Below are 72,089 nucleotides of genomic sequence, written 5' to 3'. Positions count from 1 at the left end.
AACTTAGATTTCTTAGGAAAAAAAATATGAAGAAACACTCGATGATTAATTAATTTTCGCGTAATTGACACGCAACAGGCTTAGTTCTCCAGGATGTCCAACGTTGGCGTTGCACAGCGTTCAAGCAGACCTCAGTCCTCACCACTCCATCTGGAGACCATGAAGGGCGGCGAGTAGTGACCATGTGAGGATTATCAATCTCTTAATACCAGAACGATCCGTGCTAAGTATTCGGTTCGCTATTTGGAGGGTATCATGGCAAACCTTCACGGGAAGTCGTTTTCTTCGACGATAGATCTCGTAAAGGCATTTCACCAAATCCCTGTCGCACCAGACGATGTTCAAAAAAATACTACTAGCACGTTGTTCGTATTGTTCGAATTCCCTTTCATTGAAGTGGTTCGTCGCGGGTTTGCCTGTAATCTAGTCGCCAATCGAAGGTGAGACACTCATGGAACGCTCTAGAAGCGAATTTGATTTTCCCCTCTCCCTCTCCGGGTAGCTCTCGATTCTCGAGAGCGGTGCTCGTCAGGGTATCTGGCGTAGAACGCCGTGGTATAGAGTCAAGCTAAGTGTTTTCAATTTTTGCAATACCCGTCAACCCACCAAATATTCGACTCGCCCTCTCTTAATGATAAAGTGACATTAGAAGCATTAATAACGTGTTCACTGATTATTGACCTTCGTCTCACAGAGTTTTCCTCCTCCTCACTGGTCAAACTGAATCGAAAATCCACGAGATCAATTGAATACACTAACACCTTTCATGACTTTCATGACGAAGTCATACGGAACTTCCTGTTCGCATTTGTATACATCGATGACATTCTCATTGCATCGAAGAGTGGAAAATAGCATTGTAAAAACCTCCGAATACTTCTCCAGAGACTTGGGGGGTTTGGCCTGGTCGTCAACGTGGCGAAATTATTCCGGAGGAAGTCGCAAGTTCTTTTCCTCTGTCACGTAATAAACGAGCGAGGAATTAATCCTCCGCCAGACCGAGTTAAGGGGATCGTTTCCTTCCTACAACCAGCATTCATTAAGGGGTTACATGGGTTTCAAGGTTTCAAAAAATCGATTTTTTTTTGTCTTATTAAATTCTATAACATCTCTAGAATATTGTCCTAAATTTTCAAGTTGATCCGAGTAACAGTTTCGGAGATACAGCCCTGAAAAGACGGACGCTCGAGGTCAGGTAATTCAAAGTGTCTAGAGCCGTTTAAAGTATCTAGAGCCCAGATAAGCCAGGGTTCGTCATCGACAGGAGCAAAAGGATACCCTGGACATTGCAGCTGCAGCAGGTTGTCTACTTTATGGCCCAGGAATCGACGATTCAATGTAAGTTGAAAAAAAGATTTTTTTTTCCACTTTTATTGTCTCCAAAACTTCAAACGCGTTTTTCTCAAAACTATATTTTCAAAGTCGTTTGTCAAGATTTCTCGCGAACTACTCAACCGATCTTAATGAAATTTTACACAAGTCTTCGAGATATCATTTACAAGGTCTTGAACGAAGGATTTTTTTTTTTAATTACAACTATTTAAAAATAAAAAAATTTCGAGAAATTTTCATCAAAATTTGCATTTTTTTATAAAAATGTCTGCCAAAAATCGAATTTTCATTTTTTTTTTCCTTCGTCCAATACCTAGTTTGTTGTCTTTACTAAAACACGAATTTTTTCCTTTCATTTCAGATAATCCTGAAAGAAGTTCTGCTGACAACGCGGAGGCCCCTTTTTTCCGAGGGACTGCCGGAAATGGCGTCGTAATGGCCGCCATCTTGATATTTTTTTTTGAAAATTTCACAAAAAGTTTATTAAATATGTATCTTTTAAATAATAAAAAGTTTCATCTAAATATTTCATTTTTTATGTGCAAAAAAAATTATTGAAAAAAGGCCGTTTTTTGCCCGAGGAAACCCATGTAACCCCTTAAGCAGTTGCGCTGTGTTTTTGAAGGAGTCAACTTATATCAAACGGTTTATCAGGAATGCTGCAGCTCTCTTAGCCCCTTTGAATGCTTTATTCTTGCAGGGCCTCAACATTGAGGGTAGCCATCCTGTCGTATGGACTCCACAACTGCAGAACAGCAGTCACTAAGGCCACTCTGTTGGCACTTTCAAACTGTCAGGCAGAGCGAACGATCTTTACAGGTGCCTTTGGCCACACAGTCGGCGCTATGATGCAGCAGCTTGTTATCAATAACTGGCAAACGTCTGTTCTCTTCAGTCGCAAACTCACACTGAACAACACAAAATGTTCAATTTACGATTCAGAGAGCTGCTTTCTCTCTTTTCTATACGGAATTGAGAGTTCGTTGATCTACCACAACACCAGTGTATTCCCAACATAGGATCGCTATCGGACTCCTCCCTTTTAGCGGGTTTTGAGGAGTAGACGGCTTTTGAGTTTCTGGATGTAAGTCGAGGACACTGTTAAATTGTTGGCTCGCCGGGTTCAACTTAGCCTAGTCTGGTCGCTGCAGCGTCAGAAAGGCCAAAATAAATCTTATTAAATCATTTAAAAAATGACAAATATCACATCACTCCGAATCATTGCAGTTATAGAATCTTAACACGAAATTCAAAAGCAAGAAAAATAAAAAAAGCAGAACATGAAAAATTGAAATTAAAAAAAAAACAAAAAAGCTGGAAAGCATTAAAAATTTAAAAAAACTACGAAAAATTGTAAAAATCAATTGAACATTGTGGGAATCATTTCATTGAAAGTTGCAAAAGGACAAGGAAAAATTTGATAAAATGGGAAAAATAAAACAATATGGAATATAGAAAAAAAAAACAATTTGTTGTTTTCGTAAGGGTTCGTTTGGCCTTTTCGATTCAACAGTTTCTAAATTGCTTTAATAAATTTTTGAAAAAATGTCTCTGAAAGTTACCCCGAGATATTTCAAAATTATCTGAAACAGAAAGATTTGATATTGCCTAAAAAAGTTTGTTTTATCATTTCGTTTTTGATCTCATCAATCCAAAATTTTAGATGATTGAGATCTCATAAATTAGGGGAGAGGAAGCGTAGATCACGGAGGCTGGACCCCGTAATATATTGCTTTCGAAATCGTAATTCACATTTTCAAAAAAACGTAATATATGTATTGAAAAATTTCATACATTAAATTTTAAATCTCGTATATTACCATCAGTTTTTTTCTGTGTGTATGCTTTCGAATAGCTATTTTACATATTGGATTTTATTTCTGGAATAAATTTATTTACTCATTTTTTTATTTATTATTTGAAACAGTTCAATATAATACAGCTTTCATCATGACGTTATTGCTATAGTTAGTCTTTTTTTAAAGTCTTTCTATATTATGGGCTGTTTACATGAGCAGAAATGAGGAATCTACGAAATTATATAGAACCAAACCAATTCTAATTCTCGTGTAATTCAATGCAATGCATATTCCTAAATCACATCACATTTTCAAGCTTAATCCAAAGACTTCACGAGATTGTACCTGTTTCGCGAGTAATAACCTATTCGATTCTAATCGAGTGATAAATTTGTTTAGTTGACTATACAAAATTAAACATGGGAAACGTGATACGCCGAATATATCTTTGTACCACATATGAAATTAATTGAAAGGGGGACACGAACAAAAATAACGAAACACTCAGACTAGGAGAATAAAAAATGTCGGACACACAACACTTATTCAACAATTAAATACTACGATTTATTCACTAGAAACGGGATACACTTAATAGTGGTGAAAATTGACGAGAAACTTCGGGGGTCGAATAATAACTAACTTAGAAACTAAAAATCTGAAAAAGTATAAATCTGACGAGGAAAATGAGAAGAGGGAGTACATCTCGAGGATGAAAGATGAAAGCGAAAATGTCATTGGTTAAATGAAAGAAAGAGGAGGGTACGATCGAAAAAGAGGGAAAGGGATTCGTTCAATTGGGTTTGCTATAAAAAATGCCAAAAACTGGAGAGTGGGGGTGGAGGAACGCAGGGGCGCCGGTGGGTCAGGTGAGGGACTGAGTGGAGGTTTAGGCCTGTCTAAGCGGGTGATAAAAATTGAAATGGATTTAAAAGGTCGGCGGATTAGGGCGATTTTATACAGGTGAATTTTATAAAGAAACGGAAAATTGCATGTAATAATGGGAGAGAATGGATGATAAAATGATGAAGGACTTGTGGGTAAGTCAAGAGGAAGAAATTTTTTGTTAGCATAGCAAAATTGTCTGGGTTTAACCCTTTCGCTACGGACGCATTCTCCGGCGCGCTTCTCTCGCTGAGTGAGCCGCCGCGCCAAAAGTGTGCATTTGGGGAACAACTGCAATCGCCCGTGATATGCTCAATACCGCGGTATCTTACACAGAGCGGGTGTAGTCGCTCGTAGAAAGGAAATGGTAAAAAATTCATCATATAATCTAACAAATATACTCTGCTCACAAAACTTCGCGGGTGACTATAGTCACCGTTCGTATATAGCGAGCGTCAGGGGTTGGGTGACTATAGTCACCGCTCGTACATAGCGAGCGTCAAGTGTTGGGTGACTTAAGTCACCGCTCGTGCATGGCGAGCGTCAGGTGTTGAGTGACTATAGTCACCGCTCGTAGCGAAAGGGTTAAGAATATAGCTGGGGTATTTTTGTTAATGAGTTTGAGGAAAAATAGAAACGTTTTTCCGCATGCTGTGTAAAGTAATAAAGGAGAGAGATCGGGACGGTGTTATAGGCAAGATAATATGAATATAATAATAAAAAGAGGATTCTATACTGTCTAAAATATCTGCTCAATTTGCGACAAAATATACATTTCGTATCGGCACGTAACAATACCTGAAAGAATTATAGGGAATTCCAAAAAAGGATAAAATTACTTTAACAGAAGAATTTGTAAAAAAAATGGCAGAATGAAAATTCCTATTTATAAAAGTAGAAGCACATAAATGAAGTTCGTCCGAGTCGAAATCGCGTAAGGTCTTCCCCATTGGCCGATTAAATGAATGAAGTTTCGCGTTAGTCGAAAAGGCGAAAACGTTCGTGTTCCTAAGAGCATCCATTGTGGATCAAGTTAGCTCTCTCATCATATTTATACCAACGACTTTCACATTCGTTCTTTTACGGTGTGATCGCCCTTCATCAGTCTATGAAAGCACAAGCACATAAATTAAATTAAATTAACCACAGAAGTCATCGACTAACTTCATGTGTAAGACGTTCTCCTAATTGGTCCATGTGTTTGAGGCGGGAAATCAAAATAGGGCGCGCGAAGCGCGCATTCGGTCTCGTATCATAAAAATTAAGATACAAGTTATAACCGTTATGATGATCTCTCTACTGCAACAAATTAGGATAATAACAATTAAAATAAAAATAAATACAGCCCAATTAAAGTGAATAAAACTAAAAATTCACGAAGATATTCATGTAATTACTATTTTCAAAAAAGCAGCAATGTACCAAATTTCTCTAAAAATGGAAACAATATATGTCTCCATCACTTTTATTTCCAAACTCGATCTGTAACATATTCAAAAGAGCTTTTCAAGCTATCAATCAAGTTATTTCATAGATTTATTTGGATTTATTCTGAGACAACCAATTTTTAACAAAAACTTGAAAATTTCAAAAGTCAATGAGAACTACATTTTATTTGCCGTCAATTTATAATGTTAAAGAAGTGGTAGCTACATAAAAGCAAAGAATGAAATACATCAACCGATTGGTGAATACTCAGCAAAACACATGTACGACCATGCACACATACATATTCACATGTCTACACATCACGACAATCGTATTTTCGGATTTTTTGGATGACAATGGATTAATATAACACAAAAAAACTGAAACTTGAATTCCGTAATTACTAGGCTTCCCTTCGCAAGCAGAAACATAATTAATGAACGTTGGGTAATCGATATTGGTACTGAATCTACAAACAACGAAACAGATAATAATGTAATACGATCACCGAAATGAATCCCCTTATCAGTGTTATTGACTCGTCGCCGAATTGCGTCAGCATAAACTCTCTACTGAATATCATCATTTCAATGAACCTTTGGAGCTGGCGCACGTTGGCCGCCGATACTCTACGACAGTGAAAGTCTTACTCGAGTTATTTCAATAACAGGTGGTCAGTTTATCGAGGAAGTTACCGATATTGCAGAGAAATTGAATCGATCGCATCTACGCTAACCGGAGTGATAACAAATCTTGACCAGATGATGGCTTCTGCTGGGCGATTTTCATTTATAATTAAACTGGTAAGACTCTGATAATTGATTATTCATGATTATCAATGATGTATGGAACACGTGACCATTGTAAGTGTTTCTACTGAAAATCGTTCTGAATGAAACAGATAAGAGTCGTTTGATCCCAACATATCTGCCTTTATTTGTTGATAGAGACCACAATCGAGATTATTTGGTGCTTCCACGACGAGACCTGGCACCGTCGTTCCTTTCAAACTGTCTGACATCGGCGAAGGGATTCGCGAAGTTACGCTGAAAGAATGGTAGAAAAAAGAAGAAAATCAAACATTTAATACAAGTAGAGAAGTATTCAATAATAGATACAAAACTCAGATTTGACTTGGGAAAATTTAAGTGACGGTTTCGACATTTTTCACAGCCCTTTGAACGAAATATTATAAAATATTGTAAGAGAAATGCGAATTTTGACGTAACAATTCGTGTTAGAAAAAAGCAGATGACCGACCGTATCGCCCAAGTGACTCTCATAACTTGTACTCTCTCCCTAGTGACCCTTCTGACGCTTGACCCTCCCCCAAGTGACCCTTGTGACTTTTGACCATCCCCTATTAGCTCCTGGAACATTTAACTCTCTCCCTAGTGATGCTCCCCCGAGCATAGTTGTTTCTTCCCTCATTTCTATGAATTCTATTAGTGGTATGCTTCCCAATGGATCCAGATGAACTCTGTTTCAAAAACGAACAAGTGAATATTTGTGACGTAATTTGCAATTTTTTGAAAATACTACCCGATGCATCTATACATACAGACATACCGATACGATCTAACAATTTTATTTATGTCATTAGGTCTGATAAATCGCCATTCTAACCTCACTTCCGATAGCATCCGGCCATAAAAGTATCACTTGACTCACATTCATGAAATTAAAGTTTTATCGTTTGATGACAAAATCTTCTATTTTGTCACTTTTGCTACGTTCAGCCCATGTGAAAAAAGTGTCTTTTGATTTTCCTATGAAGGAAAAATCAAAACTTGTAAACCAAAGGTCATAACTGAAAAGATGGTAATGAGTGTGATTGGCAGGCCTCGGTTTCGCCTCCGGTCAGCTACTCCACACTTGTCATCACTCCATCGCACTTGTATCGGAAGGGAAGGTGACCGATCTATCGATTACGGCCAAAATATCACAAACCACAAATATCACAATCGAAGATATCATAAATAACCAGATCACAAACAAAAATATCACAGTCTACATGATCATAAATCCTTAAAGTCTCCTTGTTGTATAAAAATTGAATGCTAATTCCAACTGGTCTTTCTGCTCATGTATCAATCAGATAACTCAGGAAATATATAATTTTGTGTTTCCATGAAAACTCAAAATCCTTCGAACCACAGTCTGAACTATCAATTTTTTTCGTAAAGTTATATGGAAAATAATCCTGTTTCTCTTCCTACCTATGCCAAAATCCTATTCAAGAATTTTCTGTGACGTCACAAAATATGGACCGCTATATAATTTTTGCGTTTTACATGTGACATTTCAAAAAATGTGGAATGCTTTCACACACTGTATGATGTATGTACGGAATTTTTGTTTGTAATGTTTCATATGTGATGTTCTTATTGGTGATATTTTTGTTACTGATATTTTTGACGTAATGTTGTCCTAATATTTTTCCCCGTGATAAAAAGTACTGTAACCGTATGGAAATCTTTTATTTTTACACCTAGGTCGGAAACCATAGATTATGTGACTAGGCGATAAAAATATCATTTGACGAGTGCGGCTTCATCATATGAGTTAAATGATATCGGACCGATTATTGGACCCGAAAACCACGATTAATCCAAGTGAAGCGAGATTAGAATCGCAGTTTATTGCCCCTAGTGACATTTTTTATTATTTTATGCATTCAGACTTATGAAATAAATTATAAATTAGATCCTTACTTCTTCAACATTCAGCAGTCCTCAATATCCTTAAATATCTCATGTAAATGAGGTGAGAAACAAGTCAATTGTCAATATAATCTTTATCTCCAAAGATTTAAGGAAATAGCGAATTGCATAAGGTGGACAATAGCCTTCACTTTGTAGTCCATTAATAAGTTTTTGAAAATACTGGTTGTTCGTTCTTAAATGAAGAATCAAACGGTTGGATCACGTGCTTACTCAAATAAATACTCGATCATATTCTGTAACACGTGATATTTTTATTTTTAACCACAAAAAACACTTTCACAATTGTTATAAATTTATAATTAGGATTTGAATAAAATCGGAGGAACTTGACTGTTGAATGCAATGATGGGACTATTTGCAGCGCCTCGATCAAGGGTGACATAGGTTCCGATTAGTTCCGCGTTGTTACAAAGTTGGAGACTAAACTTGAGATAATTGAAAATCAAATGTCTATTCGCACATAAAATGATGAATGGAGTGGGGAAGGCATGACCATAATAAACGAGGGTGGACAATCGGGTCTTACTTGGGCCCTGGGGTCTGCGATCCATGAGCGACCCCGCTAAATACATAAATGACGTAAATAAACGGCGGGATTTCGGGTAAATGATACATTGAAAATGTTTAATAAACTTGGGGAATCCCCGCTAATAACGATCAAAGGACATGTATAATTGAGGACATAAACTGAAAATTTCAGAATTAGCGATAATACGTTTTATTATCGCTACATCTGAATCTTATTACAATAATTGTGGGATTCTCGTGAAAAAATATTCCGCGACGGAACACTGGTCCTCGAGAGGAGAGGTCATAAATTTTCAGATGGTTCACTGCGTCTGCAAGGAGTTGATTCGACATACCCAATCCTTTTCAATCAACTGGCTCAACCATAATGATCAACCCTGGCCCTTTGCAAGCAACACTTTTTGCTATTTTCACATATAATACCACAAGTGGTTCAAAATTATCGAATATTTCCCGATAGATTCGTTGCAAACAAATGAAGGAGTCAAGTTTTTCAGGCTAAAAAATCACGAGTGCGAAGCACGAGTGATTTTTCCTGAAAAACTTGACGACTTCATTTGTATGCAGGGAACCTAGAGGGAAATATTCTATAATTTTGAAGCTCGAGTGGTATTCAGGGGATTATTTTTCCTATCCAAATTTCGGCCAAGAGAATTGTGCCATGACATGAAAAGAGGTTTATTTGGTTAAGTGTCGTTTGTTTATCAACATTATCAAAAAATTATCGCATATAATACCACAAGAGCTCCGAAATTATCGGATATTTCCCGATAGGTTCGTTGCAAACAAATGAACGTGTCAAGTTTTCCAGTTTAAAAATCACGAGCGCGAAGCGCGAGTGATTTTTCTGGAAAACTTGACGAGCTTATTTGTTTGTAGGGAACCTTGAGGGAAATATCAGATAATTTCGAAGTTCGAGTGGTATTCGGGGGATTATTTTTTGCATCCAAATCTTCGCCGATAGAATTGCACCATGAGACATAATTTTCAACGAATTGCCATTTAATCTGTCAGATACAATTGAGGGTTACTTCATCATTTGTTTTTTTTTATATAGGCAACATGCAAAATTTCCAGTGAAATTTCCAAGAATTTCCGCTGAAATACCGTGTTGGCTATACAAAATAACGTCGAATGGTGCAATCCTATTGGCCAAGATTTGGATGGGACAAATAATCGCTGAAATTCGAGGTAGGCTATACAAAATTTCAACAAATGGTGCAATTCTATTGGCTGAAATTTGGGTGGGAAAAATAATCATAATAATATTCAAAGTCATTGATTCCATTACGAGTACTCATTTCCAAAACTTTCCTCGGTACTAGTGAATAATTCTCACTTAAGGTCCTAGTGACCTAAAAGAAATCCTAACGAATATGGCTTTTGCTCGTCGCTATCCGATGTTGTTTTTCTCACTCCACTCGATCAGAAACGTCTTTTCGATTCCATTGACATGAAATTGCTATTGAGACCTAATGACCTCATTTACTGTTTTGATCGTTTTCCTTTAGTTTTTGCCGAATATTCATGAAACCGCTGATGAGAGTCAGACTGATTTCCGCTGGAAGTCACGTTAAGATAATCATTTAAAAAAATTAAATTGCTTCGGTCGTTCGCAAAGAATCATTAAACACACACACACACACACACACACAAATACGCGGAAGAGGGGGGGTGCGTCTCTAAAATCATATGAAAATGGTACTGACAGTCGTAAAAAATCAAGATATCGTTCAATTAGCACATCTAATTTTCAATCTGATTACAAAAACTTCCGTCTGAATTGAGAAGTTGGTGGACATTTACCTACATCTGTCTCATCTATTCTGCTTCAATATTGCGAAGAAGATCCGCAGATCCTATTGAATATTTCTTTCCGTAATGTGAAATGTTGTTGAAATAATATAAAATTTGAGGCGTTGGAAAATAAATGGAAGCATGCATGGTATAGACTATCTCCAACTATAAGGAGATCTTAATTTTAATAACAATATTTAAGACATTCTTAAAATATCTTACAAAGAGAAAACAGATTCAATTCCTAACCTTTAGATTCAAGTTCTGATACACGTGCGACAGGTAATTTTAACTCGTGTGATTGACAGCCCTCGGCTTCCTCTCGAGCCGCCAATGACACACTCGCTGCCATCTCGTCGCACTTGTATCGAAATATACTATTTAATTGTCGTATTTTACAACTAATTTTTTCTGTATTTTGATAACTTCCCATGATTTTTCAAGATTTCCTTTTTTATCTATTTTTTGTGCTCCTTCTTCATCCCATATTTATCTCTGCCTACACCACTTCTTTGTTTAATTAATTCATTTACATTTGGTTCCATTTATTGACACCTTCACCTTTCCATCTCTTTCATTCTCTCACCCAACCTTCATTCTTCCTCCCATTCCTTCCTTATTTCTTCTTATTGCTTCCTTATTTCTTTTTCTTATTTTTTCTTCAAGGACAAAACTGTTAGAAATTTTAGGTTGAATTTTCTAGAACACTTCCTTATAATTTATAATACATTTAATTTCCATGGAAAGCTCATCATCTTTCGTTATTGGATATTCAGACATTCCGGGGAAAATTATTGATAACCATCAATTCCAATTCCATTCTTTCCAGAAAATGGAAGGCCAGAAAATTCTGGTGCTTGAATTTTTGAAGAGCGATACTCAAGCAGATTTAGGGGAAATAAAAAAAATTTCTTGGACATTTCAATGAACTGTGGAATTCTCGCCTTCGTGGTATTTAAAATTCTGAGATTTCACTGAATTTGCACTAAATCTCAAACTCCTTGATTTCTCTCTTTCCCTAAATCATCCGAGGTCTTTAGTGCTGAAAATTGATGATCAACTGCCAACGAAAATTAATTTTTTTCTAACAGTTGCGCCACAACACGAAAAGTGGGAAAAAGGAAAAAATCGTCAACTATGGAAAGTCTACTATTTGAACCAAGATGTGAAAAAATTTCAACCCACAGTTTAAATGTTACCCAACATATTTTAATAATTACTGTGACATTGGAATCTCAATTTGTTATTATTCACACCAATGAATTTTTAAAATGAGTTGAGAACGATCTGTGTGGAATGACAAATGTTTATTGACAACATCTTCGATTTTAGGTTTGTCAAACCCGGTGATAAAGTCGCCCAATTTAATGAAATATGTGAGGTAGAAAGCGACAAGGCGTCAGTAACAATAACCAGTCGATACGATGGCTATATAAAAAAACTTCATTACAAAGTTGATGAGGTAGCACTCGTAGGCGATGCCCTAGTGGATATCGAGCTTGAGGATGACGATACCAAGATAGTTAAGGAAGACTTAAGAACCAGTGAAGCTCCCCTCCATCTCCATAACGAAATTGAGAATGATGATCATGATAAAAATACCAGGGTTTTAACGACGCCAGCTGTTCGAAGAATTGCAGCTGAAAATAATGTCAAATTGGAAGACATTCCTGCGACGGGAAAGGCAGGCAGGATTCTCAAAGAGGACATTCTCAATTTCTTGGAAAAACGAAGAGAAAATAACAGGGAAGAGTCAGTTGATGCAGTTCAGGCTTTTGACAGAATCACCAAAAGCGAAAATAATGAAGGAAATGAGGTGGACGTTGTTACCCTGAAGGGATATCAAAGACATATGTGGAAGACTATGACACAATCACTTGTGAGTTATTTTTATTTAACTAGAATTCAGGGCGTGCTCGACATACAGAAAAAACTAATTGTATAGGACAACATTAAAACATAACAATTACATAATAATTATTCTATTCTTTATGAACTTTAATGTACTCGTTTCATAGTCATTTTCTGTTTAATCAATTCCCTGGAGAACTGTTACTCTTTCAGTACAATTTTTATTGACAAAACAAATAGACTAATGACAAGAGATAAATTTTTGATAAAACGTCCACACTGAGAGAAAAATATAATTTTGCCAATCATATTTGTTTTGGACAAACAAATGCCCAAAATTTCTATTCATTATTTTTCCCACCCAAATTTCAGCCAATAGAATTGCACCATTTGTTGATATTTTGTATAGCCTACCTCGAATATCAGCGATAATTCTTTGATAATTTTGGTAAACAAACGACACTTGACCAAATAAACCTCTTTTCATGTCATGGCACAATTTTCTTGACCGAAATTTGGATAGGAAAAATAATCCCCTGAATACCACTCGAGCTTCCAAATTATAGAATATTTCCCTCTAGGTTCCCTGCATACATTTGTTTGCAACGAATCTATCGGGAAATATTCGATAATTTTGAACCACTTGTGGTATTATATGTGAAAAATCCGCTTGAACTTCCGGTCAGAAGAATATTTAATTGGCAAAATTATATTTCATTCTCAGTGCACACCCAAATTTTTCATTGATACCTTTTTGACGTCAAAATTTTATAAGACCATTCTCTGGACTAGATGCTCAAATCACCGAAATTTGTAACTTCTCTCATCCACTGATCACATAAAATTGGGAGACGTCATTCAACTGAGTTTGTGATATTTTATTCTACCAATGTATTTTTTCTCATTTCAGAGTATTCCACATTTTGTTTATTCCGACGAGTGTGACATAACAAAACTTTTAGAACTACGAAATGATGTGAAAGATTTTGTAAAGTCAGATGGTGTATCACTGACCCTCATGCCATTCTTTATGAAAGCTGCGTCAAAAGCTCTGGAGAAATATCCCCAATTGAATGCGTGGTTGGACGAAAACACACAAAGCTTGAAAGTTTTCAGACGTCACAACATAAGTCTCGCTATGGCTACACCTGAAGGCCTCGTGGTGCCGAATATCAAGAACGTTCAGGACCTTTCCATTACTGAAATCGCCCGGAAATTGAATAGACTTCAGGAGCTGGGGAAACAGGCTTCATTACCCCTATCTGATCTCACTGGCGGTACTTTTTCACTGTCAAATATAGGAGTTGTAAGTATGACCATTAAACCTTTAATTTGCATTCAGGAAGTTACCCAGGAAGACGATTGTCTGGCTCAATGGAGCTCCTCCAAATTATGTTAATATGGTGGGTTCTCTCCATAGAATAAAAATCGTCAGTAGTGTGAAATGTTCCTGGGCTCACAGAAAATATTCATCGTAAAATAAGATATTTAAAACGTATTTTACGTGATTTTTAAATACGTAGATTACGATTTTAAAGGCTAAATTACGTCTTTTTTGAAACTTAAAAGACGAAATTGAATTGAAGTTCTATTGATTTTTTTCTTTCAAGGTCGGTGGAACATATACAAAACCTGTTATTCTTCCACCACAAATTGTGATTGGAGCCATTGGAAAAGTTCAACGAGTTCCTCGTTTTGACTCCGAGGGAAATACAATACCTGCGAATATTATTTACATCAGTTGGGCGGCGGATCACCGAGTCGTTGATGGTGTAACAATGGCCCAATTCTCAAATTTGTGGAAACATTACCTTGAAAATCCTTCTCATCTTTTGGTTTAAAATCCACTATTTTGCACTCGAGTGCCAATTTGTAGATGCACAAATAATCCAGAATAAGGATCTGCGAAGAGATATCGGGAACAGATAAGAATTCGATGGGTCTAAAATATTTTCACCTTTAACAAGGTCACTAGCTCTGTGTTAAGTGTGCAGTTCCCTATCACGTTGTAATAGTTTTTTTTTCATTCAGTTTTTTCATGAAATAATGTTAAGTGTACAGTACAAGTGAATCTGCATTCACTTAAATAGCCATCCCATACTCTTACGTTGCGTTACGAGCCACTTCACCTGTCACTCTAAAAACCATTCCAAGAAAAAGAATAAATTTGGGTCTTACAACTCCAAAAAGAATCGATGAACGAGTGGATTACGAAGGAAGCACGCGACAAATTTTAAGAAAAATTGGAGCGACTGCCGCAAATGGTGACAAATTCGGGGAATCATTGACAATTATAAGATTTCATCAACTCAATGAATTAAAAAAAACTAGGGTTTTCATGTATCAAATTAAAAGATTCACTTTGAAAATACACAATTTTTTTTAATGATATTCCATTTGTTTTTCATTCCTTTATTTACATCCATGCTCATTTGCTTAACCACTCATAATAATCGCCAACAAAAAAATTCCTTTTACATTGTAATACATTTAAAAATCTCAAACATGATGATTTTTGTTGTCTTTTTTCAACTACCTAAATACAAATCATTCAAAAAACAATAGTCAGTCTGTTTAGTTTGAATAATCGAGGAAGTATTAACGGAGAGTCATACAACGCCTCATTATTATGTACAGTGTTTTAATTTTTAATTTTCATTAACTCATGTTTTTCAATCCCCAACAAAGAATACATTGAATCGTCCAAAAATTGATAGAACTTTTTTTTCTTATGTACCGGCATTATCTAGTATCTCAACAACTAACAGGTTTGAGGGAGTATTGTGGAAAAAGATCGTAATTATTCAACTAAATTTCCCGATACGGGTTCTCTTAGTAGTGCAGAAGACCATATCCTACCCGGAATGGACGTCATCTGGACAATGTTGATTCTAAGAGCAAGATAATTCAAAAGTATGGCGATTTTCTCCATAAACTTATGAATACACGAATTAATGAAACGATTTACGATAATTTTTCACCACAATTCTCACGGTATAACTACAAATACTCATAATATTACTCATATAAACGAAAAGAACAATCTTCAATCACGCTCGACGTAAGGAGTATACATAATAAATATATATGTAATACACATATTTTCTTTCGTGCCTCGAAGAAACGACGAGTACATGACTAGTCATCTAATTGAACGCCTAGAATCTCTTTTAATCCTCGGAGGAGGAAGTCCTATCAACACTGGTCTCTATATAACGTTGCATAGAGATGCGTACGTTCTTCCAACTGATTGTAGTAGAGTTCCCTTACAAGGTAGGTACACCAGGGTGATCCCTTCTCATTTGGATGACATTTATATGTTATGGGGATTAAAACTTCAGGGATACGCCATTTTCTTCAGGAGCCCATACGCCCGTTTAGGGGGTGAAACGAGGGCTTATTCACGGGTGAAATTACTCTTGATTAAACGCACTTGTAATCACACATTCATCAACTCGACGATGTAGAAATACAATTTCTCTGGCTTAGGGAGGTCAAATGAAGGATCTTTCTTGCTGATTTATCAGCCGAGTCGATAACGAGATTAAAAAGTACATAATCAGACTTTATTTTACCTCCTAGGGTTAGAGGTATTGCCTTCAGACTCAATGGAAAATGTGAAAAAATAGGAAAAACTAATTTAACCGATTATCATGTTTCAAAACAAAAATTAATTTTAAGCTTTTAATAGAGGATCATTAACGATTGGTTTTCTACTGAACTTTTCAGTACTTTACACTCAGAAATGCGCCAAGTTTTAGTAATTGATGAGTTATTTATTGATTCCTAGACGATTAAATCTTATGTAACTTCATGCGAGTTGTTCTTAAACAATCGCGCTGATTATTAGTGAAATCGAAAAATTGAAATCATATGTATTCATATGACAATCCTATGAAATCACTTGAAATCACATAGTGCGGAAAATCACTTAAAATGCCTCTGACATCAATTGAAATAAAAAATTACTATGTCATGATTTGTACCTCGGGGTGATAATGAACGAAATTTTTTTCAATCTTTTAATTTTTCATTCCTCTTTGGAAAATGACTTGCTTAAAAGGGCTAAAAACGTTTGTGACGTTAATGGATCGGGATCGGAAATTGTTGTGGTACCATACAAAAACTCTACATTTATTATAATCTAAACTGTCTGAAAAAACGGTGCTACTCAAGGGAAATTCCTTGTAAATATTTTTCCGAATCAATGTATAAAAATATCCCAGTGAGAACCACGAAATAGTATATTTCGATACAAGTGCGACGGGCTACTAACGAGTGTCAAGTTGGCGGCCCGATGCGAAGTCGAGGGCTACCATTCACACGAGTTAAAAGACCCCGTCGCACGTGTATCTGACCTATAGTTTTTGTTAGTGATGTTATGATCAGGGAGTGGCGAACTGTCATTTTTCGTTTACTAGTAAACGAAAAGTCTTTTCGTTTACGAATTTTTACTTTTCGTTTACAAGTGAATGAAAAGGCACTTTTGCTGCCAATTACACATTTACCTTCGGTAAAATACAGGAATCTGCCTTGTGAAAACCACTTTCGATCACAAACTTCATTCATTACAACAAATATATATTTTTTTATCGACTTTGAATAATCATCGCATAAATAACCCCCCGATTTGAACGTTCCACCCTTAGAAAGGGGCTAGAATGATCCAATGGCGTCGCCAGTGATGGGAAGAGGAAGTTTGATCTGGTCAGTGAACTTCATGATCCCGAAAAAAATGTTTCAAATTTATGTTTTTTAGATTTTTTATAACAAAATGTGATAAGTGATTAGCGGTCCGAAAACCTCAAAGATTCTGCGGATTAAAAAATATCGGAAAATCGAGCTCCGGGCTAGTTCTCTATTCCCTCTGGAAAAGTACGGGAACTCTACTGTACAAAGTTATTTACAAAATGTTTTTTTTTCGCCTTATTCTACGGCTTGTCTGCATTATTTTTTCTTGATAATGCAGGATATTCTTAAATATAATCAGTAAATCATTGTGAAAAACTGTGAAAATTGAATGAAAATGCTTTGCCTAGCAATATTACTATTATCGACCAACATGGTCACTGGTTAATAATTCGAAGAGAGACACTCGAGATTTGTCATGTTACTTGTGTTAATTTTAGTCTCATAGTTTCAGCACCTCGTTATCGAACGAGAAACATTCTTCTGCATTTTCATAAATTACAAACTCAATTCGACGTGTAAATGAAATGTGAATAGATAAAATTAAATAACGGGAAAGTAACGTTAGAACTCCAGAACGAATTCATTTTTTGACGGAATAGAATTTAAATGCTAAATGGATAGATGAATGATGATTTTCCATAACGATCATTTGAAGTTTTCAAAATAATTTCATTGTCTCCTGACACTAAAATTTCAAATAAATTTAAATAATGTGGCAATGTGGGTTACGCTAATCGGTCGGTTAAACCATTTCCAGGTCTTATGAAATACCTACGTTTGAAATGATTTTTGTAATTGGCAAGAAAGCAAAAATTTTTCGCTAAAAATCATTTAAAACGTGGACACTTGATATTCACTAAGGGGATGCTTATAGCAATAGCCTTATGAGACGTGTTCCGCGATGTATTGAAAGTCGACCTGGGTCATTTCATTCTATCGCTCCACAATCAAACCAAATATTATCGATTTTTCCCCCATTAAATACAGTGAATTGATAGTTTACTATCGCATAATGACAGTTGGATTTCGACAGTTCATGGCCACATGAGGAAAATTACAAAGTCTCGTCGTTAATGATGTTGAACCGAATTAATAAATGCAAATTGAATGGTAAATTAAATGCTTCATCACGTTTCATTATGTTTGAAGAGAGCATTCGTTGGAAAACATACATTTTTTGACATTCTGGTCAAAACTGAATAACTTTGACAGTATGAAGGAAATTTGACAATGAATACAACGTAGACTAACGATGCTTTTAAATATTACCCTTACGATGCTTTTAAATATTGTTAGTTGGCAAATTGTTCAACTACTTGCCTGAGTGAAATTCAAAAACATGAATACGTAGTCAATATTATCTGAATTAAATTAATGACACACTGTGTTAAGTTCTGAGTTTTTTAATTTTTCTTTTGTTTTGAAAACCCGAAATCAAATTCCAAATGCGCTCGAGTTGTCTGAAAACTTTGTATTGTTTTCGATAATCTTTGAATTTACTTAAAGGGTAGAGCTACTTTAAGGTCAAACAAATCCTCTTGTCATGCTCCTGCGCTGAATTTTTTCATTTCCAAGAAAAAATGTATAAACAAAACACTTTAAAATTTGTCTACGAATATTTCAAAAGCTTGAAAAAAGTACAAAATTGTCACCTTCCAGTAACACAACGCCTTCCATTGTTAAAATAATCATAAATGAAGTTAAAAGATTATTTATCAACCATTTCTACATTTACTGCTATCGTTGCATTCATTGTAGGACTTCTTTAATTAACATTATGCCTCATGCGTGAATAAAGAAAATGACAAAATACTAGAGAAAGAAAAATGCTCCCCCATATGAAACCAATAAATTAATGAAGGCCTTGTGCAAATGAAACGTCTATTTAAATTATGGATAAACAGTCATAAAGTATCTCTACCGTTGGCAACAGTATGATACACTTAACATTATATTCTTTAATTAAAGTACGGCACATAGAAGAATATCATTTTTTTTTTCAAACTACCATCCTCGTATAACTACTCATATAAATTCTGATGTATATGTTTTTTCTCATTCTTTTTTCAATCAATAAATATTTTCATTTTTATTCTCTGGCACACATGTCCTACTGAAAAATAAAGGTATCGCGTTTAATAATCTGAACATTTCAATATTCCACGGATAATAAGTCGAGAAAAATAGATATATATTGTTCAGGAGAGTGCGCTAATTTTTTTTTGTAATTTGTAAGCATCAATTCTCTATTTTTTTGTGATAAAGTACAAAAACTACAATGAGAAGCTTTTGCTCATTTCGGAATTCATTAAAAATATAGAAGGTACATTTGTGCATAGTTCCAGTCAATCAGTGGAATCGAATACTCAGAGAGGAGAAAGTCGTGGTAAAGTAGAACCAAGTGATTGTTGGCATTCCCTCAAGATATTTTGATGAGAGAGAATTCGAGATTATAACAGGGTATGATATTATCATCAATCACTGCGCAATCGATGCAGTACGGCACGTCATGTCAACACAGACAATTTAAAAGATCGGGTACTCAATCCCCAGGGATTTCATAACGTGCATTTTTACATAAATAAATAACATTATCACAATGATTGAGGGAAGAAAAGTTTACTTGGCAAATAGCAGCCTCTTCAATATTTTCTGTTCTTTTCTCATCAATTTTCCTTATAATCAATAATTTCCACGCTCACATTTTTTTGTTATTAGGATTTTCATGGTATTTTTCTAATATTTTGGCATTTTCAAAAGGCATAAAAAATGTGAGTGTTCAAATAGCTGCCGATGAAGTGACTAATGTGGATTGAGTTTGATTTTATAGTGTTTGTTTAGTTTTGATTAGTGATGAAACCTAAACTGTGAATGGAACACCCAAAAATACAACTTCAACTTCCGACTTCTGAACATTCCAATTGAAGACTTTAGAAGTCTCAAAATGAGTTTTTCGAAAGTGTCAGCTTGGGCTTTTAATGGCTCAAATTATTCTTTATTATTCTTCTGAATTTGACTTCTTTTAATTTGAAAATGCTGAAGGCTTTCAGAGCCAGATTATAAAAATGAAATTCTAAAACAATTTTTTCTCAAATCACTGGGGTCAATTTCGAGGCTTACCTCGATATTTGCCACTTGATTCCCTCTTTTCCAACTCATATCCGAGCGAGGGATAATACAGAACTCTATTTAACTTTCTCCTACGTTCCGTAATTCGATATTTAATTTAGATAGATTTAATTGAGAGAAATCACCGCAACATTTGCCATATAGTCACAATAGTTCATCAGTGATAATAATGCTTATGAGAATAAATAATTGATTTTCGAAGTTTCATGGATTCTACAATTTAATATTGTAATTTAGATATGCTGAATAAATGTTTATTCAAAGAATGAACTTCTCGTTAAAATTTGATAGTTCGGAGTTGACATTTTCGAATGTTTCAAATTCAGACTTTGAGGTCTCAATTAGGGACTTTCAAATCTTAAGTTGTTATTGAAAAATCAAAATTGACTTTCAAAATATCAAAATAAGATTTTTTTTGGAGTGAAGAGTTAAAGGAACGCTATTCTATAAATGCGGTGAAGATTATCAGATTCAGCGGAAATTTCCGAGAAACCACTGTCTTGATAATACACAAAACGACGTCTCGCCAAATATATTTGAAATTTGTTTTGTCAAAACTATCTGCTAAATACCCACTTATCATTTCACAATCTCAGCTTTTAATAGAAAAACTGGTCCATAATATTTCTTTACCACTGATGAATATTATTAAATGTTCAGTCTACGTATATGAGGAGAATAATTATTTATTGTTCAGCGTAAAAACCTGAAGATGGAGGCGGTGAGCTGCGTGGAAGAATTGAGTGCATTTTCACTGGTGTCTGCTTATCAACATTGTGACTACTGCTCCTGTTGAGCGTAAAATAGCGACTGCGCTATCGTGATCCGATTTTGTGAAATCAATACCATCGACTTCGAGAATTTTGTCACCTGGTCGAAGAGTACCTTGCGCTGGACCATCAGGATTCACTTTAGTTACGATTATACCCTGCAATGATCAAAATAATAGATAAAATGATTTTTTTTTATTTATTGAACGAGGAATCAAAGAGAGTTTTCTCACGGTTTCGTTTCCCACTACTCCACCTGCAATACTGAATCCCAAACCTGGGTTTTTCCTCACTTGAACAGGGATCTGTAAAAATATTAAAAACGAAAAACTTTCAAAAAGAATTTTTAATTGTCAGCCCCTTCCAAAAACTGTCAAACTAAATTTGTTATCGAATTTCGCATGAAAATTACTTCAATGAAATTTAAAACACGAAGTTAATATGCAAACGCGACAGAGAAAATGGAGTTCGATAGAGCATTTTCGAGATATTGATTAAATTCTTTGTAAATACAAAAAATTCAATATCTCCTAAACGGATAATTAGATTTAGCTCATCTTAAATACAAATCATTCTAGTAATAAGTACAAACTCTTTGGAAAATTTGAAGGTGAAACCGTTCTTTTGTCACAAATGAGAGTGGGTACATAGATTTCGGAGTGGAACACCGGAAAATTAGATTATTGATGGTTAGATTTTTGAGTGATAACCCGAAAAATTTTAATATCTCCAAAACTTTGCATGAAGGCACGTATATATTTTCATTGGGGTGAACATGGAGACAAATACATTGAGAAAAGGAAATTTGACATCGACAAACGTCGACTTCTCCAAAACAGCTGAGCCTATGGGGCTAGATTTGAAGAAAGAGTTGTTCCTCATCAACACCTATAAGCTCAGAAAATTCCAGATTTTTTGGAATTATTTTGGCCACTTATTTCTCCAATTGGCTAGAAGTTGATTACTAGACTTCGTATTTTAATGCATCGTTTCCAAGCGAAATTGGAAAATCGAAAACGACAATGATTGTAATCCTTCCATTCAGACGCAAAAACACATCCATAGAAGAACATGTATATGGATGATAATGATTATTGAAGTCATCAAAAATCTGGATATCGTTAAAGGTTCGAAACTTCATATTTAAATCGATTGCAGCTTCCCTCTAAATTAGAAATTGAAATTTATCACTCAAACATTTTAGTACTTCAATATTCATGAATATCATTTCCATTGTTGTTGAAAACAAAGACATAATGGAGATGAAATTTATGTAAAATTCATATAATTTACCACATTAACGTTCCTATGTGGTCCAAACATCCACTTGAGCTTGGGTTTACCCTCATCCTTGGGTTTCGATCTCTCTACTCCATTGACATCTCCCTCGCCATTCCTCACTGGTGTACTCCTCCCAGAGTTCTTCTCATTCTGCATTTCAACCGAATTATTCCCAATCTGTCCACTCAAGCCCTCCAGTCCCTCTCTAAAGCTCCCATTAATTTTTTTCCCTCTGTCGGAGTGTCGCAATTGACTGTACGTACTGGACAATGGACTTCTGTACTTTCGTCCCGTCATTGGTGACAAGTTTCCCTCAATACCACTCAAAAACCCCTCACTACTTTTGTCTTTGTCATCAAAATCATTGAATGCTAAATTACAATTACCATCAGCAGTGAAATTACCCTCAGTGTCAGAAACAGTTTCATGATTTTTTCCCCTCAAAATAGGAATCCTACTGGGTCTATCCTCCTTAAAAATTAAATTCTTATGAACTGGATGATCTATTATTCTACCACCAACATCTCCATCAATTTGTTCATTCTTATTTTGATTATTATTTTGACACAATTGTACTTGAGGAGTGTCATTAAAAGAATTACGTGAATGATTGTCAATTTTGTGGGAATGTGTCGACATTTCATCGACCAAATCACATCTATTAAGTTGTTGAAAGAGGGCAGCCTTCTTGGAAAATGCAGCGGCAATGTGATAAGGTGGAGGTGATAAGGGAGGATCGTTATTGCTTTTGCTTTGATCGCTGGGACTGCTCTCCGGATTCTTATGCGCCTCAGCCAGCTTCTCCGATTCTACTATTTTTGCTGTATTCGTTCGTGAATATTCTTCTGGCTTCCAAGTGGAACTCACGTAGTCCGCAATTGTTGGGGGTCGTGAGAGGTATTCAGATCCTGGATTCCTAACGCACTTGGCTTCTCGAATTTCAGGGCTCTTTTCCTGCGCCAGCACGGGTTGATTTGATTCTTCTAAGGGGTCTTCGTGGCATTTTGGTGAGGAGGGAATGGAGGATAAAGGATGGAGCTGGGAGTTAGAGAGGTTGAGGGATGGACTAGATTTCGCTACTACTGCTTCCTTTATTAATCCATCTCTCTCAAGGTGGATCTGAAAAGGCAAAATCATTGTCAGAGATAATTCCCAATTCATTATTCATGACACAATCTCCATTCCACAGTTGTTTCCAGGAGGATTTTACCTCAGTAATTCGAGAAAAACTACTAGCAGCAATTCATTTCAAGCGGGTGCAACCCTAGACTTCGTCAATTTTTATTACATTTTGTTCGTGACTATCCTTGAAGAAGTTAAAAGTGAAAAAACACCCTATTTCCGATCCCTATTTAAACATGTGGGCTTAGAAGCGTTTTTGTTCACTCAGAAATATTTTTGGGAAAATCTGGACTTCAAATATGATGTTCTAATGCGCACAGCGTCCTACCTTGTATTATGTCTAATGCCCTATTCCGACAATTTTCTCTCAATAATTATAATAAACTATTTAGACCACAAGGTAAGTATATATTTCCAGCATTTCTCATCATTGACTGGTATTTTTTCCCATTTTGTGAGTTTTTTCAAAATTATCGACAGTATTCTTAGCCATAGCGAAAACACTGGTGTTTCTAGTTTACTTTTCATACGGAATCATATGACTAATATGCTCCAAAGACCGCCAAAATAAATCATGAAATGTCATGGACCTGACAAACTGTCATGTTCAGTGCTTTGTTGTGGAGCGAAGTAACAGCGCTGGTGTATTTATAGTAGTAGTATTTCATTATGGCAGTTACGAATTAGTGTAATAATAGTTTCGTATTATATATGAAATTAATGATAAATGTCCTAGAATATTAAAAATTCGATGCCTATTAGTATTTCAATACATAAACTCAGGTAATTCGAAACTGATACAAAATTTCAACTTGACGTAGTTGTTACCTAGTGTTATTCCACTTGCATAGTCAGTTCTCGCTTGTTCTGATGATAATATTGATTTAGAGTGACAATAATGATTGATATAAATTATATATCAATAGAGAGGTGGTGACTAACTTCTTGAATTTCTCAAAATGTATTTTAGGTATCAGTGGTCAGCTACCGGTTAAAAGGACCGAAATAAGAGTTTCTCCGTAAATGTTAAACCACTTTGTTTCCATGATTTAGAAACTGACTCACTTGGCGATCAGAAATTCCTTCACCTATAAACCGTCGATCAGAAATTGCCTCAAAATTCAATTCTTTCAAATTCTGACTTTAATGTTTAATATTTAACCCGAACAAATTTATTAATAAATATCCACAGCTCAAGTTGAAACAAGTTTCCATCGAATTTAATTGGATTTTACTGTTTTTTATCCGCCATTAATTTCCACCAATGGGGTCAACTGATCAGAAACTCCAGCAGTTACCTTAAGAACCTCACAGATATCTTAGAAAAAATAGTTGAGTGGTACATTCCAATGTTATTCTGGTTTCGATAATCCAAATAACATCAGTTATATTAGAGCAATACTCATCCTAACTATTTTTGAAATTGTCTTATTTTACTTTACTGGTTTTTCCCGCATTTGTGAGGCAAAATACTTGGAGACACAACTGGCAAATAATGTCGGCAAAAAATCAGCATTGTAACTCAGGTCCGAACAGAATGTCAACGAAAAAAATATATATACCCTTTGATCATGCAGAGACTGATGTTGGAGATTGCGTGCGTGTCTCGCGAGATTACGAAGCTCTTTTGGGTAAGGGGTTGGTGCACGATGAAGTTGTCTAGGGACCTCGGTATCGACTTCAGCAGCAAAACATATTCTCCTTCCCGTTCCAACGATGGAACCAGAAATTGGTCCCACGGCTTGTTCCATTTCTATCAACAATACAATTTACATATTAGTTTTAGGATTAAATCTCTTTAGAATAAATGCTCCAGGTAAACATTCAGAAAAAATCTCCTTTTCCAAAATTTCCCTGTAGAAAATCCTCTGGGAAAAATTTCCCTCTGAAAAATTCCTCAGAGAGAATCACCGCCGAAAAAACGATCGAAAAGGATATCTAAATTCAGAAGGGAAATTTAACAAGTACTGCATAACATAAAAGAATCAGCTCTACCACAAACAAATAAACAATAATTGGAAAATACATCTTGTAGCAAAAAAAATGATTGCGATAGACAGACTGACGTCTTTTTCACTTTTTTTCTTCAGTAAAAAAATTAAAAAATGTCCACAAATGTTTATCCCTCTGATTATCAATTAGTTACCTGACTGCCTTCATGACAATAAAACCCACAGGGTTTACCTCGTCGAAAAGTATATCACTGGCCGTATAAACGATTGTTCTAATGATTTGTTGTGGTGGGATTTTCCGTGGGGAATTTTTTCATGAACATTTTTTCCGAGGGCTAATTTCCCGATGGATTTTTTTTTCAGCTGCCTACATATTCTTGTAAAAAAAACTGACTCCAATGACATTTATTTTCTACTCAGATTGACGACAGTTTCATGAATACTATGCAATTTTACCATTTCATTCCTCATCCTCTGTCACCTCACTCTCCACTGAGCAGCATAACGACAGAATTAAACGTTAATTAGTTGAAAAATAATTTATAAACACATAACATAACTTCTAGGAGCTATCGTTGAGATTCTATTTGTTGTTATCTGGAAATTATATCAGATATTTAATAGAAAAAAGTCAACAATTTTCCTCTCAAGTCATTTGAGATTAAAATTGTTGGGTCAATTTAGCGGTGGAGGAACCAAGTAGAAGAAAAATAAATATCGAACTTGTCTTACAGAGTAACTAGCCACATGAGTGCTAGCCAGTTATAATATCAGAAGTCCTTCAAAATGATTTCTCGCTTAGTTCGTTGCAAACTGAAGGAATCCAGTTCTTCAGGTTGAACAATCACAAGCGCAAAGCGCGAGTTCAAAATTAAAATGTTAAATGTCTCGTTTTGCAAAACGAAAAAAAAATATCTGCTTTCAAACAAAGGTAAATGCGACAATTTCGGATCAGCGATATTTTATCATGTGAGGAACGAATTAGGTTGAAAATAGTTGATATTTCATCTTAAATTAAGGGGTTACTCTCATGTGATCACTTCGAAAAATCGATTTTTTTTAATATTTTGACAGTAAAACCTATTAAAAACATGCTGTGAAAAATTCAGACCGAAATTCATAGTATTCGATAAGTTACAGCTCATAGTCGCCGACGTGTCATAAGCGACTGTCTACCAGGCTTTAAACTTTAAACGCATTTTCCTCGAATCATCATTTTCTGAAACTGTCATGGTCCTAGAAAAAAAAGTATTCAACCGATTGCTTTAAAATTTACATATGTTTTTCTACTCATTTATAGTTTTCGTCCCTACCAGAATTGTTTATTTTCGAAAATATTTTCATATTTTTTTAAAACGATTTTTAACGAAAAAGAACAAGATTTTCGTGATTTTTTTTTGAAGTTCGATATTTTTTTTTTTTAATGAAATTGATTATATTTGGTAGGGACGATAGCCGCAGATCTACTGAATAATAACCCATTCAATTTTTTTATCTCAGACAACATGAACAGCCGCTATCACCTTGACCAGTGAACTACCTTTTTTTGTTGGGGACTACTTTGACTTAAAAAAATATATGTTAAAAATGTAAAAGACGAAAAAAAAATTTTTTTTTGTACATTTCAAAATACAAATAAAAATATATTAAAAAATTAAAATGATTGAATTTTGTTGTCGCATAAAAAAAAATTTCCTACAAAGTGGTAAAATGTATGCGTTCACATGAGGGGTTATTCTCATGTGAACGCCTATATTTTACCACTTTTTCGGAATTTTTTTTTTATGCGACAACAACCTTCAATCATGTTGATTTTTCAATATATTTTTATTTGTATTTTGAAATATACGAACAAATTTTTTTTTTCGTTTTTTACATTTTTAACATATATTTTTTTTAAGTCAAAGTAGTCCCCAATAAAAAAAGGTAGTTCACTGGTCAAGGTGATAACAGCTGTTCATGTTGTCTGACATAAAAAAATCGAATAGATTATTATTCAGTAGATCTGTGGCTATCGTCCCTACCAAATATAATCAATTTCATTAAAAACAAAAAAAAATATCGAACTTCAAAAAAAAAATCACGAAAATCTCCTTCTTTTTCGTTACAAATCGTTTAAAAAAAATATGAAGATATTGTCGAAAATAAACAATTGTGCTAGGGACGATAACTATAAATGAGTAGAAGAACATATGTATATTTTAAAGCAATCGGTTGAATACTTTTTCTTGTAGGACCTTGACCGTTTCAGAAAATGATGATTCGAGAAAAACGCGTTTAAAGTTGAAAGCCTGGTAGACCATCGCTTACGACACGTCGGCGACTATGAGCTGTAACTTATCAAATACTATGAATTTCGGTCTGAATTTTTCACAGCATGTTTCCAATAGGTTTTACTGTCAAAATATCAAAAAAAAAAAATCGATTTTTTGAAGTGCTCACATGAGAATAACCCCTTAATAATAAATGCGGCGAAGCATTAAAAAGATTTTCAATACATAAAGTGAGGTGATTAGAAACTGTCACATAATTCACACTGGCGGCAGTTGTTGATCAGTCTTATTCACCTTGGATATGTATAGTTTTCTCTTATTTCGATGATCATATTGATCTACAGTGTCAATAATAAATGATATAGATTATACATTGACAGAACAATAATGAATAAGTTTCTGAATTTTTTAAAATGAACTGAGATACTTCAAATATCACTAATTGGGACCGAAAATTTTGGTACTTCGTACCTCAACGTTGGGAAACAGAAATTGACGGTAGAACGAACGGCGGTAGAAAACAAAGAGAAACCTGAGAAGTTATTTTCGTGATCAGAACCTGTCTGACTTCGTGATAAAAAACTCATCCACGTGTAAAACTGTGATCAGAAACTGTCTCGAAGATTCAATTCTTTCAAAATCTAATTATTGAATAAAAAAATTAATTGATAAATATTAATAAATGTCCCCATTCATTTCCCTTTCCATTCCGACCACCAGGCTTAGCTGATCAGAACCTATCACATTTATCTTAGAAGGACAGTTTTGTACTTCACACTATAGTTTTTCCATTGCAAATCACAGTGTGAATACATAATTTTTTTAAACAGAATTCATATGGACTCATTGGAACGTATACTGACAATGGAATTGCTGTAATAATCAAGGAAAAATTACAAATTGCGCGTTAATCAGTGGTCATATGCTTGTTCCAATTTCTCATTAAATCAATTTTCATACACAATAATTTGTTGACAACTATCTATATTAAATATCTGTATTGAATTTTTTACGTTGAAATCTGTGTAAATTAATTAGACCTCAATGAATGAAAATGAAAGGACACTTACGTTCAAGTTCTTTCCTCTGTTTCTGGGGTAGCATAAAACAGCTCAATACCATCATATCTTCATCCCTATTGAACTCCTGCTGAAGAGGAACAAGAGGTTGACTCTGATTATCACTCAACCAGAGTGCCTTGAGATTGGTCAAATTGAGCATGGAAACCGGCAAGAATTGTATACAATTATTAACAAGATTGAGTACACGCAATGAAGACAAGTGTCCCAGTTCCGGAGGAACACCCGATATATTATTTGATCTCAATGATAAGAGTGATAGTGCACAACAGCTACCAATTTCAGATGGTAATGCACGTAGATAATTATTGTCAGCGTTTAAACAGTGTAGTTTACGTAGCAGACCAATTGACGATGGTAACTGCTCCAAAAAATTTTTAGTCACAATAAGTTCCTCCAAATTAGACATTTGTCCAATGTCATCTGGCAGTGAATTCAATTGATTATCATCTATTTTAAGGGTCACTATTGTGCGTAGATAACACAATGTATCTGGTAACTGGTAAAGTTCATTTGATGAAAAATTAATGATTGATATGTCACGCCAGCCTTGGATCTCCGATGGTAATTCATGAACAGCATTCATCGTACAATCGAAATGATTCAATCGGTACAACTGCTCGATATTTGCTGGTATGCGACGAATATCGTTTCCATCGATCCACAGCTCAGTTAAATTTGTCAAATCGCCGACTACCTCGGGCAGCTCGGTAAAATCATTGTTACCAATGTCGAGCCTCTGTAGATTTGTCAGACGACTCATACTCTTCGGTAGAGTCATCATATTGTTCTCACGTAACTCTAATGTGCGAAGAGATGAAAGACGACCAAAGTTGGCTGGAAGATACTCTATGTATGCGTCGTTTATGTATATCTCGCGCAAACCTACTATGTGCGTTATGGCGTCTGGGAAGCGTTCGAATGGATTCACTGAGAGGTCGAGGGAACGCAGGTTCTTGCATTCTTTTATGCTGTCGGGAAGCTCCTTTATACCTGAAAAAATTATTAAATTATTTCAATGTATTGTATCGGTGGTTCGAGACGTCTTATCGTCTGGCTTTCATCTCCCCATTTCGTCCGACTTTTTTAGGTGAAACATGCCATCATGTGTGAGGTCGGAGGGGAAAAACGTGAAAACGAGGTGACGCGAAAAAATTCTGGTGACGCCTATAATTGTCACTCCACTGGCCAAGACTCACGGATTATAACGACGGTTTTCCCCTGTGCGTGCGCCAATTTTTAAATATTGGCAACATTGACTAAATTTCCACATTTTGCAATTTTCTAATAATTAAAAAAAATACCAAATTGTCAAAAAAGTAGCATTTTCAAGAATCCTAAAAAAAATTCTATCGTCTATAAATTTTTTGAACTTTTAGAATTATCAATTTTATAAAATCAAAATGTTGGCAAGATTTATTAAATGTATTTTTGTATTCAATCATTATAGTTAATGAAAGTTGTGGGTCGCAAAAATAAGTGTGCTTCCATATACACACGACAAATTAAATTTCGTGCCAATTAGTTGTAGATAACAAAAAACATTTTTCACTAATTATTCATGATCTATTGCGCGTTTCGAAGTTTCGTTTCACTCAAAAATTGGTCCCTTCTCACCTGACAAATGGCCTCAGATAAATTGAATTTAAGTAGTGATTTTAAGCTCAGCACACTTTTAATCAGCTAAACTTGTAACTGAGGACGTAAATTTTTTGGTTAATTGTTTTGCAATTTTTTAAAATGATTTTTAAGACGGTTGACACAGCCAGAAAATCAATTATTAGAATAAAAAAAAATTCGCGTAGTGAATAAGCAAAAAAATTTGCGAGTTTAAATGCCCGTCAACTATTTTGATTATGTTGGCTTCATTGTGATAGTTCAAATTACCTATAAAAGCTTCTACCTCCACACATAGAAGGGGTGTTTCACATCTGACGGGTGGGACAGTGACGCCGATTCTTTTTTCATCCTACGTCATCTGGACCCCCAATCATTTCGTCTCTATTCTTATTTTATAATATGTTATCGCATTTCAAAATTGGGTTGTGACAGACATTTTTTTTTCAATTTTCCAGCTTTATTCAATCTTGGTGTCCATATTACCTTGAGCTGCGGTATATCTTAAGATATGTAATTAAAAATAATGTAGAGGTCAGATAACAGAGGGACGAACAAAATGGGATAGGACAAATAAAAAACGATATTCGAAGTTTGCACAGAAAAATTATAAACTCCTTAAAATCATAAAAAATGGTTATTAACCATTCAATTTATTTATTTTTCGAGCTTTCATTGATTTCTAATCATATTAAGAAGCTCGGTAGACATTATTTTTACTAAAGTTTAAATGAGGATTGACTCTAGCGCAGCGTTTTTAATTGTTTTCAATGTGGAAAATGAATGTGAAATTATAATGTAAAAGATTTTCTGCAAAATTCATGAGAATTTCTGATGCAATGTCTGCATAAAGGAGGCTTATGTGAGCGAATCTTTCAGATATTGATAAAAATAAGTGTTATAAACAAGGGTGATAATATAAACGTCAACAGTAGAGTTAACAATGTTTGGAATTTTCAGAATTTTCAACTATTTGATTAGTATTAGCCTTTGTGGACTTTATCACCATGATGGCATGAAAAATGACCAGCGAGATTCGGTTGGAAATTCGCGAAATGGGAAAAAATGATCTCTCAAACGTCTGAATAATTATGATACTCCATTTTTCCGTACCATTTCCTACTTGCAGTTTTTTCATTGTTGCTAAATATTTTACTTTGCGTCAAATATGAAATTGTGTCAGAGAATATTCACTACGAATTATTTCAAATAACGAGAAAAGGGTTTTGACAGATGAATTTTGAAATCTGATCAATAATAAATTTCAGAATTGGAGATATAGATGAAATTGAAATGACTCTAGTCGAAAAAATTAATCAACTTAAATTTTTTTATTATTTTGTGAAAATTTTCATTTCGAAGTAAAATAATCGTCAAGATATTTGTGTAAAACCGCCAGTTTTGTTTAATCATATCTAATTAAGAGTTTTAACATATTTGACTTATTCTACAATGCTCTTTCAAGAATAACAGTATCTGATAATACTATTATCCTCAAATTCTATTATTACGAAAGGCCATGTTGTCCTTCCTATCAAACTCACTATTTTTACTGAGATCTAGATGCTCCAGATTTATAAGGGAAGCTATAGCGGGTGGTAGTGCAGTAATTTCATTATCACTGAGTGATAACACACGAAGTTCATGGCACTGGAATAATGGTCTTGGCAGATCCTTTATCTACAAGCAAAAAGACATTTTTTAAATCCCTTTCTTTGACTTCAACAAAATGTTTAGTCGTTATCGTGAAGATAATCGGGGTTAACGACAAAGGGATATCCTGGCAATTTTGAAAAATAACTCTTAAAGGGCGAAACGAAGACTTGAAGAATTTTTACGAAGCAACTATGCCGTAATATGTAATTATATTCGCTAATGTATTTACGTATTCATTTTTACAAGAGTCACGAGGCTCACGGTCACAAGAAATACAAGGATAGGACTCTATAATCCACATATCTATTTCCATTGAAATTGTCTTTAAAAATTAAGTGGTCATTCGATTATGAAGTGCGAAGTTTCTGGTTTTTTTGATACTTCCGCTATTTGATTTTTAAAAACCAATTTTCGTCATCATTCTACGCAATCTAATGAATTGAAAAATTCACATAAATTACTCGCGAATATTTAGCATGTACTGTTCCAGTTGAAAGAGTAAGACTGAATAACTCAATGGAACCAATGAAAACAAAATAGTTGGCACAGAAGTTGAATAGTCCGAAGGGAAAAACTCGACACCTGCATTTTATTCCCCTTTTACGCACGTTATTATGTAATAGTACATTTCAGCACGAGTGTCACGGAGATGAGAGTTAAACTCTTATTTAATTATTCCTGTTAATTCTGTTCATTTCTCTCTAGTAGTCCTTTCTAATTTATCACGTCCGGAAACTGGGTCTCGGATTTTGGGAAACACGAGTATCGTGGTATTTGGTGCCCGGAAACTCGATCATAGAGATTAGTATACACTCTCCTCTATTATTCATAAATTTTCATACCTCTGAATGAAAATCAAAATTCATTCTATTGAATAATACATTGCTCAATGGTTTGTCAAACACGAGAGTTCATATTTGATTAATAAAATTTAATTCACGTGTTATTGATTTGTAGAGAATTCTTCCTCATCCGGAAACTGATTTTGTTATGGTAAAATAATAGATTTTTTTCATGTCCATCAAATCCATAGGTTCATCTGATCAGAACCATGATTTCCCAAAAATTTCCAAAAAACATGAAACATAAGAGGAAATCGGCAATAGCTCCTTAAATGGCAGTAAATATGTATAGCCGGTTACACATAAAAATTCTTCAAGCCTCGACATTCAGAGGCTTAAAATAACTAATATAAAATCTCCGGACAAATCCCTCAAGCCGTCAGCCACGGAAATAACCTCATCCGTTAGTTCATTGTAAGGGACAAATCTTCGATAATTACTCTGTTGGCATCCAAATGAAGCATTTCCAATGTTCTCTCATAAATGAACACATCCGGTGGTACATCATAAAGATTGCAGTGATTTAACTGTAGCTCGCAGATATCCTCTTCCTGCGCTCTGAGGCATGCGGTACACTGCCACCAAGAACTCCCCATTTCACCTATTACACCGGTAAAAATAAACCAGGAGCTCTTCAAAAGACCCCATTAGCCACAATAGCCCTTAACCCCAATTGTGCTACTAATAATTACCCTATCGTTCGTCAGGAGCAGCTTATGAACAGCATGGACACTATCACCGGGTCAATAACAATAGCAACCGAGTGCATCAGTTCATAATGAAATCTTGACTTTTTTTTCTGGTGGGTCTCAAGCACATCATTCTTCCTCTTCAACTCCCTTTCCAAATAATCATAAACTTTTGCACTTTTCAATGCTCAAAGACACTGCCAATACTGATAAACTCAGATATTTTTAACTGGAAACACCGCAGGGGGAACACAAATATTTCATATTTTCAATAACAGTTGAACGATGGCCTCATTGCCTCACACGGTTTATTATAGCTAGCCACCATGGTCACCATTTAACACACTCCGAGCGTATGTACACGAGGGGTTGAAAGGGAGAATAAATGATCGATAAGGGGGGTTTGATATAAAACGATGTTCTCGTAGGGGTTACACCACCGAAATAACCAAAAAAAACGAGGGAATATTCGATATTGGAAGGAGGTTGGAGGTTTATACCAACTCTAACTGGGCTCCAATGTCACCACCAGAGCCGTCAATGCCCCCCTTCTCCAGAGATTATAGGGGAGCATGCCAGCCGCTTATGGAGTAACTTCAAATGACGGTATATTTAGGAAAAAAAAAAATTGATTATATAGCCTAATTAGGCCTATTCGTTTGGGAATTATCTGGAGATGTTTGTGAGAGTAGTTTCAATATTTGGGACTGATTATCTGATTTCATAGGAATTAATTGAATTATTGCGTGCAGTTAGTAAACCGATGATTTTATAGATTGGATAAAACACTCAATAATTTTTCAATTATTGGGGGAACAACACAAGTCCGATAATTAATATATGTTGATTAAGGAAGAGAGCAGGAAAATATTCGAGTTATAGTAGGTCTACTTTTTAGTAAATTCAATGATTATCGAAAACTCCACAAAATTAAGAAAAAACTCGATGACATCGTAATCGTGCAATCGTAATTTTTTCCTCAATTTAATTATCGTTTCTGCTTTTCAAAAAGAGTTGAAAGATCAACACTTCGCACAGTGTCTTATGGGAAAATCAACAGGTCCTTGTAATCAACGATTAAAATCTAAAATTTTGATCACCAGTCGTAAAATCAAGAAATTTTTTGTCACTTTGTAAAACATTATCCACCGTTTGCGCAACAAGTTCAATTATTTGTTTATAAACGAAATATTAAAAAGTATATTTATACTTTTAGCAATTTAATTTAGATTATTTTACTGACTAGGTATGAATTTTTTCAGATTTTACTGGTGCAATTGATTTGGAAAATTTCGCAACTGTAAATATTTAAAACCAGCGTATCTGGTCGGTAAAGTACCGACCTACGAGTCAAGCTATTTTAGTAGATTTTTCTCTTTTCATAATAGGGCAAAAAATGAAATCCAATAGAATAGTCTGCTGAATTCTCTAGCTTTTCCATTTAAATTTATTGATGGGCAACAATTTCGTTTAATTAATGCCAGCAATGCTCACAGTTGTTTGAAACCAGTGCAATAACCCAGGGGTACTCTATTTGTACTCATTCATACATACCTTTGGTAAATTAATCATTATAAATCTTGTTCTTTTTTTCCTCAACATAAAAATGCAACTCACATGAATAAAAAAAAAACCTTTTATCTCATCATTAATTTCATGTTTTAATAATTCCTATTATATGTATCGACTGCTGATACTGATAGAAACAGAAGAATTGAATTTCGTTAGTTCAATCGAGATTCCCGAACGCCAAAAATTTAAATATTTTTAAATTTCCTAGTATTCATCCCTCTCCCCCTCTCCTACCCTATCAACCAAAATTCATTAATTCTGAACGTTTCATTCTTCTCCAAACGATTTCCGAAATCAGTTAGAATGTATTAAGGGGCCATGTAATTTACAATTAGAGTGAAAATTTCAATCCGACTATTTTGTAGGGTGAAATGATTCTTTTGAAAAAAACAAATTGTTGGGCTCGGTGTAAGGCCATTATTGAGGGTATAAGAATTTCTTTTTCGAAAAAGAAACATTTCACTCTAAAAAATAATGGGATTGAAAATTTTACGCTAATGGTAAGTCATATGGCTCTTTAAAGCCCAGTTGGAGGGGGTCACGTGATTATAAATAAACTAACGTGGGTGAAATATTGGTGACATGAGAATCAAAGATAATTACCAGCCTACGGTAACAAATGAAAATGGAAGTCGGTAATTCTCTTTGGTAACTATCAAATAATTATTTTAGTTGCAATCTGTAATAGTAATTAGCGGTTATGTATCGAATCGCAAATAATTCCAACCGCGCCTTAAGGATTAAACAAAATTTTTTCACGAAATATTTACACAAACGATCAGTAATACTTTCACTAATTCATAATAAATTGAATAACTTTTCCCAAATCTTGGAACAAGTTTCCATAACATCTTCAAATGATCACCAAACAAACGAGCATCATTAGAATACATAAGTAATTTCTCGTGTGTCAAGTATCAGTAGAATTTTATACTCAATTTTTGAGGTTGTTATTTTAGGCTGTGGATATCAAGTCTGTTCGAGGAAACTAATTCTGACATGTTGAAAAACACCAGACCACGGAAATGCTTAAATGAAACTCGGCGTGATAATGCCATGAGATAACGGAACAAATCGTTGATCGATAAAGTCTCACGAATTATTTTCCGGGAGGTCAGACACTCATGTTGGTTATGTGGGACGTATGTCTGGTATGTAATCGATAACCAGAGGAATTGACAATGGCACCGGGTCAACGTCAGAAACAATTGTTTTATGTGAAAAAGGATCAAAAAAAGAGTAATAATGTTAAAAAGACAACCAAGTGAGTGGTTTTTATAAATTATTTTATCCAATAGACAGTGTTATTTACCATTCAACCTTTTTGAACAATTTAACCTCACTTTTTGACGTGAGGATTTCGTACAGTGTGTCTCAATAGTTTATTGTTATTTAAAGAAATATTTGTACGAGCCACTACATTATTTTGCAGGCCTCGAGAAACCTCTGTTGAGATCCCTCTCATTTACCCTAGAGCTGACATAGCCTTCAAGCTGCTTTTGACAGTTAGATTTTGCTCGGCTATTTGGAGCTACATAAGTGATTGTGATGAAACGTTCAACTACTGGGAGCCGGTAAGTCGATAAACCAATCTTTTGCTTCCGAATAAAAGCATTGTCATCGCCCACTCCCGACTCAAAAAACATTCTAATTTCCTTAGGAAGCTATGTAGAATGCCTGCAATGTAAAATTCCAAAAATTTTAGAAAATCTCGATAATTATGCGAGGTTGCTCTTCTCCAGGGGTTTTTATTTAGTTAAGACAAAATATAGCTGGGTATAAAAACATAAAAAAATTTGAAATTCTGTCAAATCCTAGATAAGAGTTGAAGCTAACTGTGGACTCAGATTCAGCTCGGTCGGTCAAGCCGATTGTGAAAAATCGTGATTTGTTTATAATTGGTTTTTTGAAATTATCTTCAAAACTTGACAAGTTATTCAGTCGTTTCTTTTTTCATCCTTTTCGACCCCCGAGTACTTAGCAGGAAGGGTACAATAATTAGGAAAACTATCTTATGTATTCGATTGAACATCTTCAATACATGATTGTACTAGATTTTTTTTTGTTTGTACATTGACTTATAAATTATAAATAATTATTCTATCTTTGGCATGATGGTGGCCGGAACAAAATGAAAAATTGCTCAATGGGTTCAATAAATGGTCAATTCGATAGGAAATTGTTTGTACATCATGAATTACTTATTTGTTTTCGTTTGTACATTCCTTATTAATTGCTTAAATAACAAACTAATAATTCTCATTCGCCACCCCCGCCCTCACCCCACACGACAGCTGCTATGGTTCCTGTACTGTGATCTTCGGATTCACAGCCGGATTTCCGAAGATACTTTAAAAATAATTATCTCATAATTAATCACGTTAATCAATGACACACAACCCTGTAATACATCTGTACGAATCATAAATTGTGTCGCATGAATAATATCTACAATGTTGTTGGCTATTCCTTATCATAACCTCCTTTGAGCTGTCAAAAACCACAGTCGAAATTTCCAATGTCCTCAAAATGATGATATTTATTATCATATTTTAAACATATTTAATTTAGACAATTGACGGTTTATCAGATGTCGTAGTGTTCAATTTTATCTTTTTTATTGAGGTAGAAAATAACAAAATGAAGTATATATAATCGCGCACAACATAGGAACCATTACAGCAGTCGTGGGGGGGGGGGAATGAGAATTATTAATTTGTTGTTTAATCAATTAATAAGGAATGTACAAACGAAAACAAATAAGTAATTCATGATGTACAAACAATTTCCTATCGAATTGACCATTTATTGAACCCATCGAGCAATTTTTCATTTTGTTCCGGCCACCATCATGCCAAAGATAGAATAATTATTTATAATTTATAAGTCAATGTACAAACAAAAAAATCTAGTACAATCATGTACTAGCGATGTACAATCGAATACATAAGATAGTCCTAATTATTGTACCCTTTCTGCTAAGTACACGGGGGTTGCTGTTTTTCATGATTACATCCATTATGAATCAATTAAAAATTGGAAAGAAAACCCTGGGAGAAATCATAATTATTTGCATTTTTCTGTCTCTGAAAAAAATGGTTCAACCACTCACGCGTGCAAAAGTCAAACTATTGAGTTCCAATTCGAACGAGACTTTCCATTCATTACTACAACAGATGGTATTAAAAATGAGCATAATTGTATCATTAGTTTTTCAGATATTTGATTTTTCATGTAAAATGATAATGTGGAAGATCTCAGACTTCAATTGTGAGATATTCCACATTGTCAATTTTGTCATTTGCTGGCCATTCTATAAAACTACTAGTTTTATGAACCATAACTCACCTTGTTTGAAGTTTTTACTAATTATTGTTCTGCATTTGAAGTTTAAAAAAAACGTCTCGCCGTTCTTTGCACATTACTTTCAACAGTCAACTAGAATTCCGTTATGTTTTCAATCACCGCAACTCTGTAGTTTTCCAATATTTACTGATTGAGAGTTAAGATTTGATTTTGTGCCATCTGAAAACATTTTTATAGAGTAATTTATTTTTTCAAATTTAAACAAGAGAAGATTCTAAATTGAATAGATACATAACAAAATATAATTTGTACGAGGCTCAGCATACTTGCTCTGATTTGTCAGAATTACTAGAAAAAATAACTAACAATTAAATGTGATTCAATTTTTAGAATTTTAAGTACATAAAGTAAAAAATGGTTGAATAGACCTGGAATTGTTAAGCACAACAGAAGTAAATTAAAAATATAATTTCTTCTAAATAGATCCCCCAGTAGATAAAATAGGGAACGATTCTCAAGAAGACGAGAATTAGCTGCCGATTTTTAACAGAGAATATCTCGTATAGAAAATGATCCAAAACGTTACCCGGAGTATGGGTAGTATCACACTCACTTTTGTAGCTGTTGAATATGATCTTCACCTGAAAGAATACAACAGTGAAAACAATGTGACCCCCCCTTTTTTTTAATATTTCGTGACCTATGGGCATAAAAGATTATTTATTTTTATCCCTTGAGAATAACACTACCATAATATTGAGTAATGTTGCACAATTTTTAGTTTAAAAGTGATGAATATCATTTAACACAGTAACTTAATAATAGAATATCCTTTGGATCTACGAGGAGAGCTTTGAAATGTTTTGGATAAAAAGTGGATTTTTAAAACTCTTGAACTTTTGCCGCAAGATACTCAGCTACACGGAAGCTGTTAAAAATTTGTTAGAAATGTGTGCTAAAGCTAAGTTTGTAACTCCAAGTTTTTCTAACATTCTTATTCTCCTTATTAAATACGTGTCCCTAGGCATAATCTAACTCACATAGAATCTCCGAAATATTATTTCAATTAAATCGCAAAAACTTGTCTCGTTTCGCAACCTAGCGACATGGACCTCTGCAGAATGCTCAACGTTGCATTCCTCAGAAGGTCTACAATTTCACAATTTCCATGACGCCACGTCCTTCAACGCGATTTACATCTTCGGACATAACAGCTAGAATTTTATGGCGCAGTCAGTAGGATAGGCATGAACTTCCTCATTCTTACCTCACTAGTGAACCTTCAATAGAAAATTTGAAATTTCATATCACTCGACCTATTTGCAGATTCACGCAATTTGAAGATTAATTCGACTATTTAGAAGTGATTAAAGAGCAACTAATTAAAATTCAATTTCCATTTGAACAGAAATTATTCATTTGGTTTTAATACAAATTAATTGTCTCATATCTCGCAATGATTGGAGAAACACATATTTCAACATAACTTTGCTAAATCACATAGAAAGCGCTGATTTTATTACCGCAGATTGTTCACGCGATGCGGTAGCAACCACTCCTGTCGAAGATGCTGCAGCCTCAGACAGATATAATGATTATATTAAAGCTCACGATATCTCGAACAGCATCCTGTAATTTCTCGGGTGCTTCCTACCCTGATTGGCGAATGTCAGTACGCAGTTAGAGCAAATACAGGATCTATACCCACTGCCGATGAACAGAAGGACCAATATATCCACCGCATCTTAAAAACAGTGTTATCGCCTGCTAAAAAGATTTATTAACCGATACTCACATCTATTTAGTGAACCACATATTCCAATATTAATTGAAAGAGATAAGGGTCAGTATAGCTTTACATACTTGCCAACACGGTTCGCGGTCTGTTAAAATTCGAATACGAAACCTTGTATAATTTCCTGGATCGTTTGTCAGCTAGTACTAGTTCAATATGGTCTAAGTGCTACCGACACCTATACCTACGAAGAAGCGGACAGACCCGCCCTTGAGAAAATCCTGCACGAGAATGCCCTAGCAATATTTAAGGAGTAGTCCACAGTACATCAAGGATAGAAAAAAAAAGAAAAAAAAAAGTTGTCTCCTACGCATCACTAGGTGAAGCTTTCGACTATGCTGTACCTCGTAATTGCATATCAGCATTTGTTTCGTCTCATTCATCGGCGTGCTCTTTTTGCTGTTTCAAGTTTTTCCACATACATACTGTCAATAGTTTGGCTGTGGTGTTTATTTATCCTCACATCCTTATATGAGAACACGAGTGGACCTACATTTTTTAAGTAAGTTTCGAACCACTCAATGTTTGTTTTTCTCCACCCATTTGTGGATCTCTCTGTATTTTCTTTATTACTAAGGGATTTTTGAGGGTTTTGCTTGCCCCCACTACGCGTCCTCCCCTGGAGACTTTTGTAACTCGAGTTCCCGAGTTTCCATGGCTATTTTCTCTGTAAGCAGATCTTTTGCACAGTCCTGAAAAATCCGAGATGATCTTTCATTTTGAGCAAGCTCTTGTACGTTCATCACGCTCATGCCCAACCGCTTCATGTCCTTCTCTTTCAGGAGATCGTACCTGTCGCAGTCGTTCAGAACGTGAGTATCCGTTTCGTCTTCACCACACGGGTACAGATCTGAGTCTATGGATCCCTGCTTGTGAAGTCTGCTCTTGAAATTGCCATGACCGGTCATGAACTGAATGGCAAATCTATCTGGAAGAAGCCATTCAGCATTTATTCGTCTGGTCACATCTGGCCGATATCTGAAACTGGTTCTATCCTTTTCAGAGTTCTCCCACTCTCTCTGCCAGATTTCATTAATTTTACAATCAATGTCTTTCAGGACTCGTGCTTCCCATTTTTCTAGCCTTTTCCCGGGATTCCGCGTCTCGGGGCCATATACATGTGGGATTACTTTAAGGGTGAAAAGGATTGGTAGTGAAAAACTCAGGAAACACTTCTAACTAGATATATTTAATATTTTAACTCTACAAGGCTTCTAAAACTACTACTCTCGTTTGATCGATCCTCAACTCTAGAAGATCTCGCAATCAAACTATGACCCCGTTCTCTCGAAGGTCACACTCAACTCTTTAACTCTACTCGACTCTATCTCTAACTACTCTATACGCTCTACTCTATGATCTCTCTACCAACTACTTCTAGACACTCTACTCACTAACTATTCTATTCCTCGTAAGGGTCTCTCAGGGTGCCCTACATCGCCCCCCACTCCGAGGTCGACACGGGAAAGGTTTTCCCCCTGACGTCAGCAGCATCGGCTGACCAGGACCCATTTCACTCTCGTCCTCTCTCTCACACACACACTCACACTGTCTGGCCCTCACTACAGTAGGACAGGCCCCACTGCCATTAAGCCATAACCTGGATTCCTCACTGGAGGAATCCTACTACTCTTCCTATACTTGTATTATTGTATTGCTAAGGGCATATTCCTGAACATCTGGACCGCGTGTCGCGACGTTAGGAGGGATTTCCCCATAACAATATAAATGTCCAAAAATCTCCGATACTACATACAAGATCCTCGATCCCTATTTTCTTCCCTTTACTCAGATTGTATTTCGCTGTTCTGCGGATACACTCCAATGTGACGGGCACATTCCCCGTCAGAACCGTCAGCGCTTGCGCTGAGACAGTTCGATATGCACCTGTGACTTTGATCAGCGCAAATCTCTGAGCCATGTCAAGTTTAACCCTGACATGTTTTAGCATTCTAGCATGCCATCCTGCTGCCGCGTAGGTAGCTATCGGCACGAAGAGACCTTTGTATTTTGTTCCCACCGCTTTTGGACCTATTCCCCATTCTCTTCGGGTCACTCTGCCCAGCCTTTCAAATAGATTTTTGGTTCGCTCGGAGATTTTTCTCACATGTTCTGCTACACTTAGGCCTGTACCGAAGGTGATTCCTAGGTACTTGTAGTGTTCTGTTCTTTTCACTCTGGTTCCTTTAATTCTGACGTCCGGAGACGTCTTCTTGTGAAAGTTCCCTTTTGCAAATACCATTTCACACTTATGTGCAGCAAGCGTGAGCTTGTTCTCGTCACACCATCGAACTATCGCGTCTAGTGCAGCTTGACCTTTTTCCTCCAAATCTCTTCTGCTGTGTCCTGCAATTAGAACTACTTGATCGTCAGCATACGCCAGCCTCTTGCAGCTCATATTTTCAAGCATCTTCAGATTTGAGTCGAAGATGAGGTTCCAGAGCGTGGGTCCAATTACTAAGCCCTGAGGGCAGCCCTTGCTCACGGGCTTGATGACTTTTCAAGCAGACTCTCTCATCATTACCTTCCTGTTAGAGGGGTAATTGTTGATGAGTAAGTATAGTTTTTTGGGGCAATCCTTTTCTCTGAGCGCTCTTAGAACACTGGACTACTACACATTATCGAAGGCACCTTTTATGTCAAGAAAAATGACCATAACATATTATTGACTTGAGTTTTTCACTATATTTCTGAACTGGACTATAGCGTCTTCCGTGGATCTACCGCATCTGAAACCATATTGATTTTGGGATAATTGTGGTTCAATTATCCCAGTTAGTTTCGTTAGCATAAGTGCTTCCAGTATCTTACCGAGGATTGGCAGGAGACAGATTGGCCGATACGATGATGGGTCTGTTTCGTCTTTGTCAGAGCCCTTCTTGATTGTTACTACTCTCCCAATTTTCTAGGAATCTGGAAAAAGGGAGTGTAGAAGACGTATATTTTTAGCAGGTCTTCGCTTATTATCGGCATTGCAGCTCTTAATATATCCAAGCTGAAGTTGTCTGGCCCGGGGGCTTTTTTCAACTTCATCTTGTTTATGCATGCTGTTAGCTCTTCCTTGGTGAAAAGTTTCATTTCGCCTTCTGGTGTTCGCTTGTTCAGGCCCCGCATCGGCCCTCCGTCTCTCCATCCTCGCTGTCTTCCGGAAACAACTTATCCATCATGGCTTTGGCCGTTGCTTGCCAGTCAGTAGTATACTCATTGTCATACTTTATGTTATTGATTACATCTTTGGTCTTGATTTTTCCTGTTTGGAGTTTGTATACGAAGCTCCATGGATTTTCGTTCTCGTTAAGGGGAGAGCCTGATTTAGAGGCTTCAAAAAATCCACTTTTTTGCGTAAATCACTTCCTAAACTATCCAAGAATATGTCTCCAAAATTTCAGAACAAAATTCGGATTATTTTCGGAGATACAGATGAAATAGTGAGCAAGCGTCGAGCAGGTATACGAGCGCCTGGACCGCCTGGAGCCCGCTTGTTCCACCCCTTGATTTATTATGTATATTATAATGAAAAGGGACTAACGGTCCTTCGAGACAGCTTAACTGTCTATAGAAGGTCTGTGGGGGTCAAACTATTAGTGTCAGGGTGTTGGTGAGCTGGCTAACATCGGCTATAATAAAGTTACATTTTGCTTTCAATCAATTTGTGAATGTTTCTTCATCGGACGATGGAGGAGCTAATACGAGCCGCAGTGAGAAGAAATTGGCATCTGCGACTACGTACGACGTTATAGTTTATCCGTCTCATTGTTACCGCATAATTGAGTTTGTGTCTGTGTTTTTGGCAATTTTGGAGTTAGTTATTTGCAATTTGTGTAAGCAAAGAATAACGTTCGCCGAAAGCAGCCATCGTGGTTTAGGATTTAAAATTATTTTGTCGTGTCGCTGCGGTAAACGAGAAATCCAATCCGGACCGTTGATTCACACCGGCTACGAAATCAACAGAAGAATTGTGTTCGTCATGAGGCTTTTGGGTATCGCACGAGAAGGCATCAACATTTTCTGTGGTCTAATGGATCTATCTCATCGATCTCAAATCGAATTTCACCCTGCCTATTCGTGGTACACATAGCTAAAAATATCAGGATCATATGTGAATTTTCTCGGATTTTTAAAAACATTTTTAGAGGTTGCGCCAACTGGTTTCATTTCTTATGGACTTTTACACGTAACGGACAGACTAAATGCAATAATAATTTTTTTTAAATACAATGACTCGACCTTTCGTTATGAACTCTCGTATACTTTCCGGCAGAAAGGCTAAGAGTAAGATAAGATTTTTCTTCCAACAAAAAAACGATTTGTTATTAAAATAAAAATCGTAATTTCTGTTCAATTTAGGGATTTTCAGTGGTGTCTACGACGCTTCGGGAGTTTTCGATATTCTTCTCGATTCGGTTAGATGATCATTGAACTATCTGACTATCATTTAGAGGGAAGAAATTTTTTTTTTTGCAAATGCAATGTGGTGAAAAACAGGAAAGAAAATTGTCAAATTTTCGTGTAGAGACAGGTGTCCGACTCATCCGGTGCTTTTATGACGGTTGTATACAGTGAAATGGAACCCAGGCAAAAAAATTTGGCCTGCCGGACTGACTTTTCATGGAAAGGAACTGAACCCTTAGTCCGTTAAGCTAGTTATGGCATATAATTTCATTTCGAATATCTCTCAAGAAGAAGAACTCTCAATCATAGAAGAATCTGAAGATTTCTCAATCATTTATATTTTTATTACAAAATAGACATTGTTAATTTAATCAATTGACAGAAATTTCAACAAAATTTGAATCGTAAAAATAGGTTCATTCTAAGTATAATTCATTACATAATACTGACAATTCTCGAATGTCACTGACGCTCAAATAGTTTATTGTACTTAGTAGTTTTTTTATTTCTTTCAATGTATAGCTCATCGAGGCCTTTTACATTCCCCCCGGTTGCATCTTATTATTTTTTCCGCTTTCATCTCCCGCAGTCCAGCCATTCTTTCATCCCTCTCGTTCTGCTTTCATCCTTCCACTCCCAGTGCTCTCTCTGCTCTACTTGTGACCCCTACTATAATTTTTCAGTACTGCGGTCTACTTTTTTTTACATGTTACTTATCTCTATTAACTTTTCACCTTTGCGAGTTACCTTATTCTATTTTAAACCTATGTCTACTCCCTCTGCTATGATGCTGGTGCGCTATTGGCCAGTTTTTCGAACTCTTTCGCGAATTTACATAGATTCGTTTTCAGTCTCCCCCCGAGAGTTTCCCTGAGTTTCACTAGTAGACGATCACCCGTCAGTCCCCCTCTCCAGATCTCCACTTCTTTTACGCAATCTGCTTCCATTTTTTCCCTTGCTTTTTCGCATACCCACATGTGTTCGAAAGTCTCTTCCTCCTTCCTGAATATCCTGCACTTAAGGTCTTTGTACCCCTTGCTCCCAGATTTCCCAAGATTTCCGCACCTCATTCTAGCCCACTGTTCTTTTTCCCAGTTCTTGATTTTTCTGATTTCCCAGTAGTTCCATCCATTACTGGAGGGTGCTCCCAGCCACTTATACTCCTCCCAGTATGAGGACTTCTTTATTTTTTCCTCGTCTCTTTCGCGGTCCAGCTTGCGTTTCTCATCTGCCATCTCTTCCATGAGCTTTTCCAGCCTTGGTATTTCCTCCACGTCCCATATCCGTTTTAAGAGTCCAACTCCCTGTACTTCTGCCAGAGCTTCCTTGATGGCTATTCCCATTTTTGTGGGGTTGCCATTTAGTATGGCTCTGACCTCCTCCCTAAGGCATATTCTGGGCCACCTATTTTCTGGCATTCTCAGTATATCTGTGATGTATCTATGCGTCCTCCTCCTTGTCTCTACCTCTAGGCTTCTTCGGTCGGCCTCAGTCTTCCATATATAGTCGGGAGTGTTCCTGGAGATTCCCATCACCATCTTTACGTATCTTCCCTGCATTCTCTCTATGATTTCACTCCTTGTCCACCCCCATACTTCTACCCCATAGATACATCCTGATTTCGCTAGAGTATCCAACAGGTATAATCTCCGCTTCAATCCTCCCAGTCTCGACCTCTTCATTACCTCCCTCGCTGCATTTATTGCTCTCTGTGCCTTTGCTGCCAGTTTTTTCAGGTGGTTGCCAAATGTGCCCCTAGATTTGAACCAAAACCCCAGGTATCTGAACTCATTTACCACTTCCACATTCTCTCCATTTAGCACCCAGTCATCCCCTTTTTTCAATCTGCCACCTCCTCTGAATACCATAATCTTTGTTTTTTTGACATCGATCTCCAGTTTGTTCTCCAGCACAAATTCTTCCAGCGTCTTGAGCATGCATGTGAGGCCCTCAGGTGTCTCTGATACCAGGGCAATATCATCTGCCAATTTAAGTATGAAGATTTTCTGGTTACCTACCACAGTGCCTCCTTCGTTTCTCTCAATCAATGCGTCGTCTATGTCATCAATAAAGAGGCAGAACAGAATTGGGCTCAGCGGGCATCCCTGCCTCACTCCCCCAAATGATTCGAACTCCTGTGTCGTGCCCCCTTCTGTAATTACCGTGTTCATAGTTTTCCTGTAGATACATCTGAGCATCCTGTGCATCCTGTCTCTGACCCCTAGTTCCCATAGCTTTCCCAGTAGCATGCCCCTGTCCACTAGGTCGAAAGCTGCCCGGAAATCCACATATGTCACATATAGTTTCCCTTTTTTTGTTTCAGTCTCTTTCCTATCAGGGTATTCAGTATATATATGTAATCTCTTGTGCTGTGCTGGCCTCTGAAACCCGCCTGGCTCTCTCTCAGGCAGGAGTTTTCTTCTGCCCACTTCGTGAGTCTTGTCGCCATGATCTTTGTCATTATTTTGTATCCGCTGTTTAGTAGGGACATTCCCCTGTAATTTTTAGCTTCGTCTATCCCTCCCGCCTTGAATATAGGAAAGATCTGCGCTAGCTCCCATCCCTCAATTAATAGTCCTTCTTCCCATATCTCCCTAAATATTTGGAGCATTTCTTGTCTCCATTCTGCTGGTAGGTTTTTATAAAACGCTACTGGTATGCCATCCTCCCCCGGAGCTTTGCCGTTCTTCATGCTTCTCAATGCTCTACTAAACTCTATTTCCGTTATCTGCTTATTTAGTTCATTTGTTCGTTCCTCCCTCTCGCCTGTGCCCTTTTCCTCATCATGTTCTTCGTTTTCTGGCTCTTCCTTTCTCCACTGTGCCATCCCTGCTGTTCCTTCCTCGTCATTTTCTGGTCTCCCTCCTAGGAGGCTCTGGAAGTTTGCGACCCATTTGTCCTCAGTTATCTCCCCCCTGGTGACTGTCTTCCTCGGCCTGAATTTGTTGATGCTGTCCCAGTACTGTGACATCGTCTTGCTCTCCTCCACCTTCTTCCATTTTATCTCCATCTTCTCCAGCGCTGTTTGCTTTATCATCATCTTGTAGTTTTTCCTCTCGTTCTTCCATGCTATCCTCTTTCTTGTATTTGTTCTGTTCTTGTGGTACACTTTCAATGCCACGAAGACTCTTCTTTTTTGTATTTTACATTTTCTATCTAGGCCCCTGCTAAGAGGTTGTCCTCTGCGTGGTTTAGAGATCATTTCTAAATCTTTTGCTGCGGACCATATGCTCTCTACCAGTTTCCGCCATCTCCTATTTAGCTCTGGCCTCCTCCCCCCGCTCGGTGTATCTTTTCCCTGGGAATCGCGTTCATTGCTTATCTCCTCCGTCTTCTCTCTGAATTTCTTTATCATCTTCTCTTTATATTTCTCGCACTTATCTCCCTCCCAATGAAGCTTTGGGGCCTCTGGCTTCTTTGTTTCCACTGACCCTAGTGTTTTCCTTCTCCTGTGTTTTTCCCCGAAATCTCAGCTGGAAAGTGACTGGCAAGTGATCTGATTCTACTCTTACTACTACTTTCAACTCATCTACTACCATTGGGTTTATGTCCTCTTTGGCCACCACCATGTCCAGCACCGAGGCTCGTTCACTCTCTACATACGTTGTCTTTCCCTGCCTGTCCCCCTTTACGGCCCCATTTAGTATGACTAGTCCATATTTTTCGCAAAATTCCAGCATTCTCGTCCCATCTCTATTCTCTAACTTATCCTCTGAACACCTTAGCCAGTTAATCTCACCCTCTTGATCCCCTCTTTCTGTATCTAATTGCACACTCTGTTTCTCAGCTATATGTGCATTTCAGTCCCCTGCTAATACTACCCCCTCCCCTAAGTGTATGGCCTCTTCCACAAGCTTCCTCAGATTCTCTAACATTGTACCAATTTTATTCACTTTGGTGTCGTTGTAGATAGAAACTAACCTCACTGGTGTTCTTTCAAAGGAGCTTAATCCTTTTACTAATAGCCCGTCCTCCCACTCTATAATTTTAAGGTTTTTACCTAAATGTTTCTTGACTCCAATCAGGCTACCTCCCATTCCCCTCCCTCTTGAATGCTTCCTATCTGCTGGTTTAAGCTTCCAAATATAGCTATTATCTAGTTTACTTAATTCCCTAGCTTCATTTTTTGCTTCTACCCAAGTTTCTTGTACTATTATTATGTCAAAGTTTCTGAGAAAGCCTACGGAGTATTGCACGTGTCTTATACCCGAGATGTTCCACGTTACCGCCTTCCAATAGGTGCTATCCCCGAAATCGCTGGTTCCTCCACTCTGCTTGCTCCTGCTGTCCTTTGGAGATCTCTCGTGGTCTGTAGCTCTCCATCCTCCCCTCTCTTTCGTTCCATTTCCACCACTCTCCATTCACGATGAGTCTCTGGTACCTTTCCTCAATGGTACAGCCTTCACCCTCTGCTCGCGCTGCCTCAGCCTTCAACCAGTTCTGTATTTCATGCTCTCTCCATGTTGGGTCTTCCTCAAGATCTATACCCCTTTCCGCCAGGTTCTCCTTTCTCCTCAATATTCTTAATTTATCTCTCAATGAGCCTACGGTGGCTATGAGCTCCCCTACCCCTGTGTATTGCACTCTTCTGACGTATGTATCCACTCCTGTTGCCTCCCTGAACTGATCCTCTATCTGTCTTTCACCCTCATTTCCATTGATCTCCGGGCATTTTAGGACTAGGTTGCACCTTCTTTTGCTGCGGTCCACCATTTCTTGCTGTACTTGACTGTCTGTCAATGCCGTTGGACGTCTCAGGCTCCATTGGAATGTGTTGTTTGCATGGTTAGGGCTGGTGCTGTTGTGGTTAGGGTTTCCTTGCTGGGCGTTGTGGAACGGTGCCCATGTCGGTTGTTGGTATGGTGGGTTCAGGTCCTTCGTCCTCTGTCCATTTGCCCGGTCTGGTGGGTGCTGTTCTGCATACCTACCACCATATCGCTCTGTTCTGGGGTTGCTCCTGGATGTGGATTTTTGTGGGGGTTTGTTGTCTGCTCCCATCTCTCCCTTGTTGCTGTTCCCCATGTGTATCCTTTTGTGATGGTGTCGTTGCCGTTGATATCTTGTGTGCGGTGTGTGTGTTCCGTAGTTTTTCTCAACTTGTTCATCTCTTCCAATTTGTTGAGTAGTCTGGTGCTGCGAGCTTTTTCTTCCCACAGCTCCTCCGTTATCATTCGTTTCTCCTCCGCCCAGCTTTCTGCTCGTTTAATGCAGTCCTCCCTTGTATTCTTCAATTCTTTCTCTAGCCTCCAGTATTCCCGTGCATCCACCTTCTCTCTTTGGTCTCGGAGCATTTCATCCTTAATCTTGTCGATTTGGTCTCTCATACTCCTTCCTATTCTCTCCGCGAGCCTACTCTTCATGGCTATCAGTAGGTGTTTGAGGTCCCTTGCATTCGGTGTATTCTGTGCCCCCATTTCCGTTGCTGTTCCTGGTGGGGGGGGGCGCGTTTGTTGGACGTGTCGCTGTTAATTTTGCTCGGTGTCCTCTGCTCTTGACTACTTAGGGGCGTGTCTAGGAAGTCCCAGGGCGCTGCAGGCTGGCCATCTGCTCAACTGTATGCGTTCTCTCCTGTGGCTCATCCTGAGTCTGCTTGCTGTGCTCTCCTTCGGGTGTTATATGCCCGTCCCTCATTGATCCCTGTGTGTTATTCTGCTCTCTCGAAACGTTTGCACCGTTTTCCAGCAGCAACTCTAGGAGTTCCTGATCATTGGCATTCTCCTTATCTGGCTCTTCTTCATCCTTGGGGTTTTCCTCTTGTTGTCTTTGCTGCTCTCTCGTCTTCACTGGAGAATGCACCACTCTTGCCCTCCCCCCTTCGTTCCTGTTGCCGTTAATGGTCACAAAATTCGCTAATGTATTTCGTTGTTTCTGCTCAGGTTTCGATTTCTTCTTGTTTTTGGAACCTTTCGGTCGTCCTCTGCCCCTCTTGGCATCTCCTGCATCCTCCACGTGAACTTCCGCTTCGACCTCTATCACCTCATAGTCCTCGTCGGACGTGTTCTCCTCGTGCTCACTCATGTTCCTAACCTCCATTTACACGTGCTCAGTTAGTTGGGAGTCAAGGTGTCTCGGGATACGAGAACTCTCTTAGTTTATTGTTTAGATTATTCCTTGATTTTAGCTCTTTATTTCGCCTATTTCACTACCTTTTATTTATTCTATATGTGCAGTTTATATTAGTTTTATTTCGTCTGACTAGCGAGCGCGTGTTACCTCTCTCGCGTTTACCGCTATCCTCTAGTTTATTGTACTTTTATTACTCTAAGTTTAATGTGAAACATGATTTCATATGAAAATTCAACACTGAACTCAATTCGGAACGCTTTCAATTTGTTTTCTGAACGGCTATTTTGTGTCACTGACAATATCCACCGATGAATTATTCAAATAGTCTTCTAATGAAAACTTCAAACTTTCTTTTTTGCAACCAGCTGTTAATTCCCGCAATTTTTTCACTACGAGTAAAGCATTTGTTTACTGTTTTCACTCTTCGTGAGCAAACCATTGTACTCGCTCACGAGAGCGACGCTTCTCTCAGCTACATCGTTGGAAATTTGCACGTTAATTTTCACTTTCAAAATTTCTTTAATGCTAGCTCCTTTAAAGTCGTACTCAGACTGATCCTCGACTGTCCGATCGGACTGACCATTAGTACAGACAAGACAATGCCAAAAACTCCATTGCCAGAAGGTCAAAATAGTGGGAGGCAAGTAAGGAACGCGGATTGAAGACTTCGCCTGCTCAGATCATAAATTTCGCCACAGTCATTCAGGTTCCTCGAAGGACATTAGTCATTTAGGTATACCATCCGACCGGAAAGAATTCAACGAAATTACTGAGTTTTACAGTTGTATGAAATACATCATTCTCGAAATTTTCCACGAAAAATTAGAGTATACTATGCGAAATATTATACTTTGAAAATTCAATGATAATTAGAATGTAATTTCCGACTTCGTTGAATTGAATTGCATAAATTCTAAATCTTCATTCTTCAACCCTCACAGTTAAAGTCATTCCCAACAGAATGACAGCTTAAATATCCACAATAGAGATCACACATTTTTTATGTATTTACGAAATTTTTCGCTCAATGCGTTCTATGGGTCATAAAAAAACATCCCACGAAAACAATTTTCCAGTGGATAATTAACTGCCGCGATGTCACAGCACGCTTGAGGCCTCCACAACGTGCACTTTTCAATCAACGATTCTGATTGAAAAAGGCAAGCTGGAGCGTTATACAAATTATTTATATGATTGTTAAAATTCTATATTACAAAAAAAATATTGGGTATAAAAAAATTCCATTCATGAACAAAAAGTACCCCTCGGCTTTGGCTCACATTTCAACTAGATGCTATTGTGAAAATTCCAAAATAAACACAAAAAATAGTGACTAGAAAATTAATATGACTCATCAACAGAATTGATTTTTGATGTTTCGTAAATGTCGGAAGAAAGCCCCTTAAGTACTACCTGGACGACACCCGAAGCACCACCCCCGGTCATTCCTACTACCTGACACGGGACCGTCATTGAGGGTATTTAACTTCTACCCAATTTTTATAACCCTTCACTGCCAGTAGGTCAGACATTTTACTTGAACTTAAAACGCTTCGCGTAACCACGACAATTTGTTTAAATTTTTTTTGGAAAATTTTCTTGGGTAGTCTATTAATGGAAGAAACATTTTCCGGGATAGGCTCTCAAACATTAGGGGATCCGAAAAAACAGGCCCCCCTAATGTGTATACAGCATCGAAAACAATATTTGAAAATGCGTGCAAGAGTGCTGTCGAAGAGGAAAAAGAACTAAATGTGCAAAATGAAAGACCAGCTGACCATTTGAAAGTTTCAGGCGATGGATCGTGGAAGAAACGGGGATTCACTTCTCTGTATGGTGCAACTACACTTATTGGCTACTACAGTGGCAAAGTGATTGATCTCGATGTTAAGAGCGGATATTGTCATACCTGTACTCTCAAGAAAAATACGTTGAACGACGACGAGTATGAAGAATGGTATGAAACTCATAAATAAAGTTGTTTTTTGAATCACGCAGGCGCCGCCGGAAAGATGGAAGTTGATTCGATCACCGAAATGTTCTGAAGATCCATCGAGAAATTTGGAGTAATGTATAGCAACTATATTGGCGACGGCGACTTAAAAACATTTCTTGGCATCGTGAAGAATAATCCATACGGCGACAAGTGTACGGTGACCAAAAACGAGTGCGTGGGACACGTACAAAAGCGCATGGGGACTCGTCTCCGAAACAAGAGAAAAGAACACAAACTCGGTGGAAAAAAGCGGATCACAGAGACTGTAATAAAAAACTAACAATGTATTACGGTCTCGCGATTCGAAGAAATTTAAACTCTGTAGAAGGTATGAGAAGTGCAATAATGGCGACACTTGATCATTATTGTTCTACAGATAAATTGCCTCGCCACGACAACTGCCCCGAAGGCGCTGAAAGTTGGTGTGAATGGCGCAAAGCGGAAGCAGAAAATATTTTGGCTGATTTTAAACATCCACCGCGCCTAATTGACGACAATAGTGAAAAACATATTCGTCCTATACAGGGTGTCCCAGACGGGCACGTCCAGACTTTAAACTTAAGTTGGGGGTGAAATTCTGGATCGAAAAGTCCTAAGCGACTTTTTGATCAGACGCACCCTCTTCAACTTATTCAGGGTTGAATTTGGACGAATCAGGGGCGTGGAATACCCGGTCGCACGACGGTGAGGAAAACATACGAGTGTGGTGGTGTCCCCACCATACCGTACTACTCCCCTGCGGCGGCAGAAAGAGATGACAGGCGGCGGCGGGCAAGAGGAAGGGGAGGGAAATGAAAAAAATGAACGGAATATTAAGACATAGATGTTCTAGTAATGAAATTCACAATCCTAATGAGACACCATATGAAGAAAGAATTGCTATCACGACTCAACAAATATAGATTTTTGAAGGCTCTAAAGCAGGCTCCCCCCTTAAGGGTGACGAATTCTTTCCATTTATTTGTGCGCGCTTCAAAACTGTTCTCTGTGTAGATTCATTTCTCCCTTCTGTATTCTTCGAGTTTTTGTGCTCTCTTTGTAGGAACTTTGTTTCTTTGAAGTTTCCTTCTAGCCCTGTATGCCACTTTTTTCAGTCTGGTGAGCTCACGATTCTACCATGGAACCTCCCTGGCTCGACTATTCCGAATAGGTACGGATGTGTTGCAGGCTTTCCGTAGTGCTTTACTCAGGTGTTTTACCTGCTCAATGACCTGGGTTTGGTTAGTTAGATCGTTATACGGTTTGCTATGCCACTATTGCATTAATCGCTCGGTAAAGAGATTCCAGTCGGCTTTACTCGTCACATACCCCTTGCAGCTGTCGCTGCTCTGGGTATTGACTCTTTTCATGTTTTTACTGGTTTTGATTGTGAACGTGATTACTCTGTGATCACTGGATGTCCACCCATCGTGTACTTTCCATCCGGAGATGTTTTCATACATTTTAGATGTTGCCAGCGTCACATCTGGGTGACCTTCTCCGATTTCCGACGAGACGGTAGCCATGTCCCCTTCATTTACGACCTGTAATCCCTACTGGGCGATCAATGCTTCAAGTTTTTCACTTTTGGTGTTTGTTTTCTTTGCTCCCCGTAGGGTGGAGCATGCATTAGCATCTATGGCAATTAGCAGTTCTTTGCCTCTGAGCTGTTCCATCACTTTCTGCACGTGATCTATGTGTTCATCGATATCTTGGCAGAGTTGAAAATATCCACTTGCCACATAAGTGCTTTTGTTGTTCTGTATGAGCTCAGCGATCACAAAGTGTGTGTTACACAAGTGTCCGAGCTTTGTTACCGTGATTTCTGGGTTTATAACAGCTATAACCGCCCATGGTGGTGTATTTCCATGTTTAACGATCCTTGTACCCATTCCAAGGCCCTCTATACCATTTTTGTTGTTATATGGTTCTTGGAGCAAGAGTACATCATACCCTTTTGTCACGGCTATTTGCCGGATTTCAGGCATGACTTTTCTTGCTCTTCTGCAGTTTAGTTGCCCTACTTTCAGACCTACATCCACCTGTGGATTTTTAGAATGTCTGTTGTCCATAATCTATTCGCTCCACTAGTCTCTCCAAGGCCTGCTTATATGATGGGCAGTCCTTGTACGTGGCTACATGGTTATGTGGCTTCTTCGATTTGTAGCAGTTTACACATTTGTGTTCCTGCACATTTTGTTTGTTTGGGCACTCAGGCCCCTTGTGTCCCACGGTTGCACAGATAGAGCAACACGATCCTCTTTCGCAATGCTTCGCCAAGTGGCCGAAGCCTTGGCATTTGAAGCATCGCGTGACGAGAAGGAAGTCACTGATTCTACAAGCGTTCCACTGTATATAAAGACGCTGTTTCGCTAATATTTTATTCCTCATTTGCGGAGTAACCTCCGCAACCCAGTTCGTGGTTTTACCACCATTCTTTCCTGTTGTAAATTTGAGAGTAAATTGCTTCTCAAAAAGCTGTTTGCTCTCTGCTAGCCCATCATTTTGCTCGTGAACAGCGCTGCCCAACTCAGCCTCTGTCATTTCCTTTGTTACATCATATATGATGATCCTTGGGAGTCTCTTTTTCGGTTCTTCGACCGAGAAGGTTTTTGTCGGATTTTTGCTCTGACCAAGTCTCTTCGCTTCATTTTCTGTGGGGGTCGAAATTATAATTCCCCATTTGGTGGTACGGATGTTCTTAATCCGTACCATTTCAGTGTTCGGGTTGAACACCTTCATGAGCTGGTTTTTCGCCTGCCCCATGTTCTCGAACTCTTTCGAGTTCTTCGGTTTTAGGAACACGGTTTGGACCGGTTCCTTTCTCATTGGCTGTGCTTTGGCTGGCAGCCGTGGGGCCGTCAGCTTTCGCACAATACCGGCGTATGTAACGCCCGGCTCTTTTTTCTGGGTTGTTACCCCCCGACTTCCCTCAGCGAGTCCACACTTCCCTGCAGCTTAGCACATCGCGCTGTCAGGGTAGCAATGATTTCCATCAAGGAGTCTAGGCTCCTGTCAGCTTTTATGCCCTGGTCACTTGAGGTGTCCAGGGTGTTTTTAATAATTTGAAGATGCTTGTATGCCGTCCTCGGCACTTTGTCAGTGCCGAGGTCAGCGCATGGCACCTCAGGCTCGTCCTCACTTGAGCTATCGCTCTCAAAGTGAGTGTTCTTCTTTTTTACTATCGCTTTTGATTTTGCCTCAAAACTATCGCTAGAGCTGGAGCTGAGATCGCTCCTCGCTCTTTTGAGGCTTTGCTCCTCACACTCCATTGCTGTAGAATGACTGTCCAGCTTTGTTCCCAAATTTACCATTTTGTTTGCTGCAGTACTTGATCTTGTTGTCTTGTCCTTGTTTACTTGAGCCTTAAAGTTCTCATACCTGGGCCTTGTGCCAGTCTTTACTTGTGCTATGGTTTTTGTCGATTTAGGTGCGGTTATTTTCTTTTTGTTATCCATACAGTCAATTTATATTTCATTCATCTTTCTCGCGCTCCAGCCTCCGTGGACCCTCAAAGTGGCACAAATGTGGTGGCTTCCATAGGATGGCGGACACATCGTGAGAGCTACGAGTCAGATATAGCACGGTTGACTACAAGCTAAACTCGACACCCTCTCCTCATGCAGGATTCCACCCCGCAAAAGTGGGCCCCCATTCTGGGAAAAGAATGTCTTGCCGCTGCAGCCTCCGCACTCGCCAAAGCCGATTGATCGAGGGCTCGCTAGTCCCTTGACCGCCCGTTTAGCCCAGGAAAGAGACCGAAGCAGCGTGTTGGTCCGTCAAATCCGCAGAGATGATTTTCCTCAGCGTACCAGGCACCTCCACCAAGGTTACGGGTTTCCACACACGGCAAACATGCGGGTAGGGGCACCACTCCCTACTTTTGTGAGTGATTTCTACAATTGGCAATCTAGCGGTATCAGTATGATACCCCATAGGTATCTCCCCCCCCCGCGTGAGTTTCAGCTCTTATTACTCAGACGCTTGCAGGATGGGGGGGGGGCATCAAGGATAGTATCAAATATCACAAGGTCACGAAGATCTTTGATGTACGAAGAAAAGGGGATGCCGACGAATTTTAGGTGACGTTGTACCGTCACCGTCTCTTCTGTACCGACATACGGGCGCGTTCTCACGTCGGCGACAAGCGGTGGCAGCACCTCACAGGCGCCCGCCTCTGGCTGTCGTGAGCAAAAAGGACTGACTAAAGTAGACGCTCAATTCTGGAGGTTTGAATGGGCAGTATCGTAGTATCTCACCTCAGGAGAAGCAGGGTGCCACACGCGATGCTGGGGTATCTGCCCGTCAGCCGACTCAACAATTCCTCGCAGCAGTCCCGCTGCCAGAGGAACTAGTCGGAAGTGGAGGCGTAGTGATCTGCGTCGCGGAAGGGTTTCTTTTCAATTGAAATTAGGTAATACTAAGATGAGCCAGAAACGAAGATATGAGAATGCTTTATTAAAAATTAAGGAGATTGTGAAGGCGTCATTCCAAACCCAACGCGGGACACGATCCCTCCGTGAGTCCCAAAAAATTTCCCTTAACCTCCCCTCCCCTGCCGCCAAACATCCGTCGACCCCAATAGCCAACTTCCAATTTTGGGGAATTCCCAAAACTCGACGGGGGTGTGTCAGACAGGGGTTTCAAATATTTTCTCCGAGCCTCAATAAAATAACAAAACGAGCTCACACCTTGACCATAATAAATTACGAGACCGAACGCGCGCTGCAGCGCGCGAAAAATGAAGGATGAGTTTTGTTTCTGTCATATAAATCAATTTGATTCACCTTTGATTCGTCCGAAAGCATTTGACATCAACACTTGAATTATAGTGAATGAGTAATCAACACTTGAATCTCTCTCTCACGGTGAATCATAACGATCTTTACATTATGTTTTAAAATTAGCGCCTAAATTTAAACGACCAATAGGATACTGGTTACATCTTTGCGAGATTTCGATTCGATTCGAGATTTTCGATACGATATGCGGCTCTCCTTTTTAGAATAGGATCCTATCGTAGATAAAACTTATAACATTTTCCGATACTACATAAATGTACAATTATGATGTAATTTTTTAATTCTGATATTAAGAGAAGCCACTGACAAGAACACACGTTTTCTTCATTGCAGAGCCACTATCTATTATATGAGAAAGGTCAACAGACGTGGGAGTACAGTCCGGAGTACGCATTGCGCTCTTATACGTATCTCTTGATTCATATGGTTCCAGCAATGTTTTATCGCCACGTGCTGGAGCCAAATCCTGTGCTTGTTTTTTATTTCGTGAGATGCTTGCTGTCTGTAGGATGTGCTTTCTCCGAAGTTTACTTTTATCAGTAAGTATTTACGTATTTTAAATGTTCTTACGGTGCTATTCCAATTTAAACAATCGAAGCAAAATTACTTTTCAGAAATGTCTTCAAAGAATTTGGAGTTCATATTGCCAGGCTGACATACGCCTTTCTCATCACTAGTTCTGGAATGTTCATCGCCAGTGCTGCATATTTACCGTCCTCCTTTTCAATGTACGTATTCTTTTTATTACTTTTATTTTAGCTTGTCCAAACCTACAGGTTTATACAGCTATGTACAATATGACAAGTTCTAGTAAGAGTATAATGGGAAAGAAATAGTGCACAATGGGAATCCACAATCGGCGTGGATGGTTATAGACAACAATTGATTGCAGATATAGACTATAATATTGCATTCCAATGACCATACAATGTTTTCAAAAATGTATGTATTTCATATGGCGGAAAATTGTCTCATTCTGTAGCGCAGTTATGCTGGAACTTATCAGGTTTGTAAGACTCTGACCCTGTCCCTCTTCTCAATCCTGGACTGGGCCTTAATCGCGTCACGTGGTCCTAGCATCCCTGGACCTCGCTGGCTGCAAGTATTGTCGCCTGTCACATCTGTGGGCCTTATAAAAATATGACCCTTCAGGTACTTCTATCGTACAAGCTTGCATCCCTGTACCAATCCATGTCTATTTGCGGGGTTTCCCGACAAATAGTACCTGCGCTACCACTAAAATATAATCTTATAACCCTAGACTATCTTAATAAAGTACGGAGGACATCTGTCTATCATATTCGACAGATTATCATTTTTACACTGCGGATTTTCCCATAAGTTTTCCCGATATTACAATAATAACTCATTTCTCTTTGGTGCTACATCATATGTTTTACACTCCTTCCTATTTCTTTTTAAAGTGGGCAATAGCCTAACTTTCTAAACTTGTTACTGATATTCTAATATTCTAAAAGTGTAAATATTCTCACGACGTATGAATGTGGGAGCCCTTTGTTACACTTCCGGCTATTTGAGGATTATGCTATGTGCTTATTTGTTTGGTTTTGTATTGCATCTCACACTTTCTCTATTGGTTCTTCTTCTCTCTTGTGCCTATTAAAACGGAGCATTCGTCTTCACGTCCGCCTGAGTATTTCTTATTGAACTAGAGATCAGAGGGCTAGGTGTTAGAGTCCTCTAAGGGTAGATAGAAGGGGTAGGATTACTGGAGGGAGTAAGGCCCAAAGTAGGTGATTGGGTAATTCAGGTGAGGGATGAGCCTTGAGGATTGGAGTTACGGACGTGAGAGAGAGGTATGATGTCTTGAACAATTCAAGATATTGAGGTTTTGGGAAAGTGGCGGATTAGTGACCCAGGGTACGAGAAAGTACCGAGGAGTAATGAAACTATTTAGAGGGTTGTGGAGTAAAAGGCTAATAAAACGACTCGTTAGGTTTCTGGAGTTTGGAGCATTAAATAATAAAAGCAATAAAGTTTTTGGGAAGGTTTTGGGAATAGAATTATTTGGCAGATGCTTGAAAAAATATAAGGTTTTGGGAAAACAATTCTAGGAAAACAGTGGGTATACAATAAAGTGCCTTCCCCCTGGCATTAATAAAGAGATACTTTATTCCTGATTTTTCTATTCAGCAGATCTAATTTTGAATCATCTTATTTTTAGGTATTTGAGCACAGTTGCAATAGCCGCCTGGTACGGAAGAAAATACGAATTTGCAATTTTTGCAACTGCAATTTCAACACTTCTTGGCTGGCCCTTTGCAGTCCTTCTTGGGTAAATAGACGTCATCTTTGTTAGAAATGCAGGTAATTATATTTAGTAGACTCACACCAGCTAGTTGGCCCCCGCCTCAGATCAGAAGTTCAAATTCATCAACTCAATCGTGTTTATATATTTATTATTTAACATTTTACACCCATGTCTTGTAAGGTCAATTGAGACACCAGCCGAAATACCTTATCTTACGATTGTCTCTGATTCGACGATAATATATGTGGGGGTACTATGAGACACCGAACAATAAACAATATCTCAGTGAAACCACCATTAATAGGAAAAACCGAGAAAACACTGCCAATACAACGTGCTGTTCCGTCGCTCCCTCCGCTCCATCAAATTACCTTCGCTGCCCTCGAACTGTCATCAATTCAAAAAATTTAAATTCATATGACAATGTATGTGGAAAATGAATCACAGATGATGTAGAAGATAACACTTACATTTACTGGTGAATTGGGGGTTGTTTGGTGATGTTCGCAAACCTTGTGTTTGAATAAGTAATGACGGAGATATTCATCATAGTGGTCCTTACGAGCTCATACTTAGAAACTTGTCAAATAATCACTGACTGGATGTGTTACAGTTTACTCGCAAAGTTGGTAGCAACATCCTGGAAATTCGCGAGACGAATTTTCACATGCACTATCATCACAATGGAGTGGCTCTTAATACTGAAGAGCACGCAAAATTAAACATAGATTGCCTTTTGTTGCTAAATTACTCCAGAGATATAAAAAAACAACCAGCTGTCAAGTTTGGAAGAAAGAGAATGAAAATAATGAAAAGAGAGAGGCTCTGCTAGCTTCAGCAGAGAGGTTTGAGAGAAAAGACAAGACTAAATACCAATGGAACATAATTGGGAAATTACAGATTCATTACGATATTGACTGTTTCCCGTAATTGTCGTGTACGAGGGTGAAAGGCAATGGACTGCTGGTATTTCTGCTTTTGTGACGCATTTCGTAGTAGCATTTGATTGATTATTCTACCTAGGGATCCGGGAAAAGCTGTGGTGTGAGTCTACTAAAAAATTACCGAAATACACCTCGGAAATTTTCTTTTCCCAGGCATCTTAAAATGCCGATACTTTCAATTTTCATTGTCTGTTTCGAATCAACCTTTTTTTTCTCCAAATTTCTTTTTATGTAATTTTCATATTTAAAATGATTTTTTTTCGAATATCATTAATGAACGAATTATCAATAACTGATTTTGGCGGCTTTCTTATTTTTCAAGGAAATACGGACGATTCCGTTGATTTATCGATTACGATATCAGGTGATATCAATGACTTAATTTAAGTTGATCACAAATGCATTAATTTAGAATTGTAATATATCATTTTTGAAGGTCGTTGATGCCCTTTGAAATGATATACGAACACTCGCATTCATTCCAGACAGACCTTCGAAACTTTCGAGCAAAGTTGAAGTTCTAATTAAAACATAGAGATTGAATTTTGGAGAAAACCTCTCATAAGTTCATTCAAAATTATGAAAATTAGACCCATCCTGTGTCATTTTAACGCTTTTTCATTAAGCTTACAGATGAGTATAGCATATATTTATATACAGGGAGTCCCAAAACTCAACGTCCAAACTTTAAACTTAAGTTGCGGGTGAAATTCTGGATCGAAAATCCTGAGCGACTTTTTGATCAGACGCACCCTCTTCAATTTATTCAGGGTTGAAGTTGGACGAATCAGGGGCGTGGGGTAACCGCTCGCACGACGGTGAGGAAAACATGCGAGTGTGGTGGTGTCCCCACCATACGGTACTACTCCCCTGCGGCGGCAGAAAGAGTTGACTGGCGGCGGCGTGTAAGAAGAAGGGGAGGGAAATGAAAAAAATGAACACCCGCCCGCTACACAAAAATTATTTACTCCGCCCCTAATTAATGCCAAGGAATGAAACCAAGGGCATTCGATGGAGGAATAAAATCCCCATCGATTGAGGCCCATTCCATCCCTTAATCCAATCGAAAAGGAGAAAAAAACAGCGTTGAAAATTACAGCGCTGGAAAAAAAACCCGGCGATTTAATTTTCTAAAGCTCCATCGGCCCTGTATGAGATTTTCATTTTTTCTTTCAGCGAAGGAGAAAAAGAATGATCCATCGCTGATGATTTTTTTTTTTTGGGTTTTTCATTTCCTTCACCTGCCTCTTATCCACCGCCGGCCGTCATCTCTTTCTGCCGCCGCAGGGAAGTAGTACGGTATGGTGGGGACACCACCACAGTCGCACGTTTTCCTCACCGTCGTGCGACCGGTTACCCCACGCCCCTGATTCGTCAACCTTCAACCCTGAATAAGTTGAAGAGGGTGCGTCTGATCAAAAAGTCGCTCAGGACTTTTCGATCCAGAATTTCACCCCAACTCAAGTTTAAAGTTTGGACGTTCAGTTTTGGGACACCCTGCATATGATTCAGTGCAAGGGAAAAGAAACGTAGTGATAATGACAAGAATCGATAGGGAGTATTCTTTATCAAGTGGAAAATTAACTTTCTGCATGTCTGCCAATTCATTTGCACTCGTTTTCTTCCGGTTTCTATATTCTTTTGGCCATTTTGATTGAAAAAATTTTCTTAATAGCAATAAGCGCTAATATACAAGACAAATGACCGACCTTTCCATTTTATTCGCTCATAAGTGATTCTTAAGAGAAGAATAATTTTGGAAATTCAATAACTTCGTTTTTTTCCTGAGCTTGGAAAAAAATATTTTCCAATCTTTTGGAATAGAAGCAAGCTTTAAAAATATAAACAAAGTTTTGAAACACATAAAAATGTGATTGTTTCTCCCTGGGGGTTATTTAATTTGGAGGTAAAAGTTCAAAGACACGTTTTTTTGTTATGTGTAGATTCATTTCCATGATAGAACGTGGTGATAATAAGAAAGTGATAAAAATAATAGCATGGCATATGGGCCAGTAGACCCTTTGCCCCTTCAATCTCCTTTTTCTATCCAATCTGGAGACTTTTAGAAGGTAATAAAACCGTAGATCCGCAATATCCTCATCATCGCCGTCACTACGGTTGTCAGGAAGTACTCAAGACTGCACCTTTCTTGGTATAGCTCGATGTTTCTCACCTCCAGTTCATTTCCTACGCCTCTTTCCGTTGCTGAAATAGATCACTTAAGGGCTGTACTATCTCCGACCCAACCCCCAGCATCCTCTCCCGCTTCCGTTTCCATGTTTCTATCTGCAATCTGAACCTCACCGCAGCCGCCACACCTTTTGTAGCTTGTCCCCACCTTCTCCAGACCCCCCCCCCCTCGAGCTACTTCCAACTATCCGCCCTATCCTCCTCAATTACGCTTTCATCATCATTTACTTCTCCTCATATTGTCCCTCTTTTTAAAGCCCGTTCCATGTTCCCTGTGCCTTCCAAACTCCGCCTCAGTCCTAATATTCTGTGCAGTTGTGACCCACAGCTCCAACCAATCCCTTCCGAACAAGGTTCCATCTTGCCCAAAATGGCACTCTACCCAAAAAGCTCAAACTCCGCAAATATCCTTTGTATGTGTTTCATTATATAGAGCATTGAACTCGATAATATGAACCAAAAATAAAAATGGAAACTAAACCATGGAAGGCGGTACCTCGCTGAGTTCTAAATTCCATCAAATGTTCTTTTGATTGTAACGGTAGCTTTTGTGAATTTAGAAGATGGACCATTAAGGGGCAGTAATGCTTGAGGTTCTACATATCTGGGCATATTCCAGGGACTACCGCCCCGAGGTTCCCCGTGCGTGTATTGTCGGTACTTTGTCAAAAGTGCTGCCATTATAGCGAAAGTCCTTCAGCTTGCTGGCAGATCTGGATTTTTCTAAGACTGAGGAGATTTCGAAAACTATAACCTGATCAGGTTGTTTTCATCAAAGGCATCGACTGTCCTCTTCCATTTGGTCGATGGGTTTCAGGATACTCTGTATAAACGATTCGCCGGAGTCCGCTGCAAAGAGGATTGACGGAAGTATTGGCTCAGTTCTGGGGGTTTGAGTGACGCTAACGTCATGGTAGTACCTCACCCCAGAAGAGGCAGGGCGCCACACGCAATGCTGGGGTGTCTGCCCGGTTTTAATTGCAAGTAATTCGTAATCCCTATCTTATCACACAGAATTCTCATTTTCAGCGTTTCTTTGAAACCGCGAATCAAGTAACCGTTCGATTGTTCTGTCAAAAAGTTGAAAAAAATGGTAGTTGGGTTTAGAATGACGCCTTTCCAATCGCCTGAATTTTGAATGAAGCATTCTCATATCTTCGTTTCTGGCGCATCCTAGTGTTATCTAATTTCAATAAAAAAAAAAAATTTCCGCGACGTACATCACTACACCTCCACTTTCGACTAGTTCCTCTGACAGCGGGACTGCTGCGAAGAATTGTTGAGGTGGCTGACAGGCAGACACCCCAGCATTGTGTGTGACGCCATGCTTCTTCCGGGGTGAGGTACTACGATATCGTTGGCGTCAGTCAAACCCCCAGAACTGAGTCTCTACTTCAGTCAATCCCCTTCGGTGCGCTGCGCGGGTTTTTCATCCTGGAGAATTCTAGGGAGATTTTGCGGAAAGGGATTTTTTCCGGCGGGATTATTCTGAGAGGAAATTTTCCTGGGAGTTACTATCTTAAGGAATCTTTTCATTTTCAGTCATAGTGATTATGAGGAATGGATATATTTTTATTTTAAGACTTGTTGTTAAGAAATTTCATTCATACATTATTGATTTTGTTTCTTTTCAATTATGTTGCGCAGTGTGCCAATTGCACTGGACATGTTAGTCAGAAAGGACTGGATAAAATTTATAAAATGGACTGTCTTGTCTGGCCTTGTAATCCTTGTCCCCATGGTCTGGATCGACTCCATGTACTACGGGAAACTAGTGATTGCACCATGGAATCTCATCGTCTATAATGTCTTTACTAGTCATGGGCCTGATCTCTATGGGACCGAACCCATTAGCTTCTACTTTATCAACGGTTTTTTGAATTTCAACTTTGTCTTCATCGGGGCTTTACTTGCTCCATTGGCATTGGTGAGTAATGAGAACAGAATCGCTATTGAAATAGACATTTTCATTTGATCAATCAATTTGTTTGCTACAATTAATTCTTATAATTTCTAGTTATTGATTTGGGCAGTTGTCCCAGCAAGACCAAGACATCGTTATTGTTTACCTTACTGGGCATCACTAGCTCCTCTCTACCTGTGGATGGCAGTCATGTTTATCCAACCACACAAAGTAAGTTAATTTTATGTACGGGAATCAGTTTCGGGGAAATTGAAATGGTGTAAAACTCAAATGGAAATCGGCGAGATTGCAATTTTCTTCATTTTTTAATTTTGCTTGGGAAATTTTTTCCATTTTATAATTTTGCACAACGATTCGATTTACTCCAGAATCGATTCCATTCGTGAAATCTGGTTTACAAAGAACTGGATATCCTACTGCATAATGATAAGAATGTGATTGATTTTAGTAAGTAATTTTCTTTGTAATTGACCCCGAAGGATCCCCAAGTTACCAGATGTTTTTATTGGTCCCAGTACCCAGTTGACTAACTTGAATTACTGAATTTCAAACCGCCCTTTCTTGATAGACCTCGAAATGTTCCGAAAAATAGAATCGCAGGGAAATTGTTCTATTTCTCGAAGATTTTGAGATGACGAAAATTAAAGGGTGGATTGATATGATCAAGTTGATCATCAATCATCATTCTTAAGCTCGCATTTTAAGCCCTCCACTAATTGCTAAATATGCTAGTGAGAAGTAATATTCACTAAAAAAAAGTTCAATTGAAAGAAAATTAATCACTTTTCTTTTTAAGGGGTTATTCTCATGTGAACGCCTATATTTTACCCCGTTTTCGGAATTTTTTTTTTATGCGACAACAAACTTCAATCATGTTGATTTTTCAATATATTTTTGTTTGTATTTTGAAATACACGAAAAAAATTTTTTTTTTCGTTTTTTACATTTTTAACATATATTTTTTTTAAGTCAAAGTCGTCCCCAACAAAAAAAGGTAGTTCACTGGTCAAGGTGATAGCGGCTGTTCATGTTGTCTGACATAAAAAAATCGAATGGATTATTATTCAGTAGATCTGTGGCTATCGTCCCTACCAAATATAATCAATTTCATTAAAAACAAAAAAAAATATCGAACTTCAAAAAAAAATCACGAAAATCTCCTTCTTTTTCGTTACAAATCGTTTTAAAAAAATGTGAAGATATTGTCGAAAATAAACAATTGTGGTAGGGACGATAACTATAAATGAGTAGAAGAACATATGTAAATTTTAAAGCAATCGGTTGAATACTTTTTCTTGTAGGACCTTGACCCTTTCAGAAAATGATGATTCGAGAAAAACGCGTTTAAGGGGTTATTCTCATGTGAACGCCTATATTTTACCACTTTTTCGGAATTTTTTTTTATGCGACAACAAACTTCAATCATGTTGATTTTTCAATATATTTTTATTTGTATTTTGAAATATACGAAAAAATTTTTTTTTTCGTTTTTTACATTTTTAACATATATTTTTTTTAAGTCAAAGTAGTCCCCAACAAAAAAAGGTAGTTCACTGGTCAAGGTGATAGCGGCTGTTCATGTTGTCTGACATAAAAAAATCGAATGGATTATTATTCAGTAGATCTGTGGCTATCGTCCCTACCAAATATAATCAATTTCATTAAAAACAAAAAAAAATATCGAACTTCAAAAAAAAAATCACGAAAATCTCCTTCTTTTTCGTTACAAATCGTTTAAAAAAAATATGAAGATATTGTCGAAAATAAACAATTGTGGTAGGGACGATAACTATAAATGAGTAGAAGAACATATGTAAATTTTAAAGCAATCGGTTGAATACTTTTTCTGGTAGGACCTTGACCGTTTCAGAAAATGATGATTCGAGAAAAACGCGTTTAAAGTTGAAAGCCTGGTAGACAATCGCTTACGACACGTCGGCGACTATGAGCTGTAACTTATCAAATACTATGAATTTCGGTCTGAATTTTTCACAGCATGTTTTCAATAGGTTTTACTGTCAAAATATAAAAAAAAAAAAAATCGATTTTTTGAAGTGCTCACATGAGAATAACCCCTTAAAGTTTAAAGCCTGGTAGACAATCGCTTACGACACGTCGGCGACTATGAGCTGTAACTTATCAAATACTATGAATTTCGGTCTGAATTTTTCACAGCATGTTTTCAATAGGTTTTACTGTCAAAATATATTAAAAAAAAATCGATTTTTTGAAGTGCTCACATGAGAATAACCCCTTAATTCTAAAAGATAGAATTAGAGAGAATATAATTTTACTTTAGCCCAACCAGGAACCGAACCAGCTCTTCCAGTTCCACGCCGCGCCATCACAATTATTGATTAATTCTTAAATTATTTATGATTTTAGGAGGAACGCTTCTTATTCCCAATTTACCCAATGATCTGTTTGGGAGGTGCAATCACAGTAGATTGCATCCAGAAACTCTACTTCTTCATCAGAACTAAAATTAAACCATTGACGAATGTTTCCCACTACCTCCAAGGAACCTGTCACATTACCATCGGTGCAATGGTTCTTTGTGGCCTCTTAGGACTCTCAAGGTCTTTTGCATTATTTAAGGGTTATTACGCCCCAATGGAAATAATGACTGAAGCGAACAAACTTGGAATTGAACATCAAATACCCACGGACATGCATATCAACTTTTGCATTGGAAAAGAGTGGCACCGGTTTCCAGGGAGCTTCTTCTTTCCATCTAACAAGTATGCTATCGATGGAAAGCTTCTCTAATAATTGCATTACTAAACAAATCTCCCAAACATCTCTCCAAGGAAATCTCTGTAAACAATATTTCCAATTATTTCTAATTATTTGCAAAACAAAAAACCGGTATGAAAAAAATTTGTTCGTAAAAAATGGCGTTTTTCTTGTTAAACGTTGGCCGTTTTTGTAGCTGTCGAGCTTAGTTTTGTAATTCTTGGTTAATACGTTCCTATAGTATTTTAATGGGATAAAAGTTGCCTACATTGTGAGGAAATAACTGAACAACATTCACAGCGTTGAACAAATGAAAGAAAAATAATATGTCTAAATATACTTTTTTCCTCCATTCCGCTATCGAGTGATCCAAAGACGATTGACTAAAGTACAGGCTCAGTTCTGGGGGTTTGAGTGACCCCAGCGGCATTGTAGTATTTCACCTTAGGAGAAGCAGGCGCCACACGCAATGCTGGGAGGGGGGGGGGGTGTATCCATCAGCGAACTTAACAATTCCTTAGTAGCATTGCCGCTGTTAGAGGAACTAGTTAAAAATGGAGGTGTAGTCCTCTGCGTCACTGAACTGTTTGTTTCTTCCCTTGAAATTAGGTAACACTAGAATGAACAGAAAGGAGAATATGAGGACGCTTCATTGAAAATTAAGGAGATTGAGAAGGCATTATTCCAAACCCAACTACCTACCGGGTTCGGTTTTACAATTTTTTAAAATTGCACATAATTCTGAATCCCTATCTTACTACACAAAATCTTCATTTTCAGAGTTTCTTTGAAACCGCGAATCAAGAAACCATTTGATTGTCCTGTCACAAAGTTTTAAAAAAAATGATAGAACCGAACCCAGTAGGTAGTTGGGTTTAGAATGATGCTTTCCCAATCTCCTTAATTTTCAATGAAGCGTCCTCATATCCTCCTTTCTCTTCATCCTAGTGTTACCTAATTTCAATGGAAAAAACAAACATTTTGGTGACGCAGAAGACTACACCTCCACTTTTAACTAGTTCCTCTGGCAGCGGCAATGCTACTAAGGAATTGGTAAGTTTGCTGATGGACACACACCCCCCAGCATTGCGTGTTGCGCCCTGCCTCTCATGAGGTGAGGACTACAATGACACTGGCATCACTCAAACCCCCAGAACTGAGACTCTACTTTAGTCAATTGGCTTTCTATAAGACAATCCATTCCGGAGAACGTATCCAAGTGGAGAATTTATGGTATTTTTCTGATTTTTCATCAAGTTTTTTTAACGATCTACTGAGAATTATGAAAATATGATGAGTGGAAGGAGTTAGCTGTTCTGTCGTCACGCTGAATGATGACCAATCTTTTGAAACGTGAGCACCATCATCAACTTGTCATGCAACTGACACGACAAAACAGTTTACCGGCAGTTTTTTCTGTAATGATCTGTGCAGTAAATACTAAGTACAGATAATTCTTATCGAACAGATCCATTAGAATCGTGATGCTCGGAGAGGAAGCTTGGGATAAAGGGATGTTGACTCCTCCATCTTGGTTTTAGCTATAGATTTATTATAATTTCCGTTATTATTCTCCACAGCTGGCAACTGCAGTACTTAAAGTCCGAGTTCAAAGGACAACTTCCTCAGCCTTTTTCAGTTCTCCCAATTGGCACAAGTGTCATCCAACCTAACTTCAATGATATGAATAAAGAGGAGCCATCTCGTTATGTAAGTGAAAAAAAGAGAGGAGGCTAACCGCTTTTCCAATGAAGTCAAGCGTCTCATATTATGCATTTTTTTTCAGTTCGACATTGAAAAATGCCATTTTATTATGGATATCGACACCGGTACTGAGACAATACTGGAACCTAATTACTCCAGGCATACCGATACTTTTGCAATCGTCAAGTCATCGGATTTTCTAATTTCAACAAAGTAAGAAAACATCTTATTGATTTAATACATTCCGAATGAATCGAATGATGTAGGTAAGGTGAATGATGAAATCTTTCAAAGGGTATTATTGATATCTGACTGAGAGTTTACTAATCTAAAAACATCAAAAAGAATTTTTGGAAAAAATCGCCATAAAGTAACCTTGAGAGTTGGGCGCCTGCAGAGCGTTCTTTAAAAAAATACTATTACTATATTACCTAAGTAATTTTGGTAATCCCCCTAAAGGGATTCTTACATTTCATACGTTTCTTCAATTTTGAATGAAAACATTTCATTTCATTCCATATCTATATTAGCACTTTGAGGGATGAGGGGAATAAAACTAATGCTAAAACCGAAGAGAAGAATTAGTGTGGGATTTTGTACGGGAAAAATGGAATATCTACACTTATCACGTTCTATATCAGTTTTTCTGTTTCCCGAGGTCTTCTTCAATGAAATCCATTTTTATACCACAAACTTTCAGAATACTCAGTCTTTGTAATGGAAACAAGTCGGAATATTTTCTATATAAAGACAATAATAAAACAAAAACAATTGAAATAAAATCGAATGTTTTCCAGCAAAATTCATGTGTAGGATTCACTTGATGGTGACTACTGCACTTCGAGTCAAATGAGAAAGACAGGGAAATTTATTCTCACTATACAAAAAAACGAAACTTGAATTTGGTCATTTATAAGGTTTCTATCAAGACATAATTTATAATTTTAATTATTACCAAACACAAACTCTGCGCAATATAACGGCAATTTCTTTCTGATTTTGAGTATATATCATTGTAATTTTTGAAGACCTCAGGGTTAGCTAGAAGTGAATTGGAATGAGCGATCAATTGATGCTATCAGTGCAAACAAAAAAGGAAGATAACGATTAAGATAATCTGCAATAAAAAAATGTATTCGTGTTTCAGGTCTCATCCAATCTTCAGAGCCTTTTACGTTCCCTTCATTTCCCCGGAATACTGTAAATTTGGTTCTTATAATCTTCTAAGAAGTACCAAACTCAAACTCTTTCCGCAATCTTCAAAAGTCAAACCAGCTACAGACTTGTAAACTCCAGCAATTAATCATGTGCAGTAATCAACGACTGATGCCATCATTATTCACTTTATGCAATACGAGCGTACAATAAAAACGTCAATATTTTTCCATACATTAAATTTCTTATTTCTTTATATCATCGAACCATTCCTAGTCTCAGTAACAATAAGTTTTTATTTCAGGAAACATCGAGATATAGTTTAGCTCGTGTTTCTCATTTATATAATAAGTTGACGTGATTATAATTAAACGTATCAAAATGTTTTTCAGGCCATATGACAGACATTGCTTTTTATCATGAGGCTCAATTAACCGAGTTAAGCCTATTTGTAAATTAAAATACTAAAAATCGAATACTACAATACTTGTGTATTACATATGGAAAAACTAGTGGTAAAATACCCGTAAATTGCGATTTCCTTTTTCGTAAATTACGATTTCCTATTTCGTAAATTACAGTTTCGAAAAACGTAACTTACGTTTCTTTGGGACATGAGACAGGAGGTCTAACTTAGTGATTTACTCTCCTTTCGTCGTCATTTATGAGATGATTTCTGCGAAACTGATGAGGGAAGTATCCGATTAATTTTGAAGCTTGAGGGCTATTTGGCTGGATTATTTATTTCATTCCAATTTCAAGCAATTAGATGTATGACATTTCACATCATATGGTATGGTTTTTCACTGGTAGTTGTGGCTTCCAGCGTATACATATTTTCTGTCTCCACAAAATGCAGAGAATTGTTTCCAAATTGTGGCTTTTGTCTTCACCGTAATATTCGGAACATTTTTTTTAATTTTTTGATCAATAATGTCCAAGGATTCTCCTCCAAATCTGCTGCTCATGTCGAGGTAAAGTCTTTAAACTTGATTTTTTGTATTCATTTCCTTTTCCGCTTTTCCGTTTTCCCTTTCCTCAGGACTTAGTTTGCGTGCGCAACTCTTAGATTAGTGAGGGTTGTTTGCCCAGTCCTTGGAAATTTACGTTTAGGATAAGTCAAGTCCTACCGAAACTGTCTGCTTTCTGCTTCGCTCTTCAATTTGTTAGATCAACAAGTGTTTTACTGAGTTCTGTAGCGAAGTGGTAAACTAGGATAAGTGTATTTTTTTTTTAAATGGGTTTTTTGTTTAAATTAAAGCCTAACATTGTTCCGGAGGTCCTCTCAAAAAGATTTAGCTGAAAATTAATTTTTGGTGCTAGTGTCGAACAAAAATGAGAAGGATAAGTGAAATTATGACAGCGCAAATGAAGATAAGTTGACATATCCTCGGAGGTTGAGTTGCTGGGAAAGGATAAGTTGACTTATATTAGTATTTTTACACGACTTGCTTCATTGTTTGAAATCAACTTAAAGCGATCCTTGGCGTAGTTCGTTGCGTGCTTGCCTCTGAAAACAACCCGCTCGAAACAGACTTGGTTCAAATCCAGCAATTGACAATTTATTCAAACAAATGAACAATAATTCGTTGGGGATTCCGGGACAGTACTTAGAAATCACATACTGAGTTTCCCGGCTTATGAGTCGCACTATTCTCGCAGCAGAACCTCCAAAAAATTTCTACCTTCTCACTTGACCCGGACTCAGAGGTTTAAACTATATGAGGAAGCATATCCTGATCAAGTCATTTCGAGATGGTCATATCAATAAGAGATCAAGGCGCTTGGCTGATCATTCAAGGAACCGA

The 72,089-nt window shown here is 37.5% G+C and overlaps 3 protein-coding genes and 2 long non-coding RNA genes across 9 annotated transcripts; 2 read left to right on the top strand and 3 right to left on the bottom strand.

Moving 5' to 3' along the window:
* Positions 1-6,029: 6,029 nt before the first annotated feature.
* On the bottom strand, positions 6,030-7,446 carry LOC135166272 (uncharacterized). Of its 2 annotated transcripts, none has more exons than XR_010299645.1 (2): positions 7,071-7,446; positions 6,030-6,490 (listed from the first exon to the last, which is right to left on the bottom strand). It is a non-coding gene; the product is annotated as an uncharacterized LOC135166272 (long non-coding RNA). The 2 variants fall into 2 exon arrangements; XR_010299646.1 differs by having other exon boundaries at positions 7,116-7,446.
* Positions 6,112-14,729, top strand: LOC135166271 (lipoamide acyltransferase component of branched-chain alpha-keto acid dehydrogenase complex, mitochondrial). Its single transcript, XM_064128384.1, has 5 exons — positions 6,112-6,247; positions 6,392-6,501; positions 11,828-12,374; positions 13,257-13,652; positions 13,957-14,729. The coding sequence occupies exons 1-5, from the start codon at positions 6,206-6,208 to the stop codon at positions 14,185-14,187; spliced, it is 1,326 nt and encodes a 441-aa protein (XP_063984454.1). The 5' UTR covers positions 6,112-6,205; the 3' UTR covers positions 14,188-14,729.
* A 4,596-nt stretch (positions 14,730-19,325) lies between these two features.
* Positions 19,326-34,016, bottom strand: LOC135166270 (protein lap1). Of its 2 annotated transcripts, XM_064128382.1 has the most exons (8): positions 33,452-34,016; positions 33,200-33,360; positions 31,806-31,941; positions 28,636-29,637; positions 24,903-25,093; positions 22,231-23,337; positions 21,171-21,242; positions 19,326-21,095 (listed from the first exon to the last, which is right to left on the bottom strand). In XM_064128382.1, exons 2-8 carry the CDS (start codon positions 33,353-33,355, stop codon positions 20,919-20,921), a joined length of 2,841 nt encoding a protein of 946 aa, XP_063984452.1. In that variant the 5' UTR covers positions 33,356-33,360; positions 33,452-34,016; the 3' UTR covers positions 19,326-20,918. The 2 variants fall into 2 exon arrangements, with proteins under 2 accessions (XP_063984452.1, XP_063984453.1); XM_064128383.1 differs by lacking the exons at positions 31,806-31,941; positions 33,200-33,360; positions 33,452-34,016 and adding an exon at positions 30,532-31,741.
* Positions 34,017-35,945: 1,929 nt separating this feature from the next.
* LOC135166227 (alpha-1,2-mannosyltransferase ALG9) lies at positions 35,946-70,522 on the top strand. Of its 3 annotated transcripts, XM_064128305.1 has the most exons (11): positions 35,946-36,284; positions 36,453-36,594; positions 57,690-57,895; positions 57,971-58,084; positions 59,542-59,652; positions 64,410-64,689; positions 64,780-64,896; positions 67,072-67,427; positions 69,003-69,132; positions 69,209-69,339; positions 70,274-70,522. In XM_064128305.1, exons 1-11 carry the CDS (start codon positions 36,202-36,204, stop codon positions 70,413-70,415), a joined length of 1,812 nt encoding a protein of 603 aa, XP_063984375.1. In that variant the 5' UTR covers positions 35,946-36,201; the 3' UTR covers positions 70,416-70,522. The 3 variants fall into 3 exon arrangements, with proteins under 3 accessions (XP_063984375.1, XP_063984376.1, XP_063984377.1); XM_064128306.1 differs by lacking the exon at positions 59,542-59,652; XM_064128307.1 differs by lacking the exons at positions 35,946-36,284; positions 36,453-36,594 and adding an exon at positions 55,717-56,968.
* LOC135166228 (uncharacterized) lies at positions 36,561-39,518 on the bottom strand. Its single transcript, XR_010299641.1, has 4 exons — positions 39,367-39,518; positions 38,940-38,967; positions 38,369-38,545; positions 36,561-36,697 (listed from the first exon to the last, which is right to left on the bottom strand). It is a non-coding gene; the product is annotated as an uncharacterized LOC135166228 (long non-coding RNA).
* Positions 70,523-72,089: the final 1,567 nt, after the last annotated feature.

This window comes from Diachasmimorpha longicaudata, chromosome 9 (assembly GCF_034640455.1).
Source record: "Diachasmimorpha longicaudata isolate KC_UGA_2023 chromosome 9, iyDiaLong2, whole genome shotgun sequence".
Classification (NCBI taxonomy): Eukaryota; Metazoa; Arthropoda; class Insecta; order Hymenoptera; family Braconidae; genus Diachasmimorpha; species Diachasmimorpha longicaudata.
The sequence above is the reverse complement of the archived record's forward strand: the minus strand, read 5'-3'. Positions and strand labels throughout refer to the sequence as shown.

Bases quoted from the DNA above. Each gene is read 5' to 3' on its own strand.
- LOC135166227 (XM_064128305.1), top strand. From the start codon at position 36,202: ATGGCACCGGGTCAACGTCAGAAACAATTGTTTTATGTGAAAAAGGAT. The intron at 64,690-64,779 runs GTGAGTAATGAG...TATAATTTCTAG, and splicing joins TACTTGCTCCATTGGCATTG to TTATTGATTTGGGCAGTTGT. The intron at 64,897-67,071 runs GTAAGTTAATTT...TTATGATTTTAG, and splicing joins TGTTTATCCAACCACACAAA to GAGGAACGCTTCTTATTCCC.
- LOC135166270 (XM_064128382.1), bottom strand. From the start codon at position 33,355: ATGGGGAGTTCTTGGTGGCAGTGTACCGCATGCCTCAGAGCGCAGGAA. The intron at 23,338-24,902 runs GTATATATATTT...TTGCCTTTTCAG, and splicing joins AGTCTCTGCATGATCAAAGG to ATCCACCTTGAGAGAGATGG. The intron at 21,243-22,230 runs GTAAATTATATG...ATATTTTTACAG, and splicing joins CACATAGGAACGTTAATGTG to ATCCCTGTTCAAGTGAGGAA.
- LOC135166271 (XM_064128384.1), top strand. From the start codon at position 6,206: ATGATGGCTTCTGCTGGGCGATTTTCATTTATAATTAAACTG. The intron at 12,375-13,256 runs GTGAGTTATTTT...TTCTCATTTCAG, and splicing joins AGACTATGACACAATCACTT to AGTATTCCACATTTTGTTTA. The intron at 13,653-13,956 runs GTAAGTATGACC...TTTTCTTTCAAG, and splicing joins CACTGTCAAATATAGGAGTT to GTCGGTGGAACATATACAAA.